Genomic DNA, 72089 nt, shown 5'->3' on the forward strand with positions numbered 1-72089 from the left:
TTGAGAAAGGCAAGGAAGATTGGGTATGCCAGTTGTTAAAGAGTCTTTATGGCTTAAAACAATCATCGAGGGCATGGTACCATAAATTCCACAAGTTTATGCTTTCTCAAGGCTACAAACGTAGTGAGTTCGATCACTGTCTATATACAAAGAAGGCTAAGGATGGCAGTTGGCTGATCCTTATTTTGTATGTGGATGACATGTTGATTGCTGGCAAGCACTTGGAAGAAATTTCAGCTTTGAAGTCAAAGATGGCAAAATCATTTGACATGAAAGACATGGGTGAGGCAAGTCATATACTTGGTATGCGCATTGAGAGAGACAGATCAAAGAAGTTGATTTGGATATCTCAAACAGAGTATATTGACAAGGTTTTGCAACGTTTCAATATGGAGAAGGGAAAGGCACTGAGTGTTCCATTGCCACCATATGTGAAACTTAGCAAACAAGATTGTCCTGTGTCTGAGGAAGAACAGGCTGAAATGGATAAGATTCCATATGCGTCTGCAGTGGGTAGTTTGATGTATGCAATGATTGCTACTCGCCCAGACATTGCATTTGCAGTGGGAGTAGTAAGTCGATACATGTCAAACCCAGGCAAGAAACATTGGCACGTAGTGAAAGGAATATTGAGATACCTGAAAGCTACAAAGAGTATGCGTATATGCTATGGGAGTCAGAAGCTAAGTGTAAAGGGTTTTACAGACTCAGATTATGCAGGTGACTTAGACAACCGAAGGTCTACGTCAGGGTATGTCTTTACATTGGCTGGTGGAGCAGTATCATGGCGTTCTAGATTACAAGATTGTGTTACTCAGTCTACTACAGAGGCTGAATATGTTGCAGCATCAGAGGCATGCAAAGAATCAATTTGGCTTAATCGACTAGTAACAGATTTGGGAATCAAAGAAGAGATGCCTGTGTTATATTGTGATAGTCAAAGTGCTATACAATTGGCTCGCAATCCAGTTTATCACTCAAAGACAAAGCATGTGGATGTGAAGTATCATTTCATCAGGGAAATGCTCGAGGATAAGCAACTTCAGCTTGTCAAAGTTCACACCACAGAAAATCCTGCTGATCTACTTACAAAAGGACTTCCCTCCGAGAGCTTTGCGCATTTTCGCAAGCAGTTAGGTGTAGGGTAGTACATCACTTCTCTACATCTCTTGTATATTAGCTTGTATAGTAGCTTGTCTCACACTTAAAGTACCACATTGGACTTTAAGTGGGAGGTTGTTGGGGTATAAAGCCCAATGTGGTCGCCCAGGTAAGTGGGCGGGCCGCCAGGTATGTACACATATTCTTTTGTAAAAACCTAATAAGAACTCACTATGCTCTACACATTACAGTAGAGCGAGTTCACCATATCGTCGTGCTCTTCTTCTCGCACTCTCTCTCGCGTCGCACTTCCGCTCGTACTCCTTCACTGACTTTAGCTACTAGACAACTCATTGTCTGTGTTGTCCTCTAGCAGCTTATCGGTCAAGTCCTAGAAAGCTTCTTCATCCATTTGCTCAAGGTCTCTTACTAAGATTTCATTCACTATGTGTCGAGAATTGACAACCCCCTCCTCGTCAGGGAATTCCCATTCTAATTTTGGATATAGGCTGACACCCATCATCTGCAATGGAATGATATCATATCCTTCCTCATTGCAAAATTTGGTGAGATCACCTTGTTTACACAAACATCAAGAGTGGCTTGTATTTTTTGCCATCCAAAAGGTTCACACATCTCCTCTGGAAAAGGCTCTAGTACATATACTCATCTTGTGTAGGCCTATCAAGAATGCAATCTTTCTTTTTTAAACTTCCACATTCGGAATCTTCTCCTGTCCAATGAGGAGCTTTGTTCTGTAGCCAAGCCGGTATTCTCCCTTCTTGGTCAATTGTGGAGTTTAGTTCTTCTCCTGGGGTTCGTTCTACATCTCTATAACTATGATCTATGACACTAATTTTTTTAGTGACCTCCTTTTTTCTTAGATAGATATAGTCGTATCCCCAATCTTGTACTATTTTGAGCTGATGCTTGAATGGTCTGCCCAATATGATATTGAAGTTGCTACTCTCATTGAAATTCATAATTGCAAACGTGTGTTCATATGCAATTTCACAAGAGGTTACCACAATCTGTTCCAGGATGCCAATTGGTCTCTCCAGATACCCATTTGGCTAATTGAAGTTTCATTCTAGTATTTCAGAGAGCTGTTTTCCCCCATTTTTCCCACATTGCTTTGGTGGCTATGGCTATTCCTACCCCACTATCCAATATTGCTACCGACTTAACCTCTTTATACTCCACCGGCAGGATAGTATTTCCTTCTTCACCTTCACAATAATCTCCTACCTTGTTCACTGGTATTGGCTCATGTTTAGTTTGTTTTGAGGGTTGTGTCTTCAGTGTTTTTGGAGAAGCATTGGTTTGTGGAATTACCAGCCCTATTTTTTCCAATTTTTTTCCGACCTCCTCTCAAAGATGCGGTCTTATTTGTAGTAGCTCTAACAGAGTTAGCTTACAACGGATAGGGGATGACATCAGATCATGAAGAGGTTTGTTATACATCATCTTAGGATTGGACTTCCACTGAGATGGTACTTTCTTCACCTCCGATCGGGTTTCATGGTTACCAATAAATGAAGGTAAAGTCTTCAATGACTACGGTTTGCTGTCTTCAGATATCGTTGTACCTGCATCACCACACAATGATCAAATGTCATTTGGATAGAGCTCATGTTCCAAGTGGATCTCTATAATAGGGGCTGACATAAGTGTAGCACTTCCATCTTTTCTATTTCTGATCTGTTCCCATAGCTCGTGAGGCCATTGTTCTTCCACTTTCAGAATTGGCAGTGGTGTTTGCGAATACATTCCATCTGTTGTATTGGCTGCCACCCTCGTATCCACTGGTGTTGTGTTCAAAGTATTTGGTTAGTCTTCATTTTCAATTCCCCGCCTCTCTAACTCTTGAATTTTTTCACAGATTAATACCTCAGTTTTTGGAGCAGTCGGAACTGGTGGTTCCATAAGCACTTGAGCGGCTTGGATGATCTCCTTGCACATCTTTAGCTTCTCTTTTTCATAGCCTGGATGAGGGTACATTAACCACCTATCCTCTTGGGTTTGGTTATGATTTAGCCTTGCATCATAAGCTTTTAAAATCGTGTCCAATGGTTCAAAAACCTTGTCCACAAAGACAAATCCTCCCGATGGTATAGCCAACGGTTTTTCTACCTCGCTCCTTTCCTTAAGGTCTTGTTTCCTTCTCAATCGTTCCTCTGTTTGTAATAATTTACTTTACAAAGCTATTTTTTCTTTCTCTCTTTTGGCTTTTATCTTGTCTCGTTTTGCCTTCCAAGATTTCCTAGGGGTTCAGACACACAAATCTCTATCTCGGTTTGACTAGCTGGGGAATTCCTTGCAGCCTCATGTGTTTAGGCTCTTGTTGTTTATCGGAATGGTTGGTTATGTTTCTGATCCACTTGAGCTTGGAAAAATCCCCATCTTGTTCATGGTGGATTTTCCTTTGTTGTCAGGGTTTTACAATGTGGAATGAGATGATCAGTTGTACATCCTTCACAGAACCCAAAAAGTTTAATCCATCCTCCTTTGTTTGGACAAACCCTTGCCCAATGATCACCGCCACATTCATAGCATGGTCCTACAGGTGGTGGAGAAGTTTGTGGAGCTCCCATCACTTGTCTTGCTCTAGGAGGGTACCCCCTAGGTTTGTAGTTTTGGTTTCCCATGAACAAAAGTATATTTTCATCGACCAAGTAATGGTTTTTCGTTGGTTGTGCTATGTATGAGGGCTTGGGAGTCTCTTTAGGAATTATCCATGGAATCTATCCCACCGGAGCATATGAACTCTTGTCGAACCCCCTCTCGTAGGTATTTTCTAAATCCTCTCGATATGAAACTACTTGGACCATACTCTGATCAGAAGGTGTTTCTATGGGTTGAGAAATACTTACCATGGCCCAATTGTCCTGGGGTAAAGTAGGTTGATGCCCCAACACAGGTTGAGGTTTTTCATGCCCTTGGATTGCATTATTTGGCCCTACTTGGTATCTTGGGGGGTGGAAATTGTTGCCCTCCATGTGCTCCATATTGTCTCTCTCTAACATATTTCCGATTATAGAAACATTCGTGGGTTTCATGGTTTGTCCATTTTTATTCGGTAGCACACCATTTCAGTACTCGTGGTGCATTTACTCTTGGCCTTTGTTGAAGGTTGCACCACTAGGTTGGACGATCTCCTCCACAAGTGTCGCATTTTTGGGTGTGCTGTTGTCGTGTGTTTGGGTTCGTCCTGTTTCCTTGGTTTATCCTTTTGATCACTTCCTTGATCATTTGATCAACGTCTGGCACACTTGGGTTTTGCCCACCCAATTTTGTCGTGGACTCACTAGTGGTTGAAGAGGTACTACTCATTCCCTGATTTGTGTCTTCAGTCACCTCTCCATATGCCTTGCAATTATCTACCAGATACAACACCTTGTTTGTGGCTTGCTCAAAAGTTACACATGCCTTTAAGTGCAAGTCCTTTTTTAGCGTGTCATTTTGCAATCCTTCTATGAAAAGGACTGACGGTCTCTCATCCCGAGGTAGTTCTTGAGTAGGGCATCTTTCTATATACTGCTTGAATCAAATCGATGCTTCCTTCACCTTTTCCTTCTCCTTTTGTCTAAATGCATAGATCTAGGAGACAATGTTATGCTTGATTCCTCTCTTTGAGAATTCCTCAGCGAACTCTCGGAGAAGTTGCTCAATCCTTGGGAATTCCAAGCTGATTAATGGTTGGAACCAAGTCAAAGCAATCCCTTCTAACGTCAACCCAAGTCCCTCATATTGAGTATGGAAAGCAGTTACCTGTTCCGCTATCAACACTTGTATGAAGATCAAAACATGAGCATACGGATCTCCTGATCCACTATACTTTTTGGGTATGCATTTTTCCACTTGAGCTGGTTGCATATGTGTGGACGGTGCAACCATTCTTACAACACCTGGTCCTCCTGGAGTGGTTCTCTAGGTTCATAATCTCCTCTTGGCACTACCAGTGGTATCCTATCCGCTATACATTTATCAAATCGATCTTGTATAATAGTCAGAGGGATTCTAGTGGTGTAAGTCATGTTAGGATCAATGCTGCCCCTATGTGTGTTCATAAAAGCCCTAGACCCTATTGATCCTAAAGGCCCTGTGTTTGGAACTCGTTCATGTCCAAAAGAATCTTCCACCCTGGTCCTCGTTGGACTCACATGTGCAGTCTCCGGTCCCATGCAAGTAGTCGTGGTTTTCACCTCTTCCGGATTTACATAGTATTGGTGGAGTTGTCCCCCAAAATATGTATATCTCTCTAACTCCTTACTATCCATAGGAGAGTACTTTTGGCCATACTTGTCTATTATGACCACCTGAATACTTCTCCCTTCCGTGTACGTGAAAACATATAGTTTTTTACAGTCAGTCAATTCCTTGATGCGAGGTTCGTCACATCTATAATAGAGTGTTTTTCTCCATTATTAAACTCATATAGCCCCACATACGTGTTGTCTATATTAAGATGTTCTGTCTCATTGGTGCATCTGAGCATCGTGTTTTGCCTATCCACCTTGGGTGGCTCATCTGCCAACTCTTGATCTACCTTGTCCTTGGTGCCAGTCATCCGCCATTTGTCCACAATAAAGGGGTTATGAACCATTAGGTACATCATTCCCTCTCTGTCAAAATATCTATCCCCGTCATAATCAACATCTACAAGATCTTTGAACTCGCTCATCTTATTTTCCAACTTAACACAATAACAGTCCATTCCATCCTTATAGATTTTGGCCTTAAGCACATTTTCAAATTGAAACTTCAAATACAACAATTTTACATCAGATGCGGATTGAGAAGGACCTGCCCCCATCAAAGTTGTTCCCTTAGGGTTTGACTTGTTAGAATCCTTAGTCATGAGGCTATATGATCTTTCTGAAAAAGTGTCAGAGAAGCTTTCCTCTAAAATGGGTTCTACAGGTGGCAGTGGTCTTTGATTCACGCTTCCGTTGAGTGATTGCTCCCTTGGTCAAAGATGCTGGGATTTCTATTCTGGTACAATCTTCCTGATTGAAAATTCATTAAGAATTGGTATTGCAGTATCCAAACCGGGTTACCTCATTAGCTAGTTTGAATTCCCTGTTTGATCTTACTTGCTGGGTAGTATCCTCTAGTACCTGCAACCTGCCAAAAAATTCTTGATAGCTGTGAGCTTACAGCCGCTCCTGTTAGTTCTAGATTTTAATCGATAAAATTTTAACTAGGTTTTTCAATAGCACACAATTCCACATACATCATCAGCAATTTAGGTCTAATTTAAATTTTGAAAGAACCACTAGGGTACTGTGGACTAGCTCTTTGTGTGGTGAAATTCTTCTTCTATTCTGACTTAGAAGAACATGGATCGCGATCCATGTTGGGAAGCCAAATGGACTTTTCTTGATACGATCAGGTGCAACATGATTAGGAGGTCTTATGGTATCAAAATTTTTAAAAATGAACCTTTGGATTGGAAGCCAGTTCAATTCTGTCACTTTGCCAGAGTTCCTGCCAATTTTTGGCCTTTTGGTATGGTTTTTTGTATTCAAATTCAATTTTGAAAGGACCACTAGACTCTCTGTGATGCCCTCTAGCTATGGCGCAACTTTTGTATCAACCTGTGTAAGAGGAACATGGATCGTGATCCATGTACCTTAGTGTCAGAATGTACTGAAACTTGACCCACAGCTAGTCCTTGGCCTATTGATGCTGGCTATATGGTTTTTTAATGTTTTAGAGTTTTTTAGGTAAGCCAAAAGTCAATTTTAGAGTCTGTTTTAGTGGTTTTCCCCTTGATCTGATTTTTGCCCTTTTGCCCTCTTTTTGAACTTTTTTGATAAGGATCGCTTGGGAGAAAGTACTTCAAATGCTATCAATTTTCTACTTGCCCAATATCAGCTCCTCAAAATTTCAAAAAGGTACATGGATCGTGATCCATGTTTGGCAAGATTTTGAATTGATACTTTGTGAGTTTGTGACAAAAGGTCTGGTGATGCTATTCCCCAAATTTTTGGCTTTGATCAACTTTTTCCAAGTCAAAGGCAATATTTTGTATCTGTTTTGCGGCTTTTTGCAAACAACTCTCTTTTTGGTATTTTGATCATTTTTTTTCACTTTTTTCAATGGCTCCTTTTGAAAAAATTGTCCCCTTAGTAATCAGGGATGTACTTGTCAAATTTCACTATCAGATGTCTACCTGGTACATGGATCACGATCCATGTTGGGAAGCATCTGGTCATGATTTTTGATTCTGCTAGTTCCCTGCTTCTAGTTGATCCCAATTCTCTTCCCTTTTTGAATTTGGACAAGTAAAAGTTTAATTTTTCCTTATTTTTCTTGATTTACATGGTTTTGCTCTGCTCAACCCAATTCTTCATTTAATTGATCTTTTAGCACTCTTTTTTTGACCAAACTCAAGGTTCTGGTGCTTGAGAGCCTATTCTAAGTGAAGGAAACAGTTTTAGCCCATTTTGCCAGAAAAGTACATGGATCGTGATCCATGTTGGATAGGCAAATTGAAAATTTTCTGCACAATCTGTTTTTAGCAAGTGTTTCTATCCCCTTTCTGAAGGTTTTGCTGGGTTTGGTTCAATTTTGAAGCTCTGACCATCAATTTTTCAACTTTTCAGAGTTATGGTCTTCAACACCAAAATAAGGTGTTTGACAGTTTTTTCATGGATCCTTTTGGCCCCAAATGATGGTGTAAATTGTTACCTAACCTACTCCTATAAATTGAAATAAATCCGCAAACATAAATGAATTTAATAGTACAAAAACGACAACAAAGTGTGTGGTGGAACAATCCTTTCCAAGCATGGGAAAAATCAAAGAATGAAATACTCTCTTGTACTTCACTCACAACTTTCTTTGCTCATAAGGAGTAGCATTGTCTAGCCTTGGACTCCAGTCTCTACTAAGCACTAAACCATCTAGCTACTTCACTGTCTATGTGTAAGCGGAATGGGTGTCAAAAGCTTTGGGATGGATTTTTTCATACACTGAGTCACTCACCACCTAAGGATCAGTTTCCCCGGCAGTGGCGCCAATGTTAGCGGGTCGTCGCGAGACGTCTGCATCATAGCTTCTTGTACGAACATAATGTCAATATGCAAGGAAGCGACTCGGGATGGGGCACAAAGACTTAATGAGAGTGTCAATCTCATCAAAGTGAAATTAGAGAGCTACTCATACTACGACAAAGGCAAATCAACCACTTTTTCTAGTCGAAAAATCAGTATGCGTCCAATCTCACCGCTCTAAGTCATCAATCACGCCTTTTCGACATCCAAAGTAATTCGGAATGCAACTAAACTTAAGGAGAAGTATTACAACACCTAGGGGCACAATCCAACCAAGTTTTGCAACCATTTGGGAAGGTACATAAATCACAATTCATCACAAAAAATGTGAAAAAAACTGAAATAGAACTATAGGAAAAGGTCCCCCTTAAGCATAGAAACACTTATCCATGATCAAAACATAAAAAGACAACCATTTTAACCTTCAAATCAATGCATTTAGCTCCCAAGAAATGTGTCACGAACCACAACAAAATTGAGAATGGCTATACTTAAATTGTAGAGCAAGAGACAAGGAACACAATGTGCTATTCGGAAATGAATTCTGATTACCAATCCAGGAGAAAAAAGGATTACAATTTGTAGCAACAAGAAGCTTCTCATAGTGCACCTTCAAAAACCCTCCTTAGGTAATGATATCCCTCTAGTCCAAAACTAAGGGTTTTGACTTAAAGGTTAAGGGAACTTTCACATGGTCATTAGGCCACTTACAAGGCTGAGAAGGTATGTCAAAATATCTCACAATTACAAATCATCATTAGCTAAATTACACAGATTTATTCAAAAATTGCCCACCAACTGTATAGGCGGGGAAGAAACAAACAACTATGATTGTGTGCTACGAAAAGCGAATATTACGTTATCCTAGAACAAGCACACTCAAGACATCCAGGGGAGCATTTCTCTACTGATAAAATGGCAAAGCTCATGCTACACGCAGGCATATGGTGGCCAACCCTATTTATGGATGCAGAGACCTATGTCAAATGATGTGATGAATGTCAACACACAAACCACCCCTATGGAGAGATGAAATGCCATTAACTCCAATAAGGGGGGTACGCGCTTTTACCAAATGGGGCATTGACTTTATTGGTCCCATCATACCTCTGGGATACATGTCACACACACAATACATCATAGTAGCAACAGACTACATGGCGAAATGGGTGGAAGCAAAGGCAACCCAAAAAACGATGCATGAACTACAGCTCAGTTCCTTTTCGAACATATCTTTACAAGATATGGTCTACCCATAGAAATAGTGAGCGATACAGGAACACACTTTTTAAACAACGTCATTGAAAGCCTCCTTGACGAATTCATGGTGGTCCATCGCAGATCAACACCCTACCACCCGCAAGCTAACGGGAAAGCAGAGAGTACCAACAAAATCTTATGCATTGTACTCACCAAAATACTCAGTGACTCAAGAAATGATTGGGATCAAAAGCTACACACAACATTATGGGCTTACGGAGTAGCTTCTAAAACTTCCATCGGGACGACTCTCTTTAACCTGGTGTTCAGGATTAATGCGATCCTACCCATGGAATTCTTAATCAAAACCCTACGAGTGGCAACACAATTAGGATGAGCTATCGGAGAGACGAGACACCCTGGAATAATTAGATGAAACCCGACTTAGAGCGATAGCTGGGATATATGCTCAGAAAAAACAAATGAAGGCTTTCCATGGTCAATATGTGATTACCAAAGAGTTCCAAAAAGGGGATTATGTTTTAATGTATACCCTCAAACAAAAAGCGAGGATTGGGTTCTTTTGTAGTACATGATATATCACAAAGCAGCGCCATCAAGCTTGCAACATTAGCCGGTGAGGAAATGCCGAATTGGACGAGTGGCTGCAAATTAAAGAAATATCTTCTTCCACTGACACTAGAAGAACTCGAAACAATACATGCAGTAGCTCAGTGCAAAAGTCAAGCACATGACATTCGGGAACATGTACAACAGGAAGCCAAAATCAGAATATTAAAGCATAAGGAGAAAGAAAACTTTCAAAGAAAAACACAATAGAATATTGTATCAATACTACTCCGATAGCATCTATACAAACGGTGGCTACATGGTTAGGTGGAATGGATCTATGCATTAATTTACAACTTGTTGATGGCACCACCGAGCAAGCATTAGTGGACACCGGGGCAAGAGCTAATGTTATCAACTTATCCACTTTCAGAAAACTCACAAAGTAGCAAACAAAGTAGGAAACAAAAACACAATGGACAGTCCGAGACACATAAATTTTCCAATCACTATTGATGGAACAATTTATCCGCATCAATTTCATGGGGTCAAAGATCAGGATCTTAATGAAGCAGTTATTCTGGGAGTGCTGATGCCCACTTATCAGGCCACACCAAACTGGTAAGACAATACCTTACAACTCAAACAAGAGGACCGATCTTTCGCCATGCCCTTTGTACAAACAGACCATGTATGGGAACCTCTACCATCACCAAATGCATCATGCCAACCGAAGAAATTGTGGATACCCAAACGACAAAGCAATAGAAGTTAGTCTACATTGCCTCCACCAAAATCCGACCTCGCCAAAACACCCACGGCTTTTGTAGGACAACGTAGGCCAATCCAACATCAACCTCGACAACCAAAAGATGTCAAGTAGGTATGGAAACCAAAACAAACTCGCTCACACAATGCCTCTTCTAGGGAATTCACAGCAAGCAATTTCAGTGGAAACCAAAACAAAGCCCTCAATCAAAGCAACCAACAACATCACAACTTTTGCAGGTCACCGTCAAACACAGGGCACATCTTCTACAATTACTATTGTTCGGACCACGCAGCTTCAATGTGACCTCGCCACCAGCAGCCAGTGAACATATTGTTCATCACCCCTCTCTTGCACATCATTTTGTTTCCCCATGCATATCCTCCTTCGGCATCATAGAGCCACACTATACGGCTATGCATAGACACATACTTTGTTCCCATGCACTCTAACACATGTTCGGGGATGACTCGCTCTAGGAAGGGTGAAAAATGCAGCAGGATTATCATTTTGTATATATTATTATCATGTTATTTCTTTTCTTTTCTTTTTCTTTAAAACAAGCTTTTCAGAGCCTTATAAACTCTTAGTCGGCATGATCATGAGCCATACCGACCCATCTAATACCAGGTTAAGAATATGTATATATGAGAGGTTACACTAATTTTGGCTAATTTTTGGCCAATTAATAATAATCGTAAATAATTTTCTTTTACTAAAAAGAAAAAAACGACAGATAATCAACAAAAGTTGATAAGTCGAGCGAGGAAAGTTGGAATTGACTTTTGAAAACAAACATCAAAACTTCAAGGCAAGGACTTCGAACATGGCAAATATGAAAACATTTGGTACAAGATGGATTTTGAGCCAACTTCTAAAAGATCAAAACTGCAGATCGAATGTCATTTGTTGATCGAATATCAGAATGAAGAACGGTTCAAACTGCAGGTGATATGGACAACAAAATATGTTCAATGGAGGTAAGTATGAATGGGGCATTCCGAGTAGACTACTAGAAGCATATAGTCAAATGGTGCAACATAAGCTCATTTGCCTTCACACACACACACACACACACACACACACACACACACACACACACACACACACACACACACACACACACACAGAGAGAGAGAGAGAGAGAGCCACAGAAGCATAGGTTTTTCGGCCTTGTTTCTGCCCGTTGCAACCACCTCCGTAGCTCTTACTACACCGGATTTGACAGGTATGATCATTAGCCTTATAAGAACACGTATGTATGCCCCATACTGCATCAACATTGCCAAAACAAAAAATCAGAGCAGTACAAAGTCACAAAATCTGCAAACTAATAGGGCCAATGAGAGACTTCAAAACTTATCAAAAACCAAAAACCTTTCATTAGTAGACCCCAAGTAGCTGGCAAAATCAAACAGGACAAAAAGGTGGTGAACATGGATCACAATCCATGTTCCTCAAACCCTAAAAAAAATAAAAAATGTATAGAAGCATCCATAGGTGACTAGGAACAACCTCCCCTAGCTGGAATTGCAAAATGCTTCCCAACGTGGATCGCAATCTATGTACCTTTTTGCCAAAATCAGAGTAGGAGTGGTTCACTAGCTGGGAAATGCAAAAATATGATTGATGCTGTAAAAATAATCACAAAAATTTCTCTTAAAATCATCAAATCCTCCTGGTTTGCTACCTTCAGTCTGCAAATGGTCTTTTGGCCATTTTTAGAGGAAAAAGGGTAGGATTCCAGCAAAAAAGCAGGGAAAGGACAAATGGTAGGATGCCAGCAAAACTCATGGAGTAGGGCTAAAAGAAAAGTTCTTGAGGAGTTTTCAAATTGCTACTTAAGCCAGTCAGGATGCTTCACACTCTCTTCAAAGCCTATCAACAAGGAAATGTAACTTAAGGATGTTTGTAGGATCAAAACCAAGAAAAAGATTATTGGTAAAGTGGTAAAATTTGTTGGAATTAATTTATCTCCTCAAATGGATTCAGATTCTGGTGGAATTTGACAGGGAGCTAGGTAAATCTGTGAATTTCAGAGCATCGAGAATCGAGGCAATGACAGATATCAGGCAAAGCATGTGCCCAAAGATGGTTGCAAGAAACAGATATGGTCAAAATGGAAAAAACATGGCCATAAACTAGAAAATGGGGCAAAATAATGCCCAAATATGAAAAAATATTCACTAGTGTACTAGGAAGACCTATAGGAACATAGGTGCAAAGAAATTGTATCAAAATGCCTCTAAACATGGATCGTGATCCATGTGCCTTTTGGCCAAATCAAAGAAAATCCCATGCCATCTGATCCACTATGTTCAAAAAAGCCAAGCCATGAAGTTTTAAGCCATTTGAATTCCAAAATCCACTTCAAAATGCCAAAATTTTCTAAGTCTGCAAAAGATTTTAAAAAATTAGCCTAAGTGCCTGACCAATGATCCAAATCCCAAAATTTTTAGACCAAGGTACCATCTAGATGAACCCTACCAAATGGTATCATTAGATTCTTAAAATGTTGTCCAATGTGGATGGTGATCCATGTACCTTAAACTCTAAATCCAGAGAAATTTGCACAGTAGCATCTCCATATTCCCAGGAAGAACCTCCCCTAGTTGGATTTTCAAAATTCCTCCCAACATGGATCGCGATCCATGTACCTTTTTACCAGAATTCATCTGTTACATTATGCCCTTGTGCCTAGAGTAGTCCTAGATGCACTGGTGAAATTTGGTCAAATTTGGGGTAGTTTTGACAGAGTTATGCTCATTTTTCATTTTTTGGTCAAAGTTTGCAACTTTCCGACAGTTTTGATCAATGGCTAAAACCCATTTTCAATGCTAAAATTGACCGCAGGATGCCTTGAAGGAAAGCACAAAGGGAGTGGGAAACTGCAACTTATGCGATAATAGATATCTCCTCAAATGAGAAGGCTCGTATCACCAAACAGGTACTCGAAGCAATTCCGGCTAACATATCCATTGGAAGATTTCAAGCCGTGGACGGAGAAATAGTGAAGACCACTATTTTCCCAAGGGAAATGTGGACACTACACCAAAAGCCAGAAGTACAAGCAGGGGGCAGATGCCTACAATTGGACAGCTTCCTACAATTACCACCCAGGGGAACGGACTTGAGGCGAGCTCATGAACTCATAAGCTCCAGTCAGTACAATAGGGAAGCCACTCTAAGTGACAAAGATAGGGCAACAATCAAGGTTAAGATCACAGCAGAGATAATCAATGAAGATCTCCATTTGCAGCAATGGATGCACGGTTTATTGCAAAAGACAAAAGCAATAGACAACAACAAAGCTTTCCTGAAGCAAAGACGCCACAAGTTGACATATTAGGATTTGATCTACTCAGAAACCAAATTGTCGTTGCGCCTCATATCGCAACACTTCAAAGTGCAAAAGCCACCAAGATATACAGAACCGCTGTTGCACATGGCAGTAGTAATGGCAATGGGCTTGGCAGATAGAAGAGCGGTCAGCTGTGTGACTTTGGAAATTACCTTCTCGACAACATCATCGAACCAAACCTAAAGGGGAGCCAAAAAAAGTAGGACCTACATGAACATAGGGCCAATGCTGATGCGGATTGCCTATCAAGCATTAGGGATGATTGATGATCTACCACCCATAGAGGCTGAGATAGATCTAATTCACAAATCTAAAAGAGCAATAAGACCTGTGTCCGGACCATCAACAAGGCCAAAACTAGAAACTAAACAACCAAGGCAAAGTGCAACCATAAAGGACTCTGACAACGAAAAGATAGAGTCGGATGCTCGGAGTAGCCAGGAAGCCGAATCCCAACAAAGAGATACCCCTTTGGAGTACCAGTCTTCAAAAGAGGAGCATGACAGCTAGTTCTCCCTGGGATATACAAGATTGAGGAAGAAAACTGTCCGCATGGTAGAAGCCATCCCAATAACTCAAGCCAGGAGAACAATGGAAGAAGCACATGCATTGAGGGAAAGGATCCGCCAACAAAAGCATGAAGAAAAAAGAAGCCAAGGAACAGAAGCTGATGATGAGAAATAAAAAGAAGAAGAAGAAAACATTCCGTTGCTATGCAGGCAAATAGCGGCTCTGGAACGGATCAAGCAGCAGAAAAGACAAGAAACCAAGGAAAATCGAGAGATTGCCAGCACCATGCAGCAACGGATCCATAACGAGCTCAAACAAAAGATGGAGCTAAGGGAGAAAGAAGAGGCAAAGAGATCATGCGTTGATGATCTAGAATCATCTGACGAAAACACTCAAACCAAAAACGAGGAAGATAACTCACAAGGGAAGGAAGAGCAAGACACGCTTGACCAACAGGGTCAGGAGTTTGATTCTCCCAAGGACACTGGGGGTACCTTCAGAGACTGCAATAAAAGAGAAAGAAAAAGTTGAAGACCTCCCAGAGCACGAAGTGGAGAAGATGCAGTTGGAACAAAAGACAAATCAGGAAATGAAGGCAACACAACCAAAGCCTACTATAACTTCAACACCTATAGAAGAGTTGAAACTAAAAGAAAAAACAACTAATGAGGTTGGGACATCAGATCAAGGTCAAAAAAGTCAGAAGAAACCAAGATCGCAAGCTGTAATAGAGGAGGGAGCAGAAATGATCAAGTCATTTGACATTGATGCTCATTTAGAGCAGATCAAGCTCCATTTTCAATGCCAAAGGGCTCTTTACAAACTGCACGGGTTGGAACTAAAAGATACTAAAAGAGACGCGTCTAAGGCAGATGAAGATGTCTTGCAGCTAAAACAAAGAATAGAGGAATTGGAGAAAGCACAGCTACAAGTCCAATCTAAGTTGCAAAGAGAACAAGAAAATGCATCCTACTATTACAAGGAGGTGCAATAGTTTAATGAGGAAAACTCTTCACTACAAGTTGAGCAGCAACGCCTTGAGGAGGAACTAACCAAAGAAAGGGAACAAAACAAAAAGTTGCAAGAGTCATACGTGGTGGTCAGCATAACCCTGACCCAGCTTTTAGTCGTATAAAACACTCCCACCTCCTCAACCATGACTGCTAGATCAACCTCCCTAACCAGGAGGTAAAAGATCTAAAAGAGGCCCTTGCTCAAGAAAAGTATGATAGAAAAATCATGACAGAAGGACATAGGGCCCTGCAAAAACCCAAAGATGAGGAAATTGAAGAATTGAGGAAGCAGTTGGCAGAGGCATGGGGAGACTTGGACACTCTGAGGGAAATCAAGCAAAGCCTCACCAAACAGCCCCAGTAGACTTTGAGCAAGAAGAAGGGTTAGAGCACTCCACATTCGACGCTCACCAAACAGATGTGACAACTACAAGCACTAGAAAAGCGACGCAAGAATTTACAAATCCAGCCACAACATCCACTTTGGATTCAACCAAGGATGAAATTCAGCACTGGATCTCAGAAGTCAAAGACCCCTCGCACAAAGCATATTTTTAGTATGAATTGAAAGTACTGGAATCGATTGCCCTCCTTATGATCACTCTAGATGAGGTGGTAAAAAACCTCGAGCACGAGGCTAGTAAATCACGATCCATCACAAAAAATGTGCAAAAAACTAAAACAGAACTATACGGAAAGGAGCATAGAAACACTTATCCATGATCAAAACATAAAAAAACAACCATTTTAACCTTCAAACAAATGCATTTATCTCACAAGCAATGCGTCATGAGCCACAACAGAATTGAGAATGAATATACTTAAAGTGTAGAGCAAAAGACAAGGAACACAATGTGCTATTTGGAAAAAAATTCTGATTACCAGTCCAGGAGAAAAGTGGATTACAATTTGTAGCAGCAACAAGCTTCTCAAAGTGCACGTTCAAAAACTCTCCTTAGCTAATGATATCCCTCTAGTCTAAAACTAAGGGTTTTGACTAAAGGTTAAGGGAACTTTCCCACGGCCATTCGGCCGCTTACAAGAGTGTAGATTCAGAGAGGCTGAGAGGGTATGCCAAAATATATTACAATTACAAATCATCATTAGCTAAATTACATGGCTTCGTTCAAAAAATTGAGCGAGTGTGACAAGGTTTTGTGTACATCTGCCTGTCATGTGTCAGGTCGCTGTATCCACCAAACATTCCCTTCTTCTATTCATTGCACGTCCTCGTGCAATCTGTCTCTGAGTGTAATCTACTGTCTTTTCTCTAGTGTTGCGGTGATGTGCCTAAATTTCTGCGCTCTTTTCTCAATCTCCACTTTTGTTGCTAGCTCTTTGAAAGGGTTATTGATGAGAGTACTTTGATATGCTATATGGCGTATTGACAGGTCTTTTGTCATGGGATTGAATAGGGAGGAGTCCACCTCAAAGAATCTGGTCATGAACGCCTCCTCCAAAGTCTGCATGTAGTAAGAGGATATGAACATGACTCTTGCATACAATCCCATGCTAACGTTCTTGCTTGGGATTTTTGTCTCCATATTCCAGCAAAGCCCTCTTCTGCCTTCCACAAAAATATTCCAGGGATGCTCTACTACCTCTATATAATTGAAAGGTGTTATGCAAGTGATTAGCATTTTGGCAATTTTAACTAGCATCTGGCATGCGAGATCCGGGATCTCCTTCATCATGTTAATGTTCCCTTTGAGAGTTTGAAGCATATACTTCTCGGATGGTGGTTGCTATTGATTGGTTTTAATAACTGGGTAGTTCAGCACCGCCGGCCTTTTGCTTTGCCAAGAGTAAAAAATGTCCCAGGATCGCTGTCTGTTGATGGGACAGTAAGTTCGATCGATCCTGAGGTTCTGTGGAGCGTTCCTGTAGTAGGTTTTCTCTGTTGGTCTTTGCTCAAAACACTTATTTCGCCAAAGGGGTTGATTGTCAATGATGGTATGAATTTGAATTGCAATGACAGGAACATCCCTATAATCCCCTTGGCTGTTTGGTTCAAGATGGTTGTAGAACTTGGTAGGATTGTGCCTCTAGGTGTTGTAATACTTCTCCTTAAGTTTTGTTGCATTCCAAATTAGTTTGGATGCCAAAAAGGCATGATGACCTAGAGCGTGAGATTGGACGCATACTGATTATCCGACTAGGAAGTGGTTGATTTGCCTTTGTCGTAGTATGAGTAGCTCTCTGAGTTCACTTTGGTGAGATTGACACTCTCATTAAGTCTTCGTGCCCCATCCCAAGTCGCTTCCTTGCATATTGACATTATGTTAGTACAAAAAGCTATGTTGCAGACGTTCATCACGGTGACCCGCTAACAGGGGCATAGAGGGAAATCAAACATACAAGAGTATGTTTCTTAATGTGTGGTATGCCAAAAGATAAAGTTTGATAAAGAGAAGCAACCTGGATTGCTTCAACCTTTGCCAATCCCTAATGCACCATGGGAGAGCATATCCATGGATTTTATCTTTGGATTGCCTAAGTCTATCCATGGGATTACTAGAATATGGACGATAGTAGACAGGTTAAGCAAACAAGCTCATTTTATACCTGTCAAAAAGACTATCAAAGCCCATCAAATGGCAACCCTCTTCATATCACAAATCTTCAAGTACCATGGCTTGCTAATGTCCATAATGTCGGATAGAGATCCTAGAATGACCAGTAATATCTGGAAGGGTCTCTTTGAGAATTTAGGGACAAGGCTAAACTTCTCTAAGGCTAAACTTCTCTTCGGCTATCACTTGCAAATGGATGGCCAAAGTGAAATAGCTAACCTAAGAATTCTTGATCTACTAAAAGCCTATGTAACGGAAGTAGATCAAAGGCCAAGGGGAGAAGTACTTACCATTAGTGGAGTATACCTACAATGACACTATACCTACCTCCACTGGAAAAGCACCTTTTGAGGTAATTGAGGAAAGATCTAAAAGTCCCCTACTACTTAAGGTACACAGGAAGATCTTCGATGCAGATTAGTATAGTCGAGACCCACAAGAATCTTTATAAACAATTAAGGATGCTATCTCTATCTCACAGCAAAGGCAAAAGGCTGTTGCTAATAAGCAAAGAAGAGCTCAAGCCTTTAAACAAAATGATTGGGTCTTACTTAAATTTCCCAAGGCTCAATTAAGGCATACAACAAGCAAGAATCCTACGAGTCACCAAAAGTACTATGCTAATTTGGAGAAAAGGTAGTATGGTCCCTTCCGGATTCTTAGACCAATCAATGAGATGGCCCATCAACTCAAGTTGCCCACTCATTGGATCATACACAATGCTTTCCATGTGAACCTACTAAAGCCTTAGAAAGGAGAGCCACCTCAAGAACCAGCTATTGAAGACCCACCGGAGATTGATGACCAAGAAGAGGTGCTACAACCCGAGTCCATTCTTTGACATGAAGACAAGGTATTGAGAGGCGGTAAGATTATTAGACAGTATCTTATTAAGTTTAAGAACTATCCTTTTGAAGATACTAGATGGATGAAAGGCATACAATTAAAGGATAACCTAAACCTTGTCAATGCTTACAATGCTTCCCTAGAGTAAGCAAATGTACAAATGTTTAAATGAACAGAGTTTTTGTCCTATAAGACTCCCTTTTTCTTTATAGTGCGCACATATTAATGAGTATGCATGCTTAGGATCATGTTTGTGGAGACGACGTCTCTCGAACACCAAGTAGAGCTTGTCACTCTAGTATAGAAGATTGATACGGACTAATGTGCAGACATGCTTGTGGTAGCTAACACTCTCAAGCACCAAATGGACTAGTCATCCATTCTAGAACAATGTTGTAGGGTAAAATAGGGATCCTCTTCCCGCTAGCAAACGGACTAATGACTAGGCTTTATCATCTCTACCTCATAGTCAAGGACGACTATGAATTCAAAAGAGATGTAATCTCATAAGAACTAATATTTAATTCTCCTAAATGATTTTCTCATGTTACACTGGTCATATAATATGGGGAAGTGCCAGGGGAGAGAAAGCTAGGATATTGGTTAGGTTGCAGTCCGGTCACAGTAGGGATCCAAAGGAGGGAAAATAGGGATCCAAAGGGGGGACCATCTACAAAAGAGCAATGTGCAACAATGGGCTTCAAAGACCCTAAGGTTCAGCCCATTAAGACTTCCAAAAATCTTAGGTTCCAAAATTAAATGAAATGTTCAATGGTCAAACTCTAGGTAAATTTGGATGCTTGTGTGAAGACTCAAAAGTCTTCCCACATCCCTATCAAGTAGGAGGCGAGCCATATTTGTAGGGAATGAGAGAGAAACACACACACACAAGTTACTAGACCATTTAATGTTACACAACATGATTTTTTACATAAGCTACTAAATCATACTTCATATCAGAATAACAAGTCAGCATTTGATAAAAAACAACATCTTTGCTCACTTTACTTTACATGCAATAAACACACTAATGGATATTTTGCTGAAGGGAATATCTAATGAGCATTGTTCTGCTTTTGGATCAAGCTTAATTTTTAGCTCATCCTACACTTGAGCATAAGCAATATATCCAAACACTTTCAAGTTTGATACATTTGGTTTTTCACCACAAAACATCTCTTCTATTGTCATATGATGCACTTTAGCAGTAGGGGTCAGGTTCATGATGGAAAAACGTATAGTAACAAACTTAGTCCAGTAACAATGAGGCATGTTCTTCTTATTTATCAATGCCCTAGAAACTTATAATATGTGCCTATTTTTTCTCTTAGTAAAACCATTTACTTTTGGAGTACACGTACATGAGAACTGCCTCTAAATTTCATGCCTTTTCAGAAAGTCATTGAACTCATTGGAGCACTTTACATATTTTCCAATCTATTTTTCAACCAAATCCTTGAAAGTTTGAAAGTGCATACACGTCACATTTTTTCTTCATAAAATAGACCCATACCCTCCTTGTATGGTCATCAATGAAGATTACATTGTACTTGCATCCACCCATAGATGTAGTCTTTACCAGACCGCATACATTTGTACATATTCTATCTCTTGATTTTTTACTAAATTGACTCAGGGTAACCCTTTTTTTCTTAGAAATGCAAACTTCTTTGAAAAATCCCTCAATAGGTATGCCAAATATAATGGTGAGGTCCCTAGGGTCAATATCATTGGTGAGGACAAGAAGGATGTGGATGTTTTTTTTAACAAGAGAGTAAGAGGTGAAAGGGAAATGGAAACTGAAGGGGAAACCAAAGCTTGCACAAGCAAGGAGAAGGTATATAAAGGTAGCATGCAAAGACTGACAAGAGGATGATGTCATTGAATCAAGCAGGCAGACTTTCAGCTTGGGCATGGTCAACCAAAGTACAATTTGGTGAGTGATGTTCAAAAACATTCCATGGAAGGAAAATGAATATAACCTTCACTACCAGCAGTCTCCTCCATATTATCTGGAGATTATCTGATTGGTTTAGAACAGGGCAAGCATCTTTGGCAGGAGCTCTCTTGGCATTACGATCAATACGCTTCACATGGATTTGAGCACAGGACTAGTGACATACTCAGCCAAAGGACAAAATGGCCAATTTTGTGGCACTCGTAGCATGCATTGGGAAATGACGCAAATGATAGCTCTTGCTGAAAATCACCAAATCCACCATACTGAGATCGAAGAATTTGGGAATGGGCTTGTCCATATTCCATAGAATACAGTCCTTGACATCTAGTCTAGCTCTCATCTGTTGCTTTTTTGGAAGGAAGAGCACACACCCTAACATCAAGGCTATGGACTAAACATGATCATGAAGCCATAGGAGTAGGCTCTTGAGGTCACCTAAACAAGAAAGAACCGCATAATCTCATCCTCAAGGCAAAATTCTTGGGTCCATGGCATACCATAAGCAAATAATGAAGCCCCCTCCATGTATCATCAGATCCTTAATAGATTTCTCAGAAGTGTATGTCATAGCATAGAAGCTTTTACCAATAGCAGCGGTGTTGAATCTTGAACCTTCTCATTGACAATGTGAGCTGCCCAATCCCATAATCCTTGCAGCATCATTACCCATAAAATATAGCACAACCAATATGGCACAGCATTCCGACAAACTCATCAAAGCCATGCTTGGACAGAATTCAACCTGCATTACAAAGCCATCTTCACCCTTCCCACGCTAAGCATATTGAGCCCGTGGAGCATATCTCTTGTAACTGAGTGCTCACTGAACGGGGATGTCTTTAACACCTTCTCCTCGCCACGTGCATAATAATAGGTGTCAACCCCCTACTTTTTTTTCTTCGCTGCAAATGTAAATGATGCCTCCATATTTTGAGACTCCTCTTGAGTAAACATATTCACTTGGGACACACCAAGGCTCGCACACCCCACCACCAAGGTGTGCGAGATAAGACCCACGTTTAGGGTTCATGCCGCTCTTAAAAACACTATCACATGACTTCTAACACACCTCAATTAGAATGGTTGCCAAATTCTTATATATTTTTGTAGAGATAACCTTTTTTATTTTTATAAAGGCCAAATGTTAGTGTTACAAATCAATGGAATTCCCTTCAAATATTAGTTTCCAAGTCACACACAATTTATATACAAAAATTTCATACTTGATCACGTACTAAATAAGCGCATAGTTTTGGTCCTTAAAAGGTCTCCTCATAGAATTAAGTCTATTCTAGTGCACCTTGACAACTACAAATGACATTTTATGTTGAAACCAAGAAATTGTGTACCTTTTTTAACTCCCTAACTCAGTTAAATCTCGTTGCTTTAACTCTATCTTGATTTTTTTATTGTGCAAAAACTCTTAAAAATCTTGAGTTCTCCATAAAAGCATTGAGACCAAGGTTTTAGGCGCCCCAATTGTTATGTACCACGTACTTTTGATATATTTTTTTTATCTGCGTGGAAAGTTTGATATTTTTTGAGGTTTTGAATGCTTATGTCTTAATAATGAAAATGCCAAAGTTTTCTTTTAGACAGTTGTGAATATTTAAAATAATCCAATAATTGTTGCATATCAAAGTCCTTCTACTTGCCACCTTGAGTCCTCAATGAAAAGGGTAAGCGATGTATCACTTTCTTAAACTCATACATATATCAAAAAAATAATTTTCTTTATGTACAATAGTATGCTTGAAATGGCCATATCAAACACTTAGAACTTTCCAGTGTTTTATATACTCTAAAGTGGTTTTATTTCACATGAAACTTTATTATCTATAGCACAATTGTGGAAAGGTCACATAAAATTGTTTGCAAGGTCGCTTAATTTTTTCTTGAGATTATAAAGTTGATCTCTTCAAAGCATCGATCGCATTCTTATGAGGGTCAACTTGATGAGTACAGTTCTTGATCATAGTATATTCTAAAATTCAAAGTTATATTTTTTACAGGCCCTCTAACTAGCGTATTTAAGCATATCAAGAGGGTTTTCCTAAATACATTGTTTAATATAAGTAGAATTAAATTTTAAATTTGTAAAAAAAAAGACACTGAATTGTCTTGTTATGGTACCAAACTAGTGTTAAACCTCATACCAAGGGCATTTACCAAGCATTAATACATGAGGCTGATTGGTTTGCCCCTTTGAACAAATAGTGGAAGAAACAATGGACGGAGGCTAGATGGGTTGAGTTCACCAAGAACACCAAGAACATTTGGAATCCACAATTGCCTCATTCTATGAAGTTATTTTTGTAAAAGGTACTATGGGGAGCCTTGCCGATAGGCGTCAAGATTCAAGCAGGGTCCAATAGATGTTCACGGTACAGATTGGCTAGTGAAGACCTTGCCCACCTTTTCATGGAATGCCCGGCTATTAGAGGACTAGTAGGAAAGATGTGCAAACGGATACAAAGAACGTGGAAGATAGGGTTCTTCAAGAAGAATCTGTGCCTTAAGGGGAAATAGATTCAAAGTAGTGCACTTCTAATATGTACTCAAATTGTCAAATTGTGTTTCTCTAGTAATATATGAAAGGCCACGAAATGCGGTGTCTTTAATAGTGACCTCTCTGTGGCTAGCTTCTCAAAGATTGTACAAGAAAGTAAGGAGATAATATATGTGGTACATAAAAGGTATAACTCGGATGATTGGCTTAGGCCGACCCTCGCCATCCGGTCGAGCCATGCTATGTAAAAGATTAGGCTTTTGGTAACAATACAATACTCGATACTTTTGACTAAGCTTTGATGTAATCTTGTATCCCTTAAGGCTCGACATGAGCTTGAGACTGATTTGTATTTGTCTTGGTGACATTATAATACAATCACTTACAATTGTGAGTTTTGCAAAAACAAAAATCGATACACTCTCTTTATTCATAGTCTTTGGGAAGGCCATAGCGTTTCACTCCAACCCTCAAATTTCAACAGTGACCACTCACTACTTAAGGGTGGATTTACTTTGCATTTTGAAGCTCGTAAATAAATTCCCTCTATGTGTCGCCCGATGAAATTTTGTTTGCAAGTTTTCACAGAAATGATCTCCGACTTTGACATAAATGATCTCAGACCTTGGCATAAATGATCTTCGACCTCGGCGCTCAAAGCTTAACAATTGCATGCATGTGCCTGTGTTTTGTTTTTGTGCATGCGTGCACGTGTGTACGTGCATGTGTGTGTGTGTGTGTGTGTGTGTGAGAGAGAGAGAGAGAGAGAGAGAGAGAGAGAGAGAGAGAGAGAGAACACTAAGCTCTCCTTGGCTAGAGAAAAAGAGAGAGAAAGAGAGGGAGAGGATGAGAGGGCTCTTTTCACACTAGAGAGAGGAAGAAGGGGGGGGGGGGGGAAGAATAATGCATTTACCTTACAATTAGTAATCGAAAAAGCGAAGATTAACAAAATCCGCAATCGAGAATAAAAAATTGACCACATCGATATCTGTCGAATTGAGAATTGGCCAAATTGGGAATTGACATAATTAGGAAAATTTGATATAACGAATCCAAGGTAAAAGGTGTGCAAGCCCAAGACACAAGCCGACCTCGACAAACAAAAAAGGCGAATGATGAGAGGCAACTCTAGCAACTCTCGCCTATTTTTGGAGGTTTTTATGCTAGATTTTTTTTAGCTTTACAGATGTTCTTGCCTTCGGGTTGACTTGGAATTCAAAGGTGAATCTTAAAACCTATAGGTGGGATTGCACTCAACTTAGATTTTTTTGAGCGCTAAAAGAAAAATTAGAAATTTTAAGGCGAATGTCAATTTTTTAAGGGGGTTTACACTACATCGAATTGAGTCACAATGCTTTTTTCCAAAAACTTGGAAAACTTACGTATGAGAATATAAAAAAAAAGTTTCTAGTTGAGCTTGAGTTGTATTAACCAGAGAAGATTACAAAGAGCTTTGACATATCCTTTGGATAGGATTTTCAATGAAAAAATACATCAAAGGGGCGAAATCCCTTAACTATGCCTAGTTGTGTAGCTTGGAGTTTTGGTTCCTACTACAAAGAAGTTTCCACTAGCATGTTTCTAGGACAGCATTAGAGTCCAGAGTTTTACTCTTTTCTAAATAAGTAACGCATTTCTAAACTACCATAAACCTCTCAGTACATTAGCTCTTACTATGTATATGTCCATTAGAAGATCCATAATGTCATTGTGTATGCAGCCGGTTGGGAAACTTTATTATATTTAAAGGATTTTACACTCAGTTTTTGTAACTTTGTAGGTTTCCTCACCTTCAAATCTAGAATTTGGAGATAAATTTTAAAATTTGTAGGCAAGATTAATCTAAATTGAGGATTTTTTGAGCATTCGACTATACTATGCTTTTCCCCAAAATTTTAGAGGCAAATTTACTTTATTTGAAGGTTTTTGCACTAAATTTTTGTGCACTTTTCAGATTCTTTAAACTTTAATTTAGGTTCTTTAAGCTTTGTAGTTTCTTTGAACCAATGTTCGAGAAAAGTGTGCCTGAGCTTAGTCTTCAGCCATTTGAAAAATCAAAACAATTGGTTGAGGAAAGAGGGAGAAGGAGAAAATCTGCTTGAAAATAGTAAGAAAACAGAGTTAAATTAGATTATTTTAAAAAATTATCTCTTTGAATGTCATAAGTGGAACCTTGTATGTTTGCAAAATTTATCATTTGGAACACTGCTTTGAACTTTGGATTTGCAGATATTTGGACCTCCAATTTAAAATTTAAGGTTGTGATGTTAAGCACTATTATTCTTTTTGCAAAAAAAATTTGTTATTCTTTTTGCATCCATGGATCTTTTGGAGCATGGAGGTGTTGTATTTTTTATGTTGCTAATTCATTACTACTCAATCTGACAAGTGAGTGCTAGTAAAAACAAAAAAATTAAAAATTGAAGGTAAATCTCAAAGTTTGTAGGTGAGATTATAGTAAACCTAGGTTTATTTCTCCAATTTTTGTGGATATCCTAACCTTCAAATTAAATCTTAGGAGTGCATGGTCCATCCTATGGAGAGAGAGAGAGAGAGAGATCCCCTTTTCTTGGTGCAAAATCCACTCTCTTTTTTTCTTTGCCTTGGTCTCCAACTGGTGGTCCCCCCTTTGAGCCCTTTCCGTATGTCACATGATAGGGGCCTCCAAAGTGCATTAGATATAGTTGAGAAAATTAGTAGGTGGGATTACATTAAACCTAGGTTTTTCTTGAGCACTCAGGTACAAAATAGTTTTTTGCTATCATAATGGAGATTGAAAAATTAGAGGAAGGAGAGGTCCTCCATGCATTGCCTTCTGGTTGATTTGCATGGCTTGTTGGATCAACGTCAAAATTGAGCTAGTGAGTCCCTGTTGGGTCGTCTTGCTTTCCATAGACACTTTAAAGAATCTTCAAAATTGCATGAAGTAATCTAGATTTTATGCAACTCCATTCTTTCCCAATGACCTCCAATTGGACTACAGTTCCATTCTCCTCACACATAGGTGCACTCTCACACACACAAACCTCCACCCACACACCTACCTATTTATGAATTTGTGTGTGTGTGTGTGTGTGTGTGTGTGTGTGAGAGAGAGAGAGAGAGAGAGAGATCCAATTGCTATGCTTTTCATGGTCGCAACAACGCATGGGTCACATATTAGTTTCAAATGAAATATTGAATGGTGAGTTTAAGGAATGAAAACTCCATGAAAGTGGAAAGTCAAAAAGACTTTCCATCTCTATACAAAGAAGTGGTCGATTGTGCATTTCATTTTCTTTTCTTTTTTTAAAAAAAATCTTTCACCGTATACAATATAGGTATAGGTAGGCAGAGTTTGATTACACTATGTAACGTAGTGAATTTATTTTTGAACTACATAAGTAGTTCTTAGTAAAGGGTTGCATTATGGGTGCATCACTAGACCATTGGATAAAGCTTGCAAATTAGTGCCACACTACAAGCTAATGATAATAATAATTTTTATTTTTTTTCAAATCCTTGTGAGAGGGTGTTGACATTTCTGTATCTCTCCTTCAAGAGGAGCATTGAGTATTGTCATTTTTTATGTTTTTAGAATATATTATATTCTAAAAAGTTCATTGTTGCACTTCTTTCCAAAAATTATAATATTTTATTGTGATACCACATGTTTTAAAATCTCTCACAAGTATCACTCGGAGGATTGGTCTAGGACTACTTGTGCCTTGTTGTCAGCAGATGGAATGCTTAGGATGGGGACAAATCTTGGCCATCGGTAAGTAAAAGATCTCAGAATGACAAGAGTATGGGCGTTGTGTATTAAGGATGTGGAGGTGGGGGGTAGGGGTGGTTGCCCGAATAACCGTTGTACTTTTGATCCCTGGATGTTGTCATGGCTTAACATGAGCATGACAAAACCTTGTAATTTTTTGGGCTGCTCAATATAATCCACTCACAATTGTGAGTTTAGCTTTTTTAAAAATTTTAAAAAATTTTAAAAAACAAATCTCTCACAAAAGAAGCCTCTTATTATGAAATTCTTCTCAAAAGCCTTACGTAGGTCAACTTTCCCCTTGTTTTTGAAGCCATTAGAAATTGTTAAAAAATCATCCTTCAAAGATCTCTTTAGAAATTAAAGTCATGAAGGCACTTGAATTGGGCCTAGATGTTCCAACTCGTAAGTACCATGTGTGCAGGTAGCCATTTGGATCCAATCAAAGGATTGTGGAAGACTTTGAGTTTAAAAGATCCATTAAGCAAGGATGCCCTCTTGCCCCTCTGCTATTTTCCATTAGATATTATCCTCTAGTAACACTTCTCAAAGATAGTGCTGCAAAAGGGAACATTCAAGGACTAGCTCTTCCTAACAACGACCATCTGTTGGCTAAGCTCTTTGCGGATGACTCTCCTCAAAGCGTGCCCTCAAGTCATCAGGAAGTCTTTAAAAATTGTGCAAACATATGCTCTTGGCTCAGGGTCCAAGTGTAACATTGAAAAGTCAAGATTGATCTCTCTCTGAGAATGACACATTTGATCCATCTTTGTGGACCGGGGAGATTGTGTCAAAAGGGGAGATCTTTTGGCACTTGGGAGCCCCTTTAGGGGTGGATATCAACCACAAGGAAAGATTTATATGGGTTATGGAGAAGGTAAGAACCAAGATGCGCAGGTGGGAGTATGTGCTTCTTCCCTCTCCGAGTAGAATTAAAGTCATGAACTCCTTTAAGCTCCCCTATATAGCTTTCAATGTCCCACTTCTTAAACTATCAAGCTGCAATTGGAAAGAGTTCTTGAAATCTATGAAGAGATTCCTATGGAAAAACACCACTAAAGACTCTACGCCTTGGAAATGGTCTAGCTCGGAGATAGTTGCGAGACCAGTGGAGCAAGGTGGTCTAAGGATTCTGAACCCTAGCATCCATGCGAAGGCCCAATGTGCTAAGTTTGTGTTGATAGTAACTAAGCAAGAGCAAACATGTGCCTTTATGACCAAGGCTATGATGGAAAATTCAGAATTATGCTCAAAACGTGGCCAGTGGAAAGGGTTGGAAGTTCACGATAAGCTTTTTGCCCCGCATTGGGCCTCCTTAAACTTAGTGGATCGACATGCGAGCTCTTTAAAAAATTCAACAAGGCAACGGAGTATTTGGAGTGGGGAGAGCTGGCAGGTACTTTCACAAATCCATGACCCATCGGTCCCCTTGGCTCTCTAAGAGTGTAAACATTTCTATGACCCCTTTTTGGAGGGAAGTTGCCAGACATATCAATAACAAAGGTATCAAATGTACTGGCTAGCTTTGGGACTACAATAGATTTTGCTCGAAAAGAATAGACCAACTAGATAGTCAATTTACCATCAATGGGATGGAAAGTTTGCTAATCAGCCTCTATAGCCCTAGAACAGCTAAACATGGTATTTGCTAGGTGGTGCTTCCAGATTTGAGTGGAAAGCCTAGTAGTGCCCAAAGAACAGACACTTTTTGAAACCACAAACCAAGGGAGTGTACTTCTCACTTATGTATTTGAAGGACCGGTTCTCTCTACTCAAGAAATTATGGGGCAAGCAATGGTCAAAGTCAAGATGGGAAACAATTTTGAATAACATATGGCACCTGCATTGGCCGCATAGAATGAAGGTTTTTGTGTGGAAGGTGTTGTGGGGAGCCTTGCCGACTAGCATGAAGGTTCTCACTAAGGGAATTGGTCTCGATCATTGTTCACAATGCAGATCCGCTAGTGAAAACCTCCCTCATTTTTTCCAAGGAATGCCCATAAGTTAGTGGCTTGGCAAGAAAAGATTGCAAATGGGTTCAAAAAACCTGGAAAATTGATTTCTATAAGAATGATCTCTTCTTGGGAGGGAAAGTATATAAAATTCAAGCGCTTCTTATCATTACAGAAGTAGTGATATTTTGCTACTTCCAACATGTGCGGAAGGCAAGGAATTGACACATCTTTGAGAACACCATTAAAACAACTAAATTCTCATAGATAATCCAGCAAAGCAGGGGGCAATCATCGCCATTGGGAAGCAAACAAGATCTGATTAATGGAACAAGACCTTCAACACTGCTTTGACTAACATGCTAGGGTAAAGAAGCAGACTTCTCCCTTTCCTTGGGGTGGCTCCCCAGTTAGCCAGCGTAGTCATGTCTCGTGTTAATTGTAATGGCTCATCACAAGAATGACAAAAAATTGTAATTTTCATGGTTGTGCTAATATAAGCCACTCACAATTGTGAGTTTTGCCAAATTAAAAATAAAAAAAATAAAGTCTTGTTCACCTTGATTCCTACTTTCAAACAGGATTAATATCATTTCCCACTCGGATCGAACAATTCTTATTGTCATGACTTCAACTAGCTAATGGTGCGTAAGGGATCATATGTAATGGCTTGCCTTTATTTGGGGCTTTGTAGCTTCTTGATGTATCGCACGATCCCTCAAGGCTCGGCACAAGCTTGAGAGTACTTTGTATATTGCTTTATGGAGAATTTAATATACATCCACTCATAACTATCAGCTAATCTTGTCTTTGATTCGTTAAGGAGACTACTAATTTTGCACACATGGCTTGTGTGTGTATTGCTAGGTCCAAGATATCAATGCAGCCTTGGTCCTTGGGTTTCACATATTCCCATTTTCCCCAATGCCAAGTCATCATGTCTTTTGTGCTATTTTCCATAGGAACCGTTTTTGGGTTTCAAAAATTCTTTACAATTTCATTTGGAGATTTTCAAAATGGGTGAGACAAGTGAAATGTAAGGAATCACAAAAGAGTTAATCACAACCACTCTTTTGTGGAAGGGAAGAAGTTTATACTTTTACCTTCTCATCATGTTGTTCATTTTTTTTAGGACCTCCTCAAATCTTTGTTATCTAAGATGTCCACCCCTAGTGTCTCAACAAGATGTATGAACAACTTTCCTTTGATAAAATGGGGTAAATTTTGTGGCTACCTTGTAGGTTGTCCTGTGAGCCTATAAACACTTCTCAAGGTTAGCTTCCCACTCCGTCTTTTGCTTATACACATAATTTGTAAGCATCTTGATGATATGTCCATTAGCACTCTCTTCTAGATCCTTGCATTGGGTGACAAGGTGAAGAAAACTGGTGTTGAATGCCCAACTTCTCCACTAATATGCGCACTAGCTTGTTTCAAAACCCTTGATCTCTACCAAAAATGAGCACCCAAGGTACTCCAAAACATCAACAGAAACAACAAAAAACAAATTGCACCATAGTATGAGCATTCACCTTTTAACTGCCTTGGCCTTGACCCACATGGTAAGATAGTCAATGGCTATGAAGATGTACTTCTTACCTCTTATCGACTTTGGTAGATGGCATCCAAGCCCTACTTCTCAAAATCATTATGGGCTATGATAGCCCCCTGTGACTCGCCTACCGCTTGTCTTTCACCCATGGTTTGACATTCATGGCACGTCTTGCACCAATATTGCACATCCTACACAATAGATGGCCACCGAAAACCAGCTTTAAGAGTTTAAAAAAGTATCTGGTCCTTGCCCAGATGTCCGCTTTCATCGTGACACTGCTCCAAGACCATGCATATCTTCTATGTATAGAGCACCCTCCTCAACACTTTGTCTCGACCATATACCATATGGCCTTCACCTATCAAAGTAATGTGTGAGCCTTTTGAACAACCCTCCTTCTTTGCAACTTGGCCAAACCCTCTAACCTAGGTTTACTATAATCCCACCCAGTAATTTTGAGATTTACCTTTGATTTTTATCTTAAATTTTTTAAAGTTACCAGCACTCACTTGTCAGATTGAGTTGTAATGAACTAGAAACATGAGAAATAGAACACCTCCATGCTCCAAAAGAGCCACGGATGCAAAAAGAATAACAAATTTTTTTTTGCAAAAGCTTTTTCAATTATGTCAATTCCCAATTTGGCCAATTCTTAATTCCGTAGATATCAATGTCGATTGTCAATTTTTCCATCAAATGGCTTTCAAATACAGAAGTAGTGAGTGGTCCCTGTTGAACCTTTGAAATTTGAGGGCTGGAGTGAAACTCCATGGCCTTCCCAAAGATTATTAATATAGATATACCAAGATTTTTTTTTCTTTTTTTGCAAAACTCACAATAGGTGAGTGAGAATAAAATCAATATAGCCAAAAATAAATGCATGACCTCCTCATGCACAACCGTGAGATGAGACCAAGACAACCATAACCATAATAACCCACATCAAACCCTGGATACATCGGCTAATAGGGGAGCCATCACAAACCAGACTAACAAGCCCTATCAGCTGGCTGAACAGGGAAGCCACACTTGATAGGAAATAACAACCTCCACTGTGATTGCCACTAGAACCCCGCCCTCTGCCACCGGGCGGAATCCCTTTCACACCAAAATGCCAAAGAGGATAGAGAGAATGCCTTGTCGCAATACGGGGAGAGCCTGAAGCTCCATCGCCGCTCTTACAGGGGCCAACCACCAAAAAGAAGCACACATACGCATGAGCCAGACCCGCCACCAGACAAGCCGCCAACTGCCACTGGAAGCTTCTCCGTCTCTGAACAGGGCCCAATTCATAACCAAATGACCCAAGCATCACCCACAAGGAAGCTAAAGACTTCGATCATTGAGAACCAGGCAAAAGAGGTAACCCATGCACATGAGACCCTAGAAGAAGACATGCATACCTTTGCCATGGCCTAGATAGTCATGCCACCACCGACAAAACCATCTTCTATATCTAACACGAGCATCGAACACCACGCCACAGGTAGACCTTATGGAGTCAAGCTGCAGGGCCCCAAACCAACATAGAACCAAGCCCAACAAGCACTTCATTTCAGATCAAAATAGGGTTGCCTCCATACACACAATTCACAAAAATAACCTTGTTAGTCCTCAAACACCACGCAACAGGGTGCAAATAGCCAAGTGCCCACTCCCTGGGGCAACCCTTGCCTGCAAAACACACCAATCTCCGCCTCAGTTCCTTTTTAAGCAACCAAGTCAAAAAAATTTCCTTAATTAAATTCACATCATCCTCCCTGAGTATGACCTTTTCATCCCACACCCCGTTGAGGACCCCACACAAGCCACCTTAGGGCCCCCCAACCTGCATGCGAACGTTGGGGCCGTCCCAAGAGAAGTAGGAGCTAGGGTTTGAGCAAGCTCTGTGTAGGTATCGCAAAGCTAGATCTACTGCTCAGAGTACCAAGTTTTGTAACTTTACGTTACGAGGACTCTTTGAAATATTTTCATATTCTACAATCTTAGTACTTAACCTTCACTTTTGCACTTCAAATTAAATGTTTCTTCTTTTTTTCAAAACACAATATGTGAGTGTAGTATATTAGTATCACCAAAAAAATTACATCAAAGACCATGCTCAATCGAGCCATGGCCACTATCACAATCACTCCACAAAAAGAATCCAATGAACAAGAGAGCCACCCCAACCCGAACACCGTAGGTAAGCATCATCAAAGAACAAACACAAGCTAGATAGGGGACCACCCTCAATCAAAAGACCATACATAGAGCAGAATATAGAAGGGGAAGGGCACATAGTCCCCATCACCCACAAAGTCCTCCAAAGTGCCACCATAGTTGGTCTGTTGTCACCAAAAATAGCCTTGCCTCAAACGAGCATCATCCGGAGAAGAAAACCTCAGTAGAAGACTCGCATGAGTCACCCAAACCCACGGAGCTCACAAACCACGAACCAAAGGAGGTTGGATTGAGGAGAAACACCAACATTCATGTACCAACATAAAGCCATACATACTATACCGAATGAGTCAACCTGTCCGTGCTGAAACATACACGCTCCAAACCAGAAACACCCTCCGAGGGAACATCGTCGGGCAGAGCCTGAACCATGCAAGCGAGCAAGTGATGCCCCACCACATAGCACCTCACCGATGAGTTGCTTCCCCCCAAGCCAGAGGACGATCGTGTCCAGATCCCTTGTGCAAAAATATGACCACCCTGACAGGAGAGCTAAGCCAAGCCAGTAGATAAGGGCAGCCGAAAAACCCACCCAGGGGCCACCCCTGCTCACCAGCAAAGTGTCACAAATCCAGGACCTCTCGCGTCGCATGCAGATCCGTTGCTCCATTCTGCGACTGCCGCTAGAGCCCTGGGATGACCCGTCAAGGGAGCCCCCCATCTCCATGCGAGAGCGCCCGAGCCGCCATAGAAAACCCTAGTAGAGTGAATTCCCTCCCTTGCTCACGGTCCGACGAGCAGGCATCTTTATCTTTTCTTATCAGGTCCCATCATCTTAAATTAAATGTTTCTTAAGGTTCTCTTTGAAATGAAGCAGAGTGTGGCACGTGAAGGGTCTCTCCTTCCTTGAAATTTTCAAACTCCATTATATATAGTATAGAAGTATGTGCCTATGTTTTTCCAAAAAGAAATTGGCTGAGCATCTCTGTGAGATGCTCTCCTCTTAAATGAAAATAGAAAAGAGAAGGCAATGAAGAAAAGGCGAGGGCAAGCTGCAAGGACAAGCACATATGAGGAGAGATGCTCTACTTAGCCAATCACGAAGGGGGAGGAGGAGGAGGGGGAAGAGAGAGAGAGAGAGAGACGAGGGGTTGCACCTTTATATATATATATATATATATATATATATAGTGGGTGACTTTCTGAGCAGCAGAGGTCAGTGTTCGGTTCGTTTAAGAGAACCTGAGTGGTTGTACGTGGATTTGGAGTGAGTTCAAAACCCATGGCCCCAATTTTGGGCACGAAACTAAAATTGAGAAGCTTAACCTTGGGAAGGAATCCACGGAGATTCTTCCTAATATAATAAGGAAGTATCCAATAATATGTCATTATAGAAGTATAGATAGATGTTTTGAAAAGATTTTTATTTTTCCTAAACAGGGGTGTGTGGGTGCATAACTACTTAGAAGTCAATTATACATCTTTAGAAAAAAGTGTACGCAAGAAACATGTGAATGCAGACTCTTAAAACTCCTTTGTTGTATAAACAAGGCGCTCAATTACAACGAAATATCTGTGCATGTGATAGGTTAAAAGTATCGTTCCAAAATCCTTCACAAGTTACAACACATGTGAAAAGTTATGATTCTCTGCTTTACAAACCTAGAAATGACGTATTTATTGAAAGAGCATGTGAGTTTTGTTTAAGGAACGACAAAAAGGAAATTCAAACACATGGCTATTTCAAGTTGATTTGGTGCATGTTTGCTTTGGCAAGGTTCTTGGAAAAAGTGCAAACAAGGTTCTTGGAAAAAGAAGCACGAGGAAGCTCCTAAAAAGTCTGAGGAGAAGAGTAACATTTGAGGCTCGAGTCCCATTGGCATTTAAGATTAAAAAACAAGATACTTTCTTAAAAATAGAGACAAGTAAGCTGACCAATGAAGTCTAAAGAGAAAGAAGCCGAATTGATTGTCTCAAGGACTTTCTTTTTTTTTTTTTTTTCAAAAACGCACAATTGATTGTTTCAAGGACTTTAAACTACATGTGCTCAAAAGGTATCCAAATGGCTTTCAAAAAATCAAAAGGTATCCTTAATTCAAAGATTCTCTCACCTACAACAAAAACGATGCGCTAATCTATAGCATGTAGCAATGGGCAATGACGAAACAAGTAGATTTGCAATAGTATTAGTTGGGAAGGACGCATATAACATTGAGAGAGAGAGAGAGAGAGATGACACTTTAAAGAGAAAAAAACGTTGAAGAAAAAATAAAAGAGAAGAGAAACACCTCTTTATATGGACACAAAATGTCTTTTGACTTTCATATGTCATTTGACTTTTTACCTTCATCTGGCTTCTCGTTCATATCTTTCGTCAAAGGGTACTACACGGTAATGAGTTTTTGAAAACTCCCCGGGTAACCCAAGCAAGCATCTTTTCATTTCCTAAACTCACCCTTCACTTACACACTTAATATATTTTGAAAGAATTTTTATTTTTTTGAGATTGGGGAGACCTGATGTGCCCATTGCAAGGTATATTAGTTTTAATCAAAGTGATCCGAATGTTTTTTTCAATCGTACTCACAATTGTGAGTGGAGATATTATATTTATATTATTTATTAAAAAGACAAGCGCTGCATCCACGTGGTTGCAAATGCTTCCAACCACAATGGATGGCCCTTGCCTTCCCCTTCCACTAAGCACTGCCTCTGCCAACATGGCAATTATCATCTGAGCATTTCCTCTTTCAACGTGGCACTTAAGCTGCCTCTTGAATTGCGGGCACCTAGAAAATCCCTTAAACAGCGTGTCATGTCCAACAATGGTCACCTTAGGGTAGTGGAATTATGGGAAAGTGGGGTGTTGATTATTGTTGACTGCATTGAAGTGTGGGAGAAATTGTCTAAACCTTCAACACGGGCCTTCTCTCCTCCTCTACAGAACCTACGCCATCCTCCTACCCTCTGCAAGTGTGTGCCCATACACACTACTTTGACGCAGTTGGTGATAATGACTTAGGCTTACTGGCAGCTCAAACCCTGCATGCAATAGGAGTTGTGGTCGTACTCTGTTCCTAAAATAAGCCAGACTTAAGAGCCGCCACAGAGTCACAGAATGATGATGAAGTTGCATGGCGGCTCGTAAGGAGACTCAAGATGAGCTTTCATAAAATCTAATATCTAACCAACCTAACTAATTTTCTCATATGAAACTAATCATTTAATGTGGGAGAATACACGGGAACAAGGGTTAGAATATAGACATGTGTTTATGGATCTATCTCAACACAGGGCCAAGGTTAAAAGGGGTCCAAATGAGAAATGGTATGTTAAAGAGCAATGCTACCTAATGGAGCTTAAAGACAGTAGGATTAACTTCATTAAAGACCTCCAAAATTTAGTGTTCAAAAGTCCTTCGACCTTAGGCAAACTAGGACTGACCTTGAGGTGGGAATCCTACCCAAGCATGAGGTGCTTGTTGGCTTGCTAAGTGTTAGTGGGAACCTTACCCAAAAGCTTAAGGTGTTTCTCACATGCTTAAATGACTAAAGTTCTTGGAAGAATTCATTCAAAGATAACTCTAAAGAGCCATGAACGTTTCCATGCTTGATTGACCAAGTCCTTGAAGTATTCTATTCAACCAAAGGACTTAATAAGCATAAAAGACACATGTTCAAATGATCATCTACATGTGACCCTCATGATGTGTTTGAATGCTATTGGATAGGTTTTAAAGGGGTCCAATGAGAATTTAGATACATAAACATAAATAATTAAGTTCTTTCTCTCAAAGAGGAAAAAGAGGACACATGTCCAAATGAAATAATAAAATATTACAAGAGAGGGAGAGAGAGGTGTGGATGTGACGCCCCAGTTTCTGGGCGCGTCGGGGAGGGACCGTTTTCCTTTGCTCTGATACCAAGTGTGACGCCCCAGTTTCTGGGCGCGTCGGGGAGGGGGCCCGGCGGGGATTCTTACCCGCACGGAGCCGAGGGAACCTCTGTCTTCAAGGGGCCCGTCGGGGATTCTTACCCGCACGCGGCCAAGGGACCAAGGTGTTGCTTCAAGGGGTCCTGGCACGGACGGCACCGGCTCAGGAGGGCCCGGCTCGGACGGCACCGGCTCGGGTCAAGTTGCCTTCTCGGGGGCCCGGCTCGGACGGGGCCGGCTCGGGCGTGGTTGCGTTCCATGGGTCGACGGCCGTTTGTGTTTCGCGGGTCTTCGCGGGTCTCGCGTCTCGGGTCCCTAGCCCCACGTAGCCTCAGGCTCCGCCGCACCGCCGACGGGTCATAGCGTGCCCCGGGGAACCTTGCGTGGAGTCCCCACGGTGCGCGAGTGCGTGGAGTGAGGCTAACGTGCCTAGGTGGGGGGTCCCCTCCCGTGGCCGGTCTTCGGGAGGCTCATACCCCTTATATACACCCCCGTTTGAAGAGAGTTCGACGACCGCGTCGAACGTGGGAAAAGAGTGCTCGGCTATGCATGAGGCCGTGGGGACAAAGGGGTGCATATAAGTGCAAGTGATCAAAAACTGTTCCCAAAATGCAAGTAAGTAGGCATGCTTTGTTTTTGTCATTTTTGAAAATGAGTGTGTGAGTATTTTTGGGGTTTTGGCAGAAGGCTGAAAAGATATGCTTTGAACACCCAAGTAGAATTCCCCGTACTTGAGCGTTCCCCGAATAGGTAACCCGATGTGCGCGGAGCCACCTGCTGCGTTGGTCCGCGCGGAGGCTTCTTGAAAGCCGAATCTGAAAGAGCGTTCCGTCGCAATGCAGCACTTGCGAGTTGGTCCCTGTTTGGACGTCGTTTGGATCTTTAGCTCAGCATGGGCCACAAAACGTGGCCGGGGCGCGACGAACACCGTTGGCTTGGTTCGTCGCGTTTTTGGTCTTTCTCTGTTTTTGTCATAAAGAGCCCTGTCTGGCTCGTATCTGCCTTTTCTTCCTGTGGAGAGCCCTGTCTGGCTCACATCTTTGCTTTTTGTCATGTGGAGGTGCCCGGCTCGGATCGGGGCCGGCGCGGGTCACGGGTGACGGCCCGTTGTTGGGACGCGTCACGAAGAGCCCTGTCTGGCTCGCATCGTTCCTTTTCCTCATTGAGGTGCCCGGCTCGGATCGGGGCCGGCGCGGGTCACGGGTGACGGCCCGTTGTTGGGACGCGTCACGAAGAGCCCTGTCTGGCTTGCATCGTTCCTTTTCTTCATGGAGGTGCCCGGCTCGGATCGGGGCCGGCGCGGGTCACAAGTGACGGCCCGCGTGTTCAGGACGCGTCACAGGGCGGAGGGCGTGTGGTTGCTTTCTGGAGCTCTCTTCACCAGGATTTTGACGACCCGGGCCATTGCGGTTGGAGTCGTCGTGAGTATCGTGCGCGTCGGGCACGTTAGTCTTCGGCTCATTTCCAGGAGCTCGTTCTGGAGCTCTGATACCAAGTGTGACGCCCCAGTTTCTGGGCGCGTCGGGGAGGGACCGTTTTCCTTTGCTCTGATACCAAGTGTGACGCCCCAGTTTCTGGGCGCGTCGGGGAGGGGGCCCGGCGGGGATTCTTACCCGCACGCAGCCAAGGGAACCTCTGTCTTCAAGGGGCCCGTCGGGGATTCTTACCCGCACGCGGCCAAGGGACCAAGGTGTTGCTTCAAGGGGTCCTGGCACGGACGGCACCGGCTCAGGAGGGCCCGGCTCGGACGGCACCGGCTCGGGTCAAGTTGCCTTCTCGGGGGCCCGGCTCGGACGGGGCCGGCTCGGGCGTGGTTGCGTTCCATGGGTCGACGGCCGTTTGTGTTTCGCGGGTCTCGCGTCTCGGGTCCCTAGCCCCACATAGCCTCAGGCTCCGCCGCACCGCCGACGGGTCATAGCGTGCCCCGGGGAACCTTGCGTGGAGTCCCCACGGTGCGCGAGTGCGTGGAGTGAGGCTAACGTGCCTAGGTGGGGGGTCCCCTCCCGTGGCCGGTCTTCGGGAGGCTCATACCCCTTATAGTGGACTAAGCATGAGAGGGGGGGGTATACTCTCCCACACACACACACACACACACACACACACATTCTCTCATTGTGTGGAGTGAAAAATGCAAGAGCTCCATCTCCTTCTCAAAGCTTGTTGAGAAGTGGAGAGCTTACACCAACACTCTTGGCTATGGAATGCAAATCCAACCAAGAGCCATGCTTCAATGCTTAAGTTTGCCATCTTCTTCATCTTCATTACTATGCTATTATGCTATGCTAAGCAAGAAGAGTGATGATAAGTGAAGAACTAATTCTTTCTCCTATGGATTATTCTTCTTCCCCTTCCCTACCCTCATTCCCCTCTAGCTCTCTCCACCTTCGAAGGTGTTTTAGGCCTTGGGACTAAGGCTTGGGATAGTTAATGCTTTTTGCAAATTTTATGTTAAGCTCGTGATGCATGAAGCTTTTCATCTTCATAGTATCACCAAGGTCACAAGGAACACAAAGATTGTATTGTAACAAGTTTCTCTTGATGGGAGAATCTATAATACAAACGCCTTTTGGAGGGGGGACTGGCTCCAAGTAAATCCGATCCTCAACTATTGTTCTCTAATACTCTCTCTCTCTTGCAAAAGTATTGTTCATGCCAAGTTAATTAAGTACTATGTTTATGTTGCTAACATCAATTAAGTTCACCCTTCATGCTCTCAAAGTAAACTCACAAAAATGCTCACTCTAATTCTCTTACTTTTTCTATTCTCAAAGTTCATAGGCCATTTCCATTACATTGGTATCAGAGCATTTGGTTTCTCTCTTCTTGCTTAAGAAGAGAGGTCCTTAAGTAGCCTATTAATGGTTGATTTTGTGAATTATGTTAGGGTAAGTGGGACTGGAATCTATTATCGGTTTTGTTGAGCCCACTATGTGGAATATGGTGCGCACCTCGAAAGATTTGGTCTTAATAATGGGGTCTTTTTAGACTTACCTACGGTTTTACCATTATTGAGCCATAAGAAGTCCAAAAGGAGCCATTCCTCGACAATTATGCTATGTTAGACCCACCCCACTACTCTCTCTAATTAATTAATTTGAGCCGCGGTGTAGATACTGAAGTGCTTATTTTCAAATGCTAAGAGGAGTAGCAACTAAGGTTTTGAGTTGCCAAAGAATACACTAAGTAAACACATAAGTATAATTAGCATGGTTCACAATAACCAAGAGAGTAGAATGAACATTGATAACTTTGATTTTGCACATGAAGGTGCTAATGATGATGCCCCCATGTTTTATCAATTATCTTGTTACTAAGTTGCATCAAGCTATGGACAACCCTACTAAGTTGCATCAGGCTATGGGCAACCCTACTTTGCAAGCCGAAGTTACTCAACAACTTCGTGCTTATGGGATTTCCCTTCCTTTGCAAGAGGAGAGAGAGCTTAGGAGGCCTCTTGATGAGACCCCCAAAAGAAGACTCTCTCCCATACGAGAGGAGGAATCCAAAGAGCAAGAAAATAATGAATTCCTAAGTTCCTCTGAAGATGCGGCTCCACGAAGACGGCAGCCTAGACGATCGCAACTCCTCCCATGAGGAAACGGTCAACACATAGTCCTTCTCCTCATCATTTCCAAAGGGAAGAGAGGAAACAAAGGAAAAAAGGTCAAGAAAGAGGTCACCCTCTTCTCCTTCTTCTTCACCTTCCTCCTCTCCCTATGAAAGCTATGGCTATTCTCCTAGAGAATATAATAGGGGAGGACATCGCAAATCATACCCTGCATGGCGAAGATCACAAAATCTCAAGAAGTTCAAAGAGGGAGGAAAGAGTATCTCTTTTCTCACCTATGATGGCACCTTTGGTGCCACTGACGAAGTATTGGCCTTCATCCAACAATTTGATACGGCCTTTGGAGACAAGGGCTTTATGGAGTCCTCCAAGCTACGCCATGTAGCTATGCACTTCCAAATATTGTCTCATCAATGGTGGGCTAGCCTTCATGGAAATGGTGAAGCCCCAAAGACATGGAAAACTCTACTAGTTTCCATCATGAAGCAATTCCTTGCAAGCAATGCAAAGGACAAAGTACTTACCGAATGGCATAGTTTGAAGCTTCTCTCACATGAGTCTATTCACAAATATGTGGACAAGTTTTGGGACTTACATCTCAAGGCTATTGTCTTCAAACAGATAGACTTCACCGAGCAAAAGAAACAATTTTGTGCGGGATTACCTGAAGAAATGGCCGAGTATGTCAACTCCCAACGGCCTGGTTCTATCACCGAACTAATCCACCACACCATGGTTGCTTTCCGCTTCAATTTCCAACAAGGGGCTAGACGGAATGTCAAACCCATGGAAAACAAAGACAAAAATGATACAAAGGGGAAAACCATTTTGCCCAAAGTTCTTTCCAAGGCACTTCCTACAACAACAACAATAGGTCCAAGGAGAAGGCAGTTTACAAAGGTAAAAACAAACTCTCTCATGAAGAGCTTGAAGCTTTTCGCAAGGACCATAAGTGTTTTAAGTGTGGGGAGCAAGGCAATGGCTATCATTCTTGCCCCAAGAAAAATGCTTGCAATGAGACTCCTAGGGCTTCCACCATTCAAGCTCCAAAAGAGGATGCTCATTGTGCAAAGGATCATCTCTCTCCTATAATTGGGGAATGGTAAGGGAGCATGATGGCTTCAACTTGTTTGACCCTGGCTCTACTCACAAATTCATATCAACGGAGTTGGCCACCAAGTTGAGCATTCAAGCTTTCGAGATGGGAGATATTGTAACGACTGACACAGCTTTCAAGGGATAGCAAGCCTCCGTTACTCACTTGATTGGGAAGTTGAGGCTTCATGTCCAAAGCTATGTCGACAAAGAAGACTTTTTCATCTCTCCTCTCCAACATGAGGATGCTATCCTAGGGGCACCAAGGTTTGATCGCATGGCTGCCAACATGAAGTTCCCTAAAAGGAGAATCTACTTCAGCTACAGGGAAAAGAACATGTATATAGATGCTAATGAGTCTGGTCTCACTATACCACTTGTAAATTCACCAGCTTTTGATAAGTCAATGAAAAGCTCGATTTTTGTGTACATGATTTTTGTCAAAGAATCCACTAATGACGCTAATGGTTTAGCAAATGAAAATGGTAGGAATCAAGAAGATTTAGACTTGTCTAAATTTCTAAAAGGATTCCAAGATGTGTTCATTGATGATATCCCTATGGACTTACCTCCAAAACGAGGGGATGAGGACCATCAAATTGAGCTCCTATCACGAAGCTCACCACCTAACAAGTCTCCTTATTGAGTCTCCCAAGCTCAACAAGAGGAGATTATGAGGCAAGTACAAGAATTGCTAGACAAAGGTATGGTGAGGCCAAGCTCCTCTCCCTTTTGCTCTCTAGTTCTTTTAGTGCAAAAGAAAGATGGTATGTACCGCATGTGTGTGGACTATCGCACACTAAACCATATCACTATCAAAAATAGATTTCTCGTGCCTCGGGTAGAAGATTTGTTTGATAAGCTATAAGGCTCTACCTACTTTAATAGGAATGAACTTAAAAGTGGCTATCATCAAATAAAGATAGTGGAGGAAGATATCCTAAAGACCGCGTTTCGTACAACGTTTGGTCTTTATGAATATCTAATCATGCCTTTTGGCTTGATCAATGCAACTACCACATTCAAACATTTGATGGAGAAAATATTAAGACCCTACCGCAAGTTCACTGGAGTGTTCTTTGATGATATCATCATCTAGTCCAAGTCCTTGGAGGAACACAAGCAACATCTCCAAGTGATTTTTCAAGCATTGGGAGACCAAGCTTTTTCTCAACCAAAAGAAAACCGAATTTTTCCTTCAAGAGATTCAATACTTAGGTCATATTATCTCTCAAGATGGTATCCGTAAGGATCCATCAAAGTTAGAGGTAATAAAGACATGGCCTAATCCAAGGAATCTACATGAGCTAAGAAGCTTTATTGGTATGTGTGTATACTATAGACACTTTATAGAAAAATTTTCTCAAATAGTAGGACAATTACATGACTTAACAAAGAAGAATGTTAAGTATTCATGTACTGCTAAGGAGCAAAAAGCTTTTGACAAGCTCAAAGAGAAGCTTACCTCTCAACCAGTCCTCATGCTTTCATATCTCTCAAAGCCATTTGAGGTCCATTGTGATGCTTGTGGTGATTGCCTTGGAGCAGTCTTGCTTCAAGAAGGGCATGCCATAGCATATGACCCGGGGAGGTCACCTAAGGAAAAGGTAACCTATCACGTGAGTTCAACAGAAGGGTATTTAAAGTTCTTGAAACTTACAGAAATATATATACAGAAGGACATTATTTTTTCAAAGTTGAAAAAAACTTACAGATTTTAAAAGAAAAGGGTACATTATATTCCTAACAAAATTTACAGATAAGGGGTTTTACAAACATGTCTTGAACGCACGTGATATGGTAGTTTTACACATAGTGAACCCCCCGAGGCATATGAGAGCCGAAGGCTTAATACAAATGAACAAGTCTTGGGCATTTATAAAAAAGAGCTTTTAGCTATTCTACATGCCCTAGACACTTGGAAGCACTATTTATTGGGGGACTCCATTCATTTTACAAACAGGCCATCAAAGTCTCAAGTACTTTATGACGCAAACAAAGCTTTTCGACAAACAAATGAGATGGGCAAATTTTCTTTCGCAATTTAATTTTTGTATTGGTCACATTTGGTAAGCACAATCAAGTGGCCGATGCACTATCACGACGACCAAAAGTTAATGTTGTGTCTATAGCAACTCACAATGATCTATCTTCTATGATAGATGAGTATGCTATTGATCCTGACTTTAAAGACATAATGTCAGCCCTTGCTTTGGGGAAGAAAGAGGAACCATTCACCTTGCAGGATGGTTATCTTCTCCATGGCAATAGGCTATGTGTTACCCACTCCCTTTGTGAGAAAGTCATGTATGAATCTCATGCTCCTCCCTATGCGGGGCATAGAGGCATTCAACCTACTCTTCTAGGAGTAGAGACGTATTTCTATTGGCCTACCATGAAAGTGGACATACAAGTGTTTCAAAATGTGTGGTATACCAAAAGACAAGTATGATAGAGGGAAGAAACCTGGATTACTCCAGACATTGCCCATCCCTAATTCACCATGGGAGAGTATATCCATGGATTTTATCTTTGGATTACCCAAGTCTATCCATGGGAATACGGGAATATGGACAATAGTTGACAGGTTTAGCAAGCAAGCACACTTTATTCCTGTCAAAAATACTATTAAGGCACACCAAATGGCAACCCTTCATATCTTAGATTTTCAAACACCATGGATTACCAACATCCATCGTGTCAGACAAAGATCCTAGAATGACCAGTAATGTCTGGAAAGGTTTCTTTGAAAATCTAGGTACAAGATTGAATTTCTCTTCAATCTACCACCCACAAACAAATGGCCAATGTGAGATAGCCAATCTTAAGATACTCGATCTACTAAAGAATTATGTTATAGAAGTAGATCAATGATCACAGTGGGAGAAGTACTTACCCCTTGTAGAGTATGCATACAATAATATTGTCCATACTAATACAAGAAAAACACCTTTTGAGATCATAGAGAGAAGACCTAAAAGTCCCTTGCTACTTAAAAGTACATGTGAAGATATTTGTTGCTGATGATATCCGTGACCTACAAGAATCTTTTCAAAAGGTTAAGGAGGCTATATCCATCTCTCAACAAAGGTAAAAAGCTGCTACTGACAAGTGCACAGAAGGGCCTTAACATTCAAAGAAAATGATTGGGTCTTACTTAAGTTTCCCAAGGCTCGATTGAGGCAAACGACGTGCAAAAATCCTATGGGCCATCAAAAGTATTATGCTAAATCAGCAAAAGGATACTATGGTCCTTTTCAAATCTTGAAGCCATCACTGACATGGCTTATCAACTCAAGTTTCCCAATCCTTGGCTCATACACAATGATTCTCATGTGAGCCTACTTAAGCCAATAGAACCAATTATTGAAGACCCTCCAAAAATTGAAGACCAAGAAGAGGTGCTACAACCCGAAGCTATCGATCCTTCGGCATGAACACAAGGTACTACGGCATGCTAAGATTATCCGACGGTATCTTATTAAGTTCAAAAATTATCCATTTGAAGATGCTAGATGGATGGAAGGAATACAGCTTAAGGAAAGTATGAACCTTGTCAATGCTTACAATGTTACACTAGAGTAAGCAAATTTAAATGCTTTCTAAATGAACAATGTTTTTGTCTTATAAGACTAATCCTCTCATGTGCACAAATTTTAATAGTATGAATGCTTCGAATCATGTTTTTGATGACGACGTCACTCAAACACCAAGTAGAATTTGTCACTCTACTTGGGGAGTATGATATGGACTAAAGAGCAGACATGAAAGCAGCTATGTCTCCCAAGCACCAAATGGACTAGTCATCCATTTTGGAATGATGTCACAGGGTGAAAAGGAATCCTCTACCCGCTAAGAAACATAGACTAATGACTAAGACTTTATCTCTTCTATCTCATAGTCGAGGACGACTATGATTTTAAGAGAGAGATAATGTCATAAAATCTAATATCTAACCAACCCAAATGATTTTCTCGTATTAAACTCATCATTTAATGTAGGAGAATAAACAGGAACAAGGGTTAGAATATAGACATGTGTTTATGGATCTGTGTCAAGACGGGGCCAAGGTTAAAAGGGGTCCAAATGACAGATGGTATGTTAAATGGAAATGCTACCTAATGGAGCTTAAAGACATTAGGGTTAGCTTCATTAAAGACCTCCAAAATTTAGTGTTCAAAAGTCCTTTGACCTTAGACAAAAACTAGGACTGACTTTGAGGTGAGAATCCTACCCAAGCACGAAGTGCTTGTTGGTTTGCTAAGTGTTAGTGTGAACCTTACCCAAAAGCTTGGGGTGTTTCTCACATGCTTAAATGACTAAAGTTCTTAGAAGAGTTCAATTCAAAGATAACTCTCAAGAGCCATGAAATTTTCCATGCTTGATTGACTAAGTCCTTGAAGTATTTAATTCAACTAAATGACTTAATAAGCATAAAAGACACATGTTCAAATGATCCTCCACATGTGACCATTATGATGTGTTTGAATGCTATTGGATAGGTTTTAAAGGGGTCCAATGAGAATTTAGATACATAAAAATAAATAATTAAGTGCTTTCTCTCAAAGAAGAAAAAGAGGACACATGTCTAAATGAAATAATAACATAATACAAGAGAGGGAGAGAGAGAGGTGTAAACTAATCATGAGAGGGGGGGGGGAGGTATACTCTCCCACACACACACACATTCTCTCATTATGTGGAGTGCAAAATGCAAGAGCTCCATCTCCTTCTCCAAGCCTCTTGAGAAGTAGAGAGCTTACACAACACTCTTGGCTATGGAATGCAAATCCAACCAAGAGCCATACTTCAATGCTTAAGCTTGCCATCTTCATTACTATGCTATTATGCTATGATAAGCAAAAAGAGTGATGATAAGTGAGGAACTATTTATTTTTCCTATGGATGATTCTTCTTCCTCTTCCCTACCCTCATTCCCCACCTTCAAAGGTGTTTGAGGCCTTGGGACCGAGGCTTGGGATAGTTAATGCTTTTTGCAAAGTTTATGTTAAACTCGTGATACATGAAGCTTTCCATCTTCATAGCATCACCAAGGTCACAAGGAACACAAAGATTGTATTGTAACAAGTCTCTCTTGATGGGAGAATCTATAATACAAACGCCTTTTGGAGGAGGACCGACTCCAAGTAAATCCGGTCCTCGACTATTGTCATGTTCTCTAATACTCTCTCTCTTGCAAAAGTATTATTCATGCCAAGCTAATTAAGTAATATGTTTATGTTGCTACCATCAATTAAGTTCACCCTCCATGCTCTCAAAGTAATCTCACAAAAATGCTCACTCTAATTCTCTTAATTCTGATATTCTCAAAGTTCATAGGCCATTTCCATTACATGAGTACTTAACGATAAGGGGACTCAAGATGGCGACTTGTAAGGGGACTCAAGATGGCGGCTTGTAAGGGGACTCAAGATGAACAATAGCACCCTATGAGAGGGTCCTTGCAACCACGAAGTTGCATTGTATTTTAAGAATGCAGAACTAGCTTGAGTTGTATCCTTGAGCAGTGAGTCGCTGAGTCGAATTTTGATCATGGCGATGAGGGCAAATGTAAACTGCTAGCATTTTTGTGCATCATCTTTATGCACATGCCCATGATTCTACCTCACTTGAATCCCAATTCTCAGCTCCACTCTCTTACTTGCTTCTATCCTTGGATCTTTTTTATGATAAATACATGGTAGTAGTGCTCATCATAACCTCCTATGTAGTAAGAATGACATCTTTCCCTTGGTCTACCTAGGGGTGACAAAAGTTCTACCAAGTTGAGAAGTACAAATTGGGTAAGCTAGCAAGTTTTTAATAATGAGGGCCCATAACTGCTACACTGTGTAATTATAAAACTTTTCGTGTCTAAGAGCAGAGTTGTAAAAAGATAAGAAATCGTAGTTTCAAATGTACCAGGAAAGCTTCAAGCTTCAAAGAGATGAAAGTGGGGACCTTTACTACCAACCAACCATCAACACAATTAATTAGAACTAAGTTTCACATAATGGGTGACAAGTAACCAAGTATCCCCCACTGCTTGTTATTGTTGTCACCCCTCTCATCCTCCCAATTTGTAGTACTCTATGTTCTCTTTTGCAAGTCTATGTAGATATGGTCTAAGACTATCTTGAAGCTTCTTATGGCTTTGTGGAGTCTAGTAAAAGTGTCCCAATTAGCCATCGGTCTAGGTTCGTACTGGTTATTTTGTGCATTAAGCTTATCATGAATAATTTGCTGCATGTATGGATCCTAGGTAACACTCATCTGAGCTATCTGTCAATATTCTTGCTATAAGAGGTGGAAGTTAGTGTTTAACGACCTGGCTATGCGTTATAGACTTTTAGAGCTAATGTCTCCTTTTCTAGAGTATTTTTTTCCAAAAGTAACTTTAGTCAAACTTTATAGCTACAACCGCCTTTCTAAAAATCCATATATTACTAATTGTACATCCTGCAATCTTACTTGGTTAATTTTCTAAAAATTTCTACATGAATATGCTGTATTTTGTACTTCTTATGAAGACCTCACAAAAGGATTTGATCATAAACCATGAACAATAAACTAAAAATAAACAAGTTTCTTGGAATTGCATCTATTCCATATTGAGTATGTATTCCATGATGTGGGTTTTAAAAATCCATATTCCCTATGTGAACAATCAAAGTTGGGTACACCTACTTGCTTAGAATCTATCTCGGAACGAGTTAGTCTCATAGTAGGTAGGAGGATAAGTTCAACTCATTACTTTTATCTATGTTAGTATTTTTTGTGTAGGTCATTCATACGTATATAGTTGTGTGTTCATATTCTTATTAATGCATGCACCAATCTTTTGATGGTGCAAGTGTTCGCTCAATGACACCCATGCTTATGATCATGTGTGCTTATGTTTATCGCATATGTATTATCTATGTGTGTTAGTATGGGTGCAAACGTATTGATCCTTATCCTTCACAAACTACTACACACATAAGTGGGTATGTATGTGATCGGAATTCAATATGTATCGCCTCTTTTTTTTATGTGTGTGTAGGTTACCATGCACAAAAGTGTGAGGAAGAGTGGACGATCTAGAGAATATGTACTTTTTCTATTATGCATATGAATATGGTTTGTGTGTGTGTGTGCATGCATGCTTGTATATAGGTGCATATACATGCTTGTTTTTCATTAAAAAATGCTACCTCTATATGTCACCAATTGTGACTTCTGCACTCGGCTATGAATGACGTTTCTTTGTTCGCTTGCAGGGATAATGTCGAACAATTTTTCCAAATATCTAGAGAATATGTACTTTTTCCATTATACATATGTGTGTGTGTGCATACCTGCGTATAGGTGCATACACAGATTTAATAATCACGTGATCACATGAATTTTTTTGTGATTACCATGTGTTATTATCAGATTCACATAATTACACTTTATGTGATCACATCTAAGCCAAAGAATGGTGACCTGTTGATAACCCACCAAAAGCCCATCGAACTATTATTTTTTTGTGGCAATCCCACTTGGACATGGCAAAAACCCTCCAACGGGCTTGCCAAGATATGGAAAAGCCTAGCTAGACTACTGGTTTGGGTGGTTTTTGCAGGTTAATAAGAATTTCACGTGAACACATGAGGAGAAAGCTGGACTCACTTTTGGGCCTTTCAATTCTAGAGAGAGAGTGGCGCTCGACCAATGAGGAAGAGGCTAACGTTACGTTGAAAATCGACATTTTGGAGTCAAGCTCTTTTTTTTAAAAAGGGAGGAAATTTTATTTTGGTTCATCAAATTGCACAATTTTATGCTTTCAAGGCATAAATGTCGTAAGTCGTACTAACTATGTACCGAGGAATTTCAAAACTTTCATTGAAGACTCTATCTAGTACTTTGTTCCCGCCCAAATATGACTTTGAGTAGCTCTACTTCCCTCTCAAAACTTCTTCCCTTTTTTATATTTGCGCTAACCTTTCTGTGTATTCATTCTACTGCACACCATGTCTACTTCTCGAAGGCCTAGCACTACCATTGACTCTCTTAGCATTTTAAACAGTTATACTACAGACGATCAATCATGGATTCCATCTCGTATAACTATCGGAAGTTGGGTTCTACTGCAAACTAGGAGGAGGAAGAGGAGGCAACGCAATGATTTCGTGGAGGCTTTCAAGGGTCAAGTTAAAGAGTTTAAAGTGTGTGCACAAAGAAAGCGGGTGAAAGAGGTCCTCATATAACATGCTTTCCAGCATGCAGACTTAAGGTTGCAAACATCTCCTCCAAGTTTTCCAAGGCATCGACCCAACTGTAAGTTATTTCAGTATCTCGCTTAGTGCATGATTATATTCGAATATTAAGTGGTGGATATCATCTTTGGTATGTTTCAGATATTTATCCATCGAATAGGACAGATTGGCAACCAGTTGAGAGTATAGTTGGGATTTTTTATGCTTTCCATGCATTTATTGGTGAGCAAATGTACCGAGAAAAACAACACAAGGAACTTACAGATAATGGAATTTTCTTTTATGATATGTCATATGTGGAACCGAGAACTTCCATTGGTTGGGGTCGTGTAGCTCCTTTGTCACTTCCATCCTTTGACAGCAAGGATTGGTCCCTGCCTACTTCGCAAACTAGTGAAAGCTTCAGGAATAAGTTGTTTCAGGATATACAAAAGTCCCTCAAGTATTCAATTGCCACAAAAATAGTTTGTCTCGCACTATTTATGCCTCGTGAAGTGTTTGCAGATTTTTTCTTCGATGAGCAAATAAGAACTACCGCAACAATGTTCATTTGCAAGTCTGAGAGCTGTTTGGACTTTTTAGATGATAACAGGGATAGGAAACAATCACAGAACAAAATCTGTATTTTGCAAAAGAAGTCCATAATTTGCAAGTTCATTATAAGCTCTCAAAATTTCTTAGTATCGTTTTACTATATTAGATATCATCTTCTTAGTGGGTAGATTATTCCACTCGACCAAGATACAGAGAACAGCCTTGAGAACAAACCTTTATCAATGGAGCTCTACTTTCGAGACAGCCTACTTACTGTGATGGAGACAATGTCAAGCACAACTCTGGCACAGCTCAGGATAGATCTTACATGTGAAGAACTTCCACTTTTTCCGGAATTGTATGCATTCAGTCTCAACAATAGAAAGGTGCTTACTAAATCAATAAACTTTGATTGTCTTTAATACACTATGACTGAATCTAACTTTTTCTTCTTTTCAGATTCCAAGGCGCAAGGAGAAAACAACATTGTGCAAGGAGTCCATAACAAATACACTTCACTTAATTTCTTCCACCGGAAGCTAGGTCACATACCTTGTGCACGCAAAGAGCTTTGATGCCATTCAAACCATGATGTACTCTTCAAAATGACTAATGTAGAGATATTTTTTGGTGGTCAAACAATGTTTCAAAAATGTACATTTTCAATGTTTCAAAACTTTACATATTGTGTTGTTTCTGTCAAGAGTAATTTGCTCCCTTTCCCAGCTACTGTCCTCTCCCCCGGTTTGTGCCACTCGTCCCCTGTCCTCTCCCCCGGTTTGTGCCACTCGTCCCTTGCCCTCTGCTCCGGTTGCTCCCCTGCCCTCTGCTCCCGTTGCTGCTACCTCTGCCTCTGGGGACGCTGGTCTCGGGAATCCTTTCGTGTCGCTCGAAATCATGGGCCTCTTCCATGGCTTCCCATGCTTCTTGCACCTGTGAAGCTTCCCGCTCTTCTTGCTCTTGCCGTCGACGTGCAGCCCATTCCTCTACTTTTGCGGCGTCCGCATAATATTGGTGTATTGCTTCTTGCATATTTCGAACTTCTTCTTGAGTTTGATTGTGGCGTTGCGTCATTTCGTTAATGCGAGCCTCTTCGAACTCGTCAGCTCTCGCCGCTTCCTCTCTTGTGCGTCTGTTTATCGAGATTATAATATGCTGGATGGCCATTACAGAAAAATGTCGCATATCGTTGTTGGTGTAGTTATGTAATCGAAGTTCCTGTAGAAGCGTGATACAGACATCTGTTGCTTCATACATACGTTGCAGCAAACAATAAAATAGCAGATTACTTACGTTCGGTATATCCATAATTTGACTGATGAGCAACACGGCATTCGAACAGGTTCGCCAGCCACAGCTATAGTCATCAGTCTGCGTGGGCACGGTTACCCGTTCGTGCTTGACTACATTTCCTAGATCATGTTCTAACAAAAGATGCTCTACACAACATACAAGTTTTTTCACGGCACTACATACATAACCACTTGAGTCAGCAACACATTCCAAAGAGACACTACACTGCTTTCCAAATGTACCCAAATGGACCTTACGTTTTTATACGACCGTGAAACGCCTTGCTTTGCCCGGAGTTTGCGTAGTAAACAATCTTAGCTTCCATGTCAAATAACATCAGACTCCAATGATTACTACAAAGACACCATCAAAGATTAGGAGAGATTCGCAATGCAAGATGTTTTTTACAAGGCAAGAAAATACTCACGATTGATTGTACGCAGTGACCAGAAAGCGCGCTAGATCAAAGTTGACTGTGCTAAACCAGTTCATCAGACTCAAAAAGGAAACTGAGTTGTTTTGCAGATAAGGCGATATCAGCGGATCTATTACGTATACTTTCTCTTGAACCTCAGGGGGCAGAAGCGAGACAGCGTGGCTAACATGAACAAATGGCAAAGATTAGACTTGAACACCAAGTGAGTCAATACCGAGCGAGTGGGGCAGCTATCGAATTCCATAGGCCACTGATTCGCTTGGTATTGACCATTGTCTTGGCTGAAATGAAGAACTTGACGACTACCGCAAAGACATGGGTCAATACCGAGCGAGTCAACGGCGGATTCCAATTCCATAAGCAACTGACCCGCTTGGTATTGACCCATGTCTTTAAGGTAGTGAACCATTATAAAGAAAAACTTGGCAACTGCCACAGAGACATGGGTCAATACCGAGCGAGTAGTACCAAAATTCAATTTCATTAGCCACTGTCTCGCTTGGTATTGACCCATGTCTCGGTAGAGACCCATTTAATGAGGATAAGAATTAACGAGCATGAGAATTACCACAAAGCAACATTGACAACCTCATTTGTTGTGAGCGAGTCGGTGAAATTGCGCCTGCACATGAAGTCTACATTATCGAGGTTGGTAATGCAGGCCTCCTCTGACCTTGCAGGCAGCTGTATGTGCGCATGCAGAGGCGCTGAGCTCAACAAAATTCTCAACTCCTCTTCATTCTCCTCGTTGATTTGCTCTAAAATAATTGACTCATCTGATACGTTGGATGGCCCTTCTGATGCAGAGCCTTGCCCTTCCCTTTCTTGAGCTGGCTCCCTGGATGCCTCAGGCTCCTCCCTGACAGCCTCACAGGCTCCGAATCATTTTCCTTCAATATTGGTTGCTCCATAGATGCCTCAGGCTCCACCCTCACCTGCTCTTGTCCCTCATCATCCACGATGGGCTGCGAATCCTCCATGACTTGCTCATTTTGGTGTCTAGCTGGCTCCTCGATAATTGTCTCTGTTTCTTCCATGACTGCCTCGGGGTCCACTCTGGCTTGCTCTTGGCCCTCTGCGGCTATCTCAGCCTTCTCATCTGTGTCGTTTCTCTCAACCCATGATCGGGTCCTTCTGCTGTTTGTTTTAGCCCTAGACGGCTCTGTCTGTCGTGCACGAGGATGGAGAGGGGGGATGTTGAGAATATCCATGGTTCTACTATCTCGGATAGGCACTGGCTGAAGCAGCCCATCGTACCGGAAACGAAGCCTATGAAGAGTATCAAAATCCCGCGGCATGATAGTGACCCGGTGTGCATGGGCAGCCAGGATATATCCATTGTTGAAGAATTCCACGAGGTAGTCTTCAGCAATTTCTTGAAGGCAGAGGAGTGCACTGCTGGCCCATCGCATGCCAACTCTCCACTGCTCGCAAATCTCCCGCACTACTCGCTGGAAAGGGAGACGTGGAATAGCAGGTTGAACGTGTTGTTCTATCCTGCGTAGCTCTTGCAGTACACCTCTGTGCGCCTCATATTGGCGTCTTCTTGCTTGAGCATTCAAAAATTCACCTGTTGCCCTCCTAGCGCAAGCCTTTACACGAGGCATCTCTACAAATACAATAACACCAAAAGACAATTCATTTGTCAGCACAAGGGACTTCAAATTTAAGGAAAGGTCAGTACCAAGCAAAAAGATGGATAGGAAAGAGTTGCCTTGCCTTATTCGCTCGGTAGTGACCTCAGAAAATAGTAAAGGTAGACATGACTTATATTTTCTGAGGTCACTACCGAGCGAATAGGTGCATAGGAAAGAGTTTGCCTTGGCTTATTCGCTCGGTAGTGACTTCAAAAATAATAATAGCAGATATCACTACCAAGCGAATAGGTTTGTAACCCCTGCAAAAAAATACCTTATTCGTTGGGTGGTGACCTCAGAAAAGTGTACAAGCAAGCGAACAGGTTTGCATCCGCTGATACAAAATAGCAATGTGAAGGAGATCTTAAATCGATGCGGTTCTAACTGTCATGTCGTTCCCTCCGATCACCTCCCCTAATATCGGGGGGATGATACCATTGATTCTCTCTCCCACGTCCACCTCTCATGAAACCTCATGGCAGTACCACCCCTCACAGACCACTCACTCATAAGCCAGAGCCCAGGCTCTGCTTTTTAGGCATGTCTAAAGTCTATTTAAGAAGCATTTGTTTCAGAACCTCCCTTAGGGTTTCGTAGAACAACTAAAAGAAGCTTAGGATAGTGGCGATGCCTTTCCAAGGTATACTCCCGCAGCGCTAGCAACACCGCATCCAGGCCCTCCTCATGAGGTCTGCCCTTGGCCCTCCCCCGATGTTACCTTTAATGTTCTCGACCGACACAGCTCGGGAGTGGCTGCTGTCAACATGGGAGTCAATTCTCGAGGTAAGTTTCTGGTAATTCTTTGCTTTTTGCTCCCAATTTCCAAGCTCCTAGTTTGAAGAGCTTACTTGCTAAATGCTCTGTGCAGGATGCTAGCCTGAAGCTGCAGCAAATGCTGATCGTTAGGCAGAGGGTCTCAATCCTTAAAAACTCTCTGGAAGCAAGAAGGCCTGAAGACATGCAACGATTGCTCGCCGAGAATGGCTCTATGGAGGCAATCATCAATTGGCTTCAGGAAATGAAGGATGAAGTGCTTGAGCAACCCAATCAAGGATTTCAAAATTTGCCTTATCAACTTGCAGTGAAAAATGAAAACACAAAATCAACAACCAAATAATCAATATTTTTGTTATCAGAGATTGAACGAAGCATACCTGAAATGATCCTAGAGATAGAATGTTGTTTTCTGATTGCACATTGAAGTATCGTGGATCCTCTTTCGTTATTGATGGATCCAGAGCTCTGTTCATGAGGGTAATGGTGACTCTCTCCAACTTCTTGTTCTTCAGGACCTCGCACTCATCCAGCTTCAAAACAAACTTGAGAACCCCACCACACTCGTCTCAACTGATGTCAAAGAAGTGAACTGCATACCTTTTCAATGCTTCAAGATCAACGAAGAGGTTGTTGTGCTCGTTAAACTTTACCTCTCTGCCGCCCTTGCCTAAGAACGTTGCTTCAATATGGAATGGTGACCCAAGTTTCTCAAACACCTCATCGTTTACGTGTCGGCGAGCAGCCTTTACATGTGATGGCTTTGGCAACAATGATCCTCTCTGTAGTTTATTTTGAGATTTTTTAGCTAATGCTTTGAAGAGTGCCCTATATCCCATCTGCGAGATGCCACTCTCATCAAGTATTGCTTGCACTTCCATTGGTTCCAGCTGATTCTCATTCATGAAGGAGGTAAGTAGCGTCCCTTTCAACTTACGAAATTTTTTCTGAGTTATCATCTCTTCAACTACTTCTTTTGGAACTATACGGCTGTAATGCACTCTGGCATTGAAGCCTGCACCGTTCGAGTTTGGATGTAGTAAAGACCTACCAAAAAAGCACAATGCATTATGATCATGTATAGGAAAGTAAGTGTATCCACTTCTTAATGAAGCACATTGAAGAAACAAACTTCGAGTTACCTTAAAGCTCATATTCGTTTTTTCAGGCCACCACTACCAACCTTCATATTCTCAAGGTTACACAGATCTCGTTTTCTTTTCCGACTACCAAGCACGGTGTCTTTCTCTCGCAAACTTGTGATCTTCTTCTCAAGGCCTTGGATTGTCTCTTTGTTTGATGAAATCTTTTGAGAGCATGCGTCATTAAGTTTCTTCAGCTGCATGTTCTCCATTGCTAGGAAGTTTCTTTGCCTCTCCGCATTCAATCCTCTCATTTCCAAATGTTCGGTGTATCCCAATAGCCCATCCTTGCCATCGCCTGTGAAATGTAAGAGGTTAGTGATATTAGCAAAGGGAGGTGGCGCATTTGTCGTAGGATCCTTTGGATAAATAGACCCATCGGTCCACAAATCCAAATGATGTTCCTTGTTTGTCCTTCTAAGTTCTTTCTCCCGTTGAGATAAGAAAGACTCCCTCCTACGTTTCTGCAACGGTGCGTACTCTTGCAATACATCAACATGAAGATGATGTGTGTTCTTTCTTTGGGTAAGTGTTAAAGATGAAGGGGCCGAGGATTGTAAGTTCAAATTAGCGATTTCATCAGGAAAAGATGCGTTCTCCATTCCTAGAGTTGATAGAGAAGAAGACGGAGAAATGTCTCAGGTTTTGGGAGGGAAAGCCATATTCTCAAGTTTAGAGTTGATAGAGTTCGTGTGGCTTATGTTTCTGAAGGGAACGCTTGTAAGTTGGCATTTCAAATCATTAGTCATATGGTTAGTTGGATTCTTGACAAAAGAACGAAGGATAAGAATGATAAAGACGGCGGCTACCTACCAAAGAATGTCATTTTGGCTTTTTGTTGCGCAGAAAAGTATCACATAAAATGCACAAGTTAACATTTTTATTTTCTCTCTCTAAGCCGACGTGGCACTTCTTACAGGGCCCAAAAGTGGGTCCAACTTTCTCCTAATGTTTAGCGTGATCACATGTTTTAAAAAATTGATCACTCAACGTTATTAACATGTTTGTGTGTTTGTGATCATGTTAATGAAATCCTTAGGTGCATATACATGCTTGTTTTTTTATTAAAAAACCTTACCTCTGTATGCACCAACAATGTTTTCTACACTCGACTACGAAAGATGTTTGCTTTGTTCATTTGCAAGGAGGGCATTGCACAGCTTTGCATAAGTTCCAACGCTCATGTTGTGTGTGTGTGTGTGTGTGTGTGTGTGTGTGTGTGTGAGAGAGAGAGAGAGAGAGAGAGAGAGAGAGAGAGAGAGAGAGAGTGTATGGACTAACCACTACACGGCTTCTCGCTCACACTGAGAAAACTCTATTATGTAGGCAAAAATTGATGTGCTCTTGACCGATTCGACCACAAAATTGATATTGTGCAAACTGCTTGACCCAACATGTATATTTAAAGGTTTGAAGACTCTCCGTGATTGCCGTACTGCATCTTTGAAGCCTAAATGTTTCTAGATGGCTTCGAGCTATGGAATATGCAATATTAGAATAGGACATACTCCTGTTTGACCTCCAAATAGTTTGTGCTACTTATGGAGTGTTATTGTATTTAGGTGGGTTTATTGTTGTTTACAATGAAAAACTTTCCCTTGATTTATGTAAGGTATTGTTGGAGCGGCATACCAAACATAATTCATCAAAACCTATGCTATCGCGAACATGGGTTAGTATCAACTCAGCCAATATATTAAGATCGGTTTCATATATGAACAAAATATATAATACAATTTTGAAATTGAACACAAGGGTTAAATAACATTTTATTGCGATTCCTAGTTCATATACATCTCTTTTATTGAGAAACCAAAGGGCCTTGAACAATGATTTGAATACGTCCAAATCCTATTATGTCAAATTCCAATCCGATTACAAATATATGGAAATAATCCAATCTAGGTATAGCCAATGTGTGGCTTTTATTAAAAATTAAGGATTCATAAGGAGAATTTGTTAGACACATTGATATTACTATTGTTGACTCTTTTTAATCTGCCCCAAGAGATGTTGTTGCCTGAATTATATCATGAAAAAATTGTCAGTCATATGTATGTATGTGTGATTATTTTTAGTGACACGGCACAATGTGTGTGTGTGTGTGTGTGTGTGTGTGTGTGTGTGTGTGTGTGAGTGTGAGAGAGAGTGAGAAACCAAACATGAACCAATCCGTAGCCACCAAGAATCATCTTTTCTAAGAAATTATATTTTCAAATATTAGTGCTGGATAGTTTACTATCAATGGTGTGGATATATGCTAGCAATTAATGGAATCTTAGGTACATGTGCCATTGGGTTTGTAGGGAGATCCCATTACATATTTTCAAGCATGGTATGTGTGTGTTTTCATATGGGTAAGGTATTTTCAAGCATGGTATGTGTGTGTTTTCATATGTGTAAGGCACACTAGTGGAAGCTTTGCTTATTATGTGGCATGTGTTTAGAGAGATATACGGGGCACTACCTGTTGGCTTCCCTATTGTGAATGAAATTGATGGTACATATGGCTTATTTTCATGTGTGTATGTATGTGTGTCCCTACGTCATCCCTGATGAGAGGTACACTTGGTGAAGGATAGGCCATCAAAAGTGGACCTATCCCCCACCAATTCTATATCCTAGAGTGCTAATGTCATACCAAATGCCTAGAAGTTGGTTTGTTGCAATAGAATGTGCTATACATGGAACAATTCGTTCCTTTTTGAAGCCATTAGATACAAATATACAGATAAGTCTATTCAAATCAATAGTAGCATAAGAAACATGTGATCCATTGTAAAGAATAGGGAGGACTTGCGAGACACACGCTTTGTATGCCATCCGTTTAGGGTGGTTACTAAGCTGCATCGATTAAAAAATATTAGGGAAAGGTAATTTGTCTTTTTTCCAAGATACGCTCGTAAAAATTTGACCTTTGAAAGGTTCACATAATTGGATGCGAGTATTCAAATAAGTGGTGGAGTGTTCATCCTCTATAATTTTGATTCCAATAATGTCAAGTGGATAAATGGTAAAGGGGTCCTCAAAAGACAAGGGGTTTTTATGGCTCAAACATTGTACAACAAACGGATTGTTTGCAAAGAATTGGTCATCAATGTACCTCCACAAATGGAAGAATGATTTAAGCATATCATATTGTTTGAAAAAGGAAGAGTTTTGAAAGGTATTCGATTTCAAACCAAGCTAAATATAGGTTACTCCATAAAGGGGAACAACTATCCCATTGGAATGTCTTTAGTTTTTTGAAAAGTATCATTCCCTAGCTTGGTGAATCAATTATCAAGAAAAAATTCATTAATGTTGTAAAAATTTTCAAATGTCCAAATGGATTTTCTCTGTAAGTGAGATACATCTGCGGCCTCTCTTGAATCTTTTAAATCCCAAATTTTCTACAAGCTTAGAAATGCTCATTATAACCTCTATTAATCCATGTGTTCCTGTATCTGGAATAGCCTTATAGCATTCCATAATGTCAATGAGAAAATGTACGTGAGTTGCTTTGGTATGTTAACCAAAAGGCCATACTAATTGTTGATACACCGGTAGCCATTCGTCTGCATCCCAGAGAATGTGTGTGTTCTTTTATGTATACTTTCGATGTATTCCATCAATCCATTTTGTAATCTTCTTTACATTTTGGTTAAAAAGTTTGTGGTGGGGGTCAATATTCAATTATGTGCATTGGTTATCCAAGAAAACTCCATTTTGTGTATTTTGAAGTTTCCTATAAGGTATGGGATAGAATTATAAGTGGGTTCTTCCATCCCAACTTCTTGTGCAAACAAACTTATCGCTTGACATATTTAGTTTTCAATGGTGGTCAGAAGTATGAACTTTGGGAATGCTAACCTTTTCGTTGCTGCTAGTCTAATGATCTTTTTACAGACCTTGACAATTTATCCAACCCACAAATAAAAATGAACGTCAAAAGGTATTGAATTTCATCCATTAAATCTTTGTTTTTGAACCTTATTGATGCCCTCTTCCACTTCACTCTCATTAAATTTTTTAGGGTTTGGATGCCCTAAATGCAAAGCCTTTACATTAAAAACATTTAGGAAAAATTACCAAAATACTCCTCTAATTTGTGGAAATTCCAAAAGTACCCCTCAATTTTTAAAAATTCCCAAAATACCCTTGTATCTATTTTGGTTGGATTCTTCACGATTTCCTAATCTTTATTCTTTTTTGACAAGTGAGATCTGCTTTTGAGTGCTTAGCATGTAATTTGGCACAAATTACCTCACAAAAAGGCAATTATGTCTAAAAATAATGAAGCAATTCATCTCCAAAGCCTACATAACCAACTCAAATTCTAGGTTTAGCATCTTGTATGATATACAATCAGTCTTCTTATGAAAAGCTACGAAAAAAAATTATTTTTGGAGAAGTTTACTCTCACGACGAGGGGTATTTTGGAACATTTGAATGGCATTTTGGGAATTTATGACAAAATATTGACGATATTTTCGGAATTTTTGAAATTTGAGGGATACTTCGGGAATTTCCACAAATTAGAGGGGTATTTTGTTACTTTTCCCAAAAAAAAATATTTGCTCCTCTTTCGTGCCTGCACGTCTCTTGATGAGAGAGAGAGAGAGAGAGAGAGAGAGAGAGAGAGAGAGAGAGTCAATGCCTATATAAAGACTTTACTGTTTAGTTTCTTCATCTGCAAAATTTGTTTTAAGAGAGATCCTAGAAACATCAAGAAAATAGGTACTTCTTCTTGCTTGCACTCCTTGTATCTCGCACTTGCAACATGCTGCAACCTATGGTGCTGCATCAACTGGCAATGCTTCGCCATTCCTTGCTTCACACTGCAACAAGGTGCCTTTCATACATCAACTGCCTCGGCCTTTCCCTTTTTCCTTTTCAATTCATCCTTCCTTTGCTCCCATAGACCTCGCTCTTGCTTGCATTTCCCCCCCCCCCCATAGACATAGGCGAGGAGAGGCACCTAGGCGCTCCACTTGGGGTAGGCATTAGAGATAATCTAACTCACAATTGTGAGTATGGCAAAAAAAAGGGGGACAAGATAGTGTTGGTGTGCTTAGTAGTATTAAGTTAAAATTGTGTCCTAATCGTAGTTTTACTCTTAATACAAACTATTTCTCAAATATTAAGGGCTCTTTTAAAAAACTAACCAATGAGAAATCGTTTGGGCCGGATGTTAATCTTCACTCAAATATAAAGTTTATTTTCCGAATTGGAAGGCCCAGGATCACCTTCTCTACAAAATTAGCATAAACAAAAAGGAATCTATTTTGCCCACTATACTTCAATGCCACCACTCTTTTTCTATTTGAAATGTTAAAATCTCTAATACATTAGATGCCAGCGAGACCCGACTCTAAACCAATATGCAATTTTTCAAAAAATTATGTCTGGACCAATAATTTTCTCATTCAAAAATTCTACAATGGCAGACCATTTTTTGAGGACTAATGTAAGGTTGAAGAAAATCATGCTTTATTCTGAAAGTTGGATGATTCGCAAATCAAGGTGCACATGCCATGCGCATAGCAAGGTAGCTGATAATTTACTTCTCTATTTTGGGTTACTTTGTTCCTCCTATTTTACTTACTAGTAAAACAACGCCGCCCGGAGGCGGCATGGCCCCTCTTACCCTCAAACCCCTTGTTTCCACTACCTATTCAAAGAGGGTTTTGGACCACTTGCCAAAGTTACGAGGTAACAGGATCAGAGATGCCTTGGCTATTTTTATTGGAGTTGCGCATACGTAGGAGAGCCTCTCGAGGAGACCAGATAGTAGGAGACACTCACAAAGGGAGATCAATGATTTGTTTAGACTACATACGTGGCATTCAGATAAGCAGGCATCACAACAGACTTCAGAGGAGGTTACAGAACTGTATGTGCAGTCGGCTAGAGTAACCTAATAAAGCACATTAGTAATGAGAGGTGGAAGAGAGCAGGAGCGTAGCATCGTAGGCTACCATACATTGGCAGTCGTCTGCGAGACATTGAGGGAGCTGTAGGCACCTGTCCTAAAAACTGCTCGATGGCCTCCTACCACTGGTGGTCAAAGGGCTCTGACTCTCTGAGCTCGACTGGAAATTTCAAGTTTGCCTTTATTTTCTTCGGTTAGGGAAATGTAGAGAGAGGAGAGAGAGAGAGAGAGAGAGAGAGAGAGAGAGAGAGAGAGAGAGAGCCAAGATCTGTCCTTGGTCCAATGTGCAGGAAAAAGAAGAAGAAGATCTTCCTTCATCATGGAAGGGAATTAGTTATTCCCGTAAAATGACGGCATAGAGAGAGAGAGAGAGAGCTTGGCGAAAGCAGACTTTGATGCTCGCTAGGACTACTCTGCTTTTAGGGCTTGTTGTAGCATCGCCATCCCTGCTCATGATGCTCGTATTCAAGCTAGGAGGTTAAAGATCTGCATGTGCAACCGGCTAGAGTAACCTAATCAAGCACATTAAGTAATGAGAGGCTCGAAGGCTCTTTTACCTCTATGAGCTTGACTAGGAATTTGAAGTTTTCCATTATTTTCTTCGGTTAGGGAAAATGTATTTTTGTAGCCCTGGCCAGCCCTTGAGCTGCCTCTCTCTTTTTCTAACGTTGGTCAACACATCTCCTTGTCTCTCTGTCTACACAATTTTCAAGGCCTTTTCTACAGGCTCCAAACCTCAGAACGTCTCTCTCTCTCTCTCTCTCTCTCTCTCTCATACACACACACACATGCAATTAATTTGGATGTCCGTGTACAGATGGTCACCTGTAAACCACCAAGGCCTACACATCACAAAGAAGGCAGCTTCCAATCGTGCGGAAAGGGAACCTCTCTCTCTCTCTCTCTCTCTCTCTCTCTCTCTCTCTCTCTCTCTCTCTCTCTCTCTCTCTCTCTCTACGCATTGATGTAAAGACAAAAATTTTCTGTGTAATGGAAGGCTTTGCTATAACAGCATCTCAGAACTGAAAAAACTGTCAAAACATTTCGTTTTTGTTGCCGACTTGAAGGCAATGTCAGACAAAACTCACAAGGGTGGAAAAGCCATACTCGCCATGGAGAATGATGCAAATCTCCAAGGAATTTGGATGCTAATCCAACCACATCGTCTACAACAACGGAACCAATGATTATGGCTTACTTGATCTCATTACAAGAAACCGTCAACAAGCAAGGTGAAGAGTTGCGCGCACTTGCAATGGAGAATGGCACTTTAAGAGTTCTCGCTGTGGAGAATGAGCACCTCAAGAAGGTTCTTGAAATGCAAACAACACGCTTGATGCATCTTGAGAATGAAGTTCAGGAATGTAAACGCTCTCTTGTTCACATGAATGTATTGAAAGAGCGCTTGAGCAAAGTTGAGAGGGATCATGTATTGAAAGAGGAAACAATAGATACAATACGACATGATGTATGTGAGATGAGAAATGCATCCAAATCATGGGCTGATATATGTAAGGATATTGTGGTTTCTACATCTCCTATCACGCAAGCCGTTGTCCAAGCAAAGAATGTAGAGAATGTGGACACTCAAGAATTGCAAGAACGACAAAAACGCTCAAAGAACATCGTCATTCATGGAATCAAGGAGGAAAGCATGGAAACACCCCAATCTCTTGCGGTTACTATTGAAGAGTTTTTTGCTACACACTTTGGCATGTCAGGAATCATGGCTTATGGTGCACATCGAGTTGGAAAACAAGGTGTCCCTCGCTCGAGAGAAAGACCTATTGTATGTACCATGGCTAATGAGGTAAAGAGAAAGATCATCCTTGACAATGGTTGGATCTACCTCAAAGGAACGGGTTGTAATGTATATGAGGATCGCACTCTTATGCAACAAAATGTATGTCGCAAAGCATATGAGGAAAGAAGCAAGAAGGTTAAGGTATCATCTCAAGAAGAAAAGCCACTTGAGGAGGATGCAAGTCCACCCAACAAATAGGGACACATGATCTATGAGACCAGCTCACGCTTGCGAATAAGCTTTTGGAATTGTAACGGGTATCCATGGAATGCGGGAATTGGCATTGATGAGCTTACCAATGACTCCGATGTGATACTTCTTGTTGAAACATGGGCGCATGATGCGCAACAAATTCTTGGATTTGACAAATACGATGTGCATTCGTTGATGTGGGCCAAAAATGCAAACCAACGAAGAGGCCAAGGAGGCGTAGCATGTATGACCAAAAAGGGTTTGAAAGATGTTTCCATTGTCAAAGAAGATAAGTATAAACGCTACTTATGGTTGAAAATCAGCCCACCAAATGGTCAAGTCATGTTTGTGGCTGGTTGCTACATTTCTCACTATGACTCCAACTTTTATGCTCGCTTGAATATGGATAGAGATCAGCCCTTTGTTGAACTAGAGGAAGACATTGCTCATTACAAGGATCAAGGTGAAGGCATTGTTTTTGGAGACATGAATGCTCGCACAAATATATTACAACACGACACACAACAAGTCAACATGCCGCATGTCTCAAGAAGAATGGATGACTCATACATGTATAATCGAAGTTCTAATGATGCAAAAGAACTGGATCACTATGGAAAGTCACTTCTACATATGTGCAATAGTACCGGAATGCTCATTGCAAATGGTGTATCTCTATGGCAAGGCACCAATGACTTTACATGTAGAAAGCACAATGGTGATAGCGTGATTGACTATATGTTGTTCTTGGAAGCCACTCTAGAATGCATACAAAGCTTTACACTTGGTGAATGGAATCCGGAATCGGATCATAGGATGTTATGTATTGACCTCAAGTGTGGTAAACGGCCCGAGCATGTAGCCTCCAATCATGATGTGAATCATTTGTACCTACGTCTAGACTTCAAACGAGCACTTATATATGCTGATATGGTGGACCAAATGTTAAGCATGATAGAGCATCAAGAGAGCCCAACATTAGAATGCAAGTGGAAAGTTTTCAAAGAAGTAATTTGCTCTTGTGCAAAGGAATGCTTTTCGGTGAAACACATGTCTTGCAAAAGGTCTAAGAAGGGTAGCACCAAGAAGAAATGGTTTGACATGGAATGTAGTCAAGACCGAAAACACTTGCTAAGATTGGATGCAATCAAAGACAGGGAAGTTTACTTGGAATGTTCACACATATACAAAGCACTTGTTCAAAAGAAGAGGAGAAGGTGGGAAGTCAAAAAACAACTTACCCAATGTTGATAAGATGGAGTGTTGTAGCTCCCTTCCGTTTATGTCTCCCTTCTTTACCATTGAAGATGTATGCCGCACGCTTGAGAAACTTGCTACTCGCAAGGCAGGTGACCTTCAAGGTGTCAAGGCTGAAATGATTAAATGGACAAGCAAGAAAACACGATATTGGATATGCGATATGTTTAACCTTGCACTTCAGTATGGCATGCCTCATGATTGGAGTGCAAATTGGATCAAACCTTTGCACAAAGGAGGAGATGTAAACAATGTGAACAACTACCGCACTATAATGGTTGGTTCTTTGATGGCAAAGTTATTTCGATGTATCATGGAGATGAAGATAAGTGTATGGGCTGAAAAGAATGGCAAACGTGCGATTGGCCAAGCAAGTTTTCAAAAGCATCATAGCACTATTGATCACCTTGTCACTCTTCGAGTTCTTATGGAAGCGTCTCGATTGAAAGAAAAAAAGTTGTATTGTTGCTTTGTGGATTTCAAGAAAGCTTTTGACATGATACCGCGAGGAAATCTTTGGAGACGTATGCAAAGCCTTCAAGTGCCAAGAGAATTTATGCATGCAGTCTTTCGCATCTATCAAAAAGTGATATGTCGATTACGTATGGAAGATAGAATTTCAGAATTTTTTGCAAGCACCATTGGTGTCAAACAAGGATGCCCACTTTCCCCAACCCTCTTTGGGCTACTCATTGATGAATTGGAATGCATGGTTCTTGATTTTATGCAGCAAGAAGGCATAGAAGAGGTTAAGATCGGAAATGCGGTGATCATGCTTTTGCTTTAGCCGATGATGTAGTGCTCTTGGCACATACCTTAGAAGATGCACAAAAGCTTATGAGTGTCTTGGAATGCTTTTGCCTACATAGCAGGCTGATCGTGAATGGATCCAAAACGAAGTTTATGCTTGTAAAGACCCTCAATGACGAAAATCCATGCATTGTATACAACAATGAGTAACTTGAAGTGGTAGATCACTTCAAGTACCTTGGCCTTGAGGTTCCATCCAATCATAAATGGAAGGATTGTGCAATGCGTCGCTTGGAAGCCGTAAAGAGGGCTTATTATGCATTTGAGAACATGTGCAATGCTGGAGAGATCAAGTGTTGGGCTCTCAAAAAGTACCTCTTTGACACATTGGTGACACCAGTGCTTCTTTATGGAGTGGAGGTGTGGGGTGGAAGCATCGGGAAGTCTACTTGGAAAGAGTTTGAGAATGTCCAAAAGTGTTTTCTCACCAACTTTCTCCAAGTGAAGACACAAACACCCTACATGCTCTTACTTCTTGAGTCCGGATCGCTTTCCATTGAGGTCTTGGGCATACAAAGGGTTGTGGAGTACATGCGTAAGATACAACGTAGCTCTTTGCATCGACTTCCTAGAATCGCATATGAAGCAAGTCAAAAGGTTCAAAAGACATGCAAGAGCAAAATACTAAGTTCGGGGTGGATGCTTGACATCAAGAAATGGTTTGGAAGATGGGATGCATGTCACTTGGTCAAGGATGCGTCAATCGACTCCCAAGTTAATGAGGCCTTCTTACAACGCCAATGTATCATGGCTTGGGAGAAATCCGGAGGTTCTCGCTTCAGCCATTACACCACACACGTTTCTCCAAACTACAAATCTCTCTTCTTCTCCGAACGAGGTAACTGAACCCATCCCTACATCCTTGAGCCCATCCCGTTGAGTGTGATCCACACCATTGCCTCCATTCGTCTTAGCTCCCATTCTCTACGCTGCGAGACAGGACGTTGGGGCACTGGCAAGGAGTGTCATCGACTTTGCACCTTATGCCCTCGTCAAGTGCGAAAGAGTGAGTACCACACACCACTTGAGTGCTCAGCTTTTGACCACATTAGGTCCTCTTTTTCCCATATATTCAGCCATGAGCTCTCCCTATATACCTTCCTCTCCCAACCACGATGTGGACTCTCTATTGCGACACTCATTTCAACCATTTTTGAGCATCGAGAGTCACTTATGACCTCCACTCACACCACGTGACATGTTCATTAGGTCCCATAGGTCATATTTGACCTCCGAGGATGATAATAGAACACTCTCTCTCTCTCTCTCTCTCTCTCTCTCTCTCTCTCTCATACACAAATGCAGATAGAGTCCACATCAGTGTTTGGGAAAAATGTGTCTCAGCTTAATATCGTGCCGTTTTCAATTTCAAAAATGCCGATTGAAGGCAAGGGACAAAGGAAAAATTCCACCCCAAAATAGACAAATAGTGTAAAAACCTAAAACACAAAACCTATTTTTCTAAAATTTCCTCTTAGCAAATTCAAGGAAAGGAATTTTGTATGTTTGATAAAGTAATTTTCCCGAATATTGGTCACAATCAGTCTCTCTGTCTCTCTCTCTCTCTCTCTCTCTCACACACACAAATTTTTAAGCATATGACTTGTACTTGGATATACTATAATAAAAAGGAAGTAAAGTCATATGAGGCTTCTATATGAAGTAAAGGAAGTAAAGTCTATACTATAATAAAAAGGAAATAAAGTCATATCCAAGTACAAGTCATATGCTTAAAATTTTGATAGAAATATAAAAATTATATTTTGTCACATGATTAAAACTCTCAATCACTACTTCATTAAAAAATAAACGTAAAAGAGTCACATGGGCATTCAAAAGATAGAATAAAAAGGAAGTAAAGTCACATGAGGCTTCTGTAGAAAGAGATCCATTGACAAATTAAAACAAAACAAAATGTAAAAAGTTGCTATGAAAAAGTACGACCAATAAGCATAGGACATAATAAACTAGTCTTGCTTGGTGGGCCTTGATATATAACATCTATAGAATATAATAGGACATATGCAAATTGACTTTTAGTAGCTAGCAATGAAGGGAATAAGAGCAAGACTAATTTGGCAAGGAAGGCACTGCTTGAAAGGGATATACATTTGAAAAATGCTATAATGTTTATGGGAGGAGACAACTTAAGTGCACTAATTATTTGAAATTATAGGGATGGTTACAGTTGAGATTATATCCAAGCGAGGTTGTCTACTGATGAATGTTTTTTCTAGTATACGTGCTACATGTAAATTCTTGCAAACGAAAAGTATCAATATTTTTTATCGAATGGTTGGTAGCGCAACACATCGGCTCGCAATTTTGAAGGTGGATTTCGTGTGTATTTTGCCTTTCTTCTTTTGTAGTTATTCCCAATACAACGAATGAGGACAATGATACATGTAAGTTCACCTTTTGTGTTCTGTGTTATAGCATCGACAATGCATGCTTCAATCTTTATACAATGCAATGATTTCAAACCATGACCTAACCATGACCTAGCATATGGACGGTAACCTAGTACGGTATAAATTATTTAGAGCTAAAAGTAAAGATGCACAAGGTGAATTCACTACTGTGATATACCACATGCATTCACTACTTGTATATTCACTACTGTAAGACATCACATATATTTGGCAAGCAACCATATGCTAAAAGTTACATGTGTAGCTCACGTGCAGATGTTGATCGACATTGAGTGTATACTTCTGAAAACGAGACCCAAATAAACCAAAGCAAAGAAAGTAATGCGAAAAATTCTGAAACAAGTAAGTAGATCAAGCATGTATGAACTGCAAAAAATGAGGTGCTTTACTGACCTGCAATGTTGTACTCCTGCTTTTTGATTGTCCAATCTACAAGCCGATATGTGAGTCAAGCTACAAAAAAGCAATGTGAATAGTTAAACATATCATCTTGCAATGAAACGACACACTGAAAGTGCAAAGTATATTGTGCACGTCATACAAAGGTGCCATACAAAAGTATGGTGGAGAGCTGGCACTATGGTCTCTCCAAAAAATTATAAGAAACGGAAGCCGTGACCTGTCCCGTAGCGTTTATGTGTTGCGCCAAGCAAACGCATGAGCATGGAAAATTGGATGCAGATAACGGACCTTGCAATGTTGTTGAGTTGGAGTCGCGCTTGTGTAATTGGAACGTGCAGTGTTGTGAATATATGTCCTCCTTGCCATACACAAAACATGCAGATGTAACTTTATGCTCTATGTCCTATGATCAATATTACCTTCTCTTTCTCTCTCTCTCTCTCTCTCTCTCTCTCTCTCTCTCTCTCTCTCTCTCTCTCTCTCTCTCTCTCTCTCTCTCTCTCTCAGAGTTGTAAGTTGCTTCAATCAGCAATTATGTCTTCTTGCCTCCTTGCTGACTAACCTGCGTTATGTATCGATGTCAAATTGATGTCTACATTTGCAACCATCTGAACTTGATCCGATAGCTACCGCGTACATGAACCTTTGCTCATAGAATCCGCCGTCAGCATTCCCTACTTCGTATGCATATGCTGAAGAGCAACACTGCAGTATACTATTGTTGCTTATCCCAACTGCGACCGCATTGGCTGCCACCTGTACGCGGTTTAGAAAGACAATAGCTTTACAGGACACAATATTGGCCATATTGTCTATTAAATTTTTCTGCTATCCCATTGAATGGCCAACAGTAGTTCACAGTTGGAGGAGCAATAGTTCATTGTTGGAGGCTAATAGGTGCTAACATATTGGTATGCCTGTCTCCAGAAATGCTATTGCTCCGCAGTCCTTGTTCTCCGGATTCTGTAGCATCAAAGCTCTTTGTGTGGAGAAAAGAATTAGCTTCCGCTTTTGCTCTTTGACTATTCTTTTGATCCTGGCCGGCAACATAGGCACCTACATGATTGACTACTTGACTTCCGCTGCAATGCTGTTGCATCTCCTTGGAGCTACACATTAACCAACTCCCACGGACACCATATTCTGCGTTGAATTGGTCATGAGAGATGTTTCTGTTTGTTTGCAGATCGTTCTAAATTGCTTGCCTCATCGAATTTTCAGATAGGATATCAATAGAGTTGGAAGAGAAGTGCGACTGAAGTCAACAGCTCTACAGACCATGATTTGCACTAGTGGGAATATTCCCCAATGCCTTTCCATCGACATTGAGCTGTCTGCCACTAATCCCCTCACACTCTCTACTAAAAGCGGCACTCTTTGCTAAAAGCGCAAGCAGCTAGCACTGAGGCTGCTGGCTTAATTACTTAAGGATGACCATCATAAGCTTCGTTATGATCGATCCTGCTTAGATTTTCTGCCCTCATGTCCACTTCGATGTTTATTCTTTCCATTTCTTCTGCCACTTCTATCTGCATCGCCAACACCCTGAACGGGCATGCGAAGGCAATGAGTTTTGGTGGTTCAACTCCAGATTAGGCCAACTGATTATCTTCTGTTTCAGTAGCACTAGAACAGACCTCTCCCATTGGTTGATCGCATGAAATATCTGATCTTTGAGAATGCTCATCACTCCAACTTTATGATCTACGAAATATAACCGGTCTCTGGTACTCCTTTCCGATTCTATCCAGCTTACTGCACAGGCAAACTGCGCGGAAAAGAATTGGTGTGAATCTTGAGAATTAAGCATCGGGATTTGCTGCATATCTCTCGCAAACTTGCTGCTTTTGGGGAACTTGTGAACTGCCAGTGTGAAGAATTTCGAAGTGCTTTTGAGATCTGGCTGCGAAATGCTGTACTTTCACGGCGGCGTTTTTATTTTAATCGGTCATTATTAGAGGGGGTTTTGAGCTTTTGCTAGCGTGAAAAACTGCCAGTGGGAAAAAGTCAAAATCTGCCTGCGTTGGACGTTGGCGGAAGACGACAAAACAATATTCAAATGCTGTCAGCTTTGTTGACGAACGGTCGTGTGATGCAAGAGCATGTGATGCAGGCAGTAGAGAGAGAGAGAGAGAGAGAGAGAGAGAGAGAGAGAGAGAGAGAGAGAGAGAGAGAGAGAGAGAGAGAGAGAGAGAGGCGCTCAAGCGAGTCTGGGATGAGCTTCGCAGACATGCACTCCCCTGAACATCTACGATCGACTGAATTTGACGTCCGCTCGCTCAAAAACCTAATCAGCTTGGCTTGTCGAATGAGACGCAGGTATGAAAAACAATGACCTGATTTGCTATTTTTAATTTGAACCCCTACCACGTGGTGGCTTCTGCGGCCAGACAGACGAAAAAGAACCTTTGGCTCACCAAGTAAACAAACCACAAATAGACCCATGAGGCTCTCAATTTTCAAATGAAAAAGACTCTTTTACAAACTAAAATACAAAACAAATCAATAGATGACATACTTCAAGTAAATGCCTACTCTCTTCTTCGTTAAAGCTTGTTTTAACAAGCTAAGACCTTTTAATTTTTTGGGTTAAATATAATTCACTCACAATTGTGAGTTTTGAAAAAAAAAAAACCAAGAGTTTCATTCAAAAAAAATTCGCTTTTTGTTTTGTTCTCTAAGGCATGCTTTAATAGTAATATGTTGGAGACATCAATCCGACAATAGAATCTTTTGTCTTCGTGAACAAATAGTTGAACAAGGTGAGGAATGACAAAGTCTTGCTAAGTAAAGAGGGATGAGAGTCATGGGAAGTTGGACTGATTGATTGCCTACAATCACATGTCATTTTGTTGTGTTTTAATAGAAAATTATATTGTCCATACACAATATATGTTACTAAGGGCGCACTTAAACAATAAATGTATTATATGTTACTCGGGCCCACTTAAACGACAAGATGAAAGGCTCACATTGGCATTCAAAAAAAGTAAATTAAAATAAAAGTAAAATGAAATAAATAAAAATAATATTAAATTTCGTATTAAAGACATCCTTGCTCTGATAGATCTTCTGGTTTCAAAGGAACCCACAATTCTATTACTGAACAAGAGCTCACATTGACTGCCTGGACCCAAAGTGTGTGTATAAGTGAGGCTAATTTGTATTTCTTAGTTAACACAATCACTCACAATTGTGAGTTTTGCAAAAAAATAATTTAAAGCAATATTTACAAACTAAAACAAAAGATTATTTTAATGTTTTCATAAGAAATGGTAGGTCTAATCTATACTATTATAAAAGGGAAAGGGATCCCCCCCCCCCCCCTCTTTCTTTTGGGGGGACAGCATAGTTTTTTACATTATTTTTGTTTCAACGCCGGCAGCATAGGAGGACAACTCGAACGCACGTAGCCCACTATTGGGGGAGAGAGAGAGAGAGAGAGAGAGAGAGAGAGAGAGAGAGTTTTTCTACTCATCGGCCAAAGCGTTCAAGAAAAATCACTTTTTCAAACATACAAAATTCATTTCCTTAATTTTGTCAAGAGGAAATTACAAAAAATTGGGTTATTTTTTTAAGGTTTTTGCACTATTTCTGTTTGTTTTGGGGCCGAATTTCTCCTTTCCCCTTGCCCTCAACCGGCATTTTTGAAATTGAAAACGGCACGATATTAAGCTAAGACACGTTTTGCCCGAACATTGGAGAGAGACAGCCGTGGAGCACGGGCAA

The sequence above is a fragment of the Adiantum capillus-veneris genome, chromosome 27 (genome assembly GCF_014529385.1).
Source record: "Adiantum capillus-veneris isolate H3 chromosome 27, ASM1452938v2, whole genome shotgun sequence".
NCBI lineage: Eukaryota > Viridiplantae > Streptophyta > Polypodiopsida > Polypodiales > Pteridaceae > Adiantum > Adiantum capillus-veneris.